General features: G+C 36.0%; 5 protein-coding genes and 1 pseudogene across 12 annotated transcripts in view; 3 read left to right on the forward strand and 3 right to left on the reverse strand.

Annotated features, from left to right (window-relative positions):
• Positions 1 to 1,180: 1,180 nt before the first annotated feature.
• On the reverse strand, positions 1,181 to 11,855 carry LOC115950848 (putative DNA (cytosine-5)-methyltransferase CMT1). 5 transcript variants are annotated; one of them, XM_031068109.1, is made up of 21 exons: positions 11,595 to 11,853; positions 11,453 to 11,493; positions 11,263 to 11,368; positions 7,569 to 7,676; positions 7,342 to 7,461; positions 7,142 to 7,241; positions 6,822 to 7,018; positions 6,667 to 6,732; positions 6,314 to 6,580; positions 5,930 to 5,988; positions 5,763 to 5,829; positions 5,296 to 5,625; positions 5,046 to 5,114; positions 4,885 to 4,971; positions 4,714 to 4,801; positions 3,092 to 3,213; positions 2,889 to 2,993; positions 2,734 to 2,783; positions 2,571 to 2,640; positions 2,367 to 2,470; positions 1,181 to 1,704 (listed from the first exon to the last, which is right to left on the reverse strand). In XM_031068109.1, the coding sequence occupies exons 1-21, from the start codon at positions 11,766 to 11,768 to the stop codon at positions 1,545 to 1,547; spliced, it is 2,490 nt and encodes an 829-aa protein (XP_030923969.1). In that variant the 5' UTR covers positions 11,769 to 11,853; the 3' UTR covers positions 1,181 to 1,544. The 5 variants fall into 5 exon arrangements, 4 of the variants coding, with proteins under 4 accessions (XP_030923969.1, XP_030923968.1, XP_030923970.1 ...); XM_031068108.1 differs by having other exon boundaries at positions 6,822 to 7,027; XM_031068110.1 differs by lacking the exons at positions 1,181 to 1,704; positions 2,367 to 2,470 and having other exon boundaries at positions 2,592 to 2,640; positions 2,900 to 2,993; positions 6,822 to 7,027; positions 11,595 to 11,855.
• Positions 11,856 to 14,266: 2,411 nt separating this feature from the next.
• Positions 14,267 to 17,406, reverse strand: LOC115949656 (pentatricopeptide repeat-containing protein At2g17670). Of its 2 annotated transcripts, none has more exons than XM_031066947.1 (2): positions 15,869 to 17,406; positions 14,267 to 15,058 (listed from the first exon to the last, which is right to left on the reverse strand). In XM_031066947.1, exon 1 carries the CDS (start codon positions 17,282 to 17,284, stop codon positions 15,872 to 15,874), a length of 1,413 nt encoding a protein of 470 aa, XP_030922807.1. In that variant the 5' UTR covers positions 17,285 to 17,406; the 3' UTR covers positions 14,267 to 15,058; positions 15,869 to 15,871. The 2 variants fall into 2 exon arrangements, with proteins under 2 accessions (XP_030922807.1, XP_030922806.1); XM_031066946.1 differs by having other exon boundaries at positions 14,267 to 15,102.
• A 17,384-nt stretch (positions 17,407 to 34,790) lies between these two features.
• LOC115994053 (protein STRICTOSIDINE SYNTHASE-LIKE 7-like) lies at positions 34,791 to 41,588 on the forward strand. The gene is made up of 4 exons (XM_031118065.1): positions 34,791 to 35,308; positions 38,764 to 39,071; positions 39,520 to 39,652; positions 40,943 to 41,588. Exons 1-4 carry the CDS (start codon positions 34,850 to 34,852, stop codon positions 41,219 to 41,221), a joined length of 1,179 nt encoding a protein of 392 aa, XP_030973925.1. The 5' UTR covers positions 34,791 to 34,849; the 3' UTR covers positions 41,222 to 41,588.
• Positions 41,589 to 48,818: 7,230 nt separating this feature from the next.
• LOC115950483 (sufE-like protein 1, chloroplastic/mitochondrial) lies at positions 48,819 to 49,286 on the reverse strand. The gene has a single exon (XM_031067677.1). The coding sequence runs from the start codon at positions 49,284 to 49,286 to the stop codon at positions 48,819 to 48,821; it is 468 nt and encodes a 155-aa protein (XP_030923537.1).
• A 799-nt stretch (positions 49,287 to 50,085) lies between these two features.
• Positions 50,086 to 58,372, forward strand: LOC115994186 (annotated as a pseudogene).
• Positions 58,373 to 64,946: 6,574 nt separating this feature from the next.
• Positions 64,947 to 71,854, forward strand: part of LOC115994631 (protein STRICTOSIDINE SYNTHASE-LIKE 5-like) — a 15,067-nt gene continuing 8,159 nt past the window's right edge. For all 3 annotated transcript variants that reach the window (XM_031118840.1, XM_031118838.1, XM_031118839.1), the window contains exon 1: positions 64,947 to 65,640. In XM_031118840.1, the coding sequence (XP_030974700.1) occupies positions 65,182 to 65,640 (459 nt within the window). In that variant the 5' untranslated portion in view covers positions 64,947 to 65,181. The remainder of the gene's footprint in view (positions 65,641 to 71,854) is intronic.

The raw sequence follows: 71,854 nt of genomic DNA on the forward strand, positions 1-71,854 counted from the left end.
AAGTGGATTATAAATATTTAAGATAGTAATTAATATTTAGAGTGTGGACCGTGGAGTGATTTATCTTTATCTTTTTTGTATGGTACTTTACTTTTAAGAAATCAAGTATAAGGTAAATTATTTTTTTCACTTTTTTTTAATTTTATATTATTAAATGGATTATAAATATTTAAGATAGTAATTAGTATTTAGAGTATGGAGTGTGGAATGATTTATCTTTATCTTTTCTTTTTCTTTTTCTTTTTGTATGGTACTTTACTTTCAAGAAATAAAATACTAAGTAAATTTATGAAATATAATTTTTGTCAATTGAGGTAATCGGTAAAGTAATAGAGTAATAAACTTTACCCACGAGCTATATATGAATAAACTTTTTTTTTCCCGATTTCATTGTGTAGAAGTATTTTGTTTACAAAGTAATTGTTTGAATGTGAGAGTATTGAATGTTTCAATAGTTATAACTATGAATAAAACATGGGCAATGAGGTTAACTATATTTAAGAGTTTTTTCAATGAATATCTTACCTCTTATCTTTATATTTCATTTTAATTTATATTTTAACCGTAAGTCAAGATGTGTTTTTATCCTTTTTTTTTTTTTTTTTTAGAAAGATGTGTTTTTATCCTTAATTTGTGTTTTTGAGATTTTTTTTTTTTTTTTTTTTTTGAATAGATAATTACAACATGTTACTAATCCTACAGCTTAAACTCTTTCCTCCCTAAATCTTCAAACACTCTGTGCATGGGAAGTTGCCAATTTAACTACAAGACCCTTAACTTGAGAAATTAAATTTAAACTAAACATCGAAGGTATTTTTGGAAATAAAGAAAAATGACATCAAAGAGTTGATAATATGTTCTAAATATATGCATCACCAAAACCGAGATCTTAACAATTTTGTTCTTTGTTTTCATAATCGAAAACAAGATCATGAGTCTTCCTAATATTTAATTGTTGTGTAAGGTTGAAAATATGAGCTTAATCAAGCCTCTTTAACAAAGCAAAAATTGCAGAGTTTTTGTTTTATTATGCATGTTAGAATCAGTAGCGCATATTCTTAAAAGGGAGGCTGTTTTGGCACCAGCTTAGTTTCTTCAGTACTGTGCTGGATTTACCAAATTTTCATTTTCTACTTAACAGTTTTCCAGCAATCAGAACAGGAATAAAAACTAGAGTAACTTCTCATCAAATAAAATCACCCAAAATGGGGAAAAAATATAATACATGATGCAAAGAAACCTACTTAAACAAAGGGAAGCAAAAAACTCATGATCGTTATCAAAGTGAAAAAAGAATACTCTATCAAAGTGAAGAAAGAATCCTCTTTTTATTCTTTTTGAAAAAAAAAAAAAAAATCTGTACCCCTATACTCATGCTTATAGCCATATTTCAAGCTAAAATGAAGCAATTCATTCCGTTAATAGGTAGAACCATATGTCAGCTGGGAGAAACCTTGTATTATATGAATGGCAGATAAATATGTTCAAAAAAGGCTGGAGATTAAATCTGCAATCCTTTCAACAACCTTAATTGAGAGATCTCCTTATGTTTGTGCCAAAGATGACCGAGCAAGACAATTGGGGAACTTCAGAGGAACAGTTGTTACCGGCTGGTCATTAGATAATCCTTGGCAAGCCAAACCAAATGTGTATCCTAGTGCAAGAGCAACAGGAAAAGCTACAGCATTCCCAACTTGTATGTACCTGAAAAATGGAAATGGTAAAGAGTAGCAAGAGAATGAACAAAAACATTGTTGGAAAGTATATTTCACTTTCCATGTCAATGAAGACCAGATCCAGGCATTGATTGCTAGAGAAAATTGTGGGATTGAGACAATTAATATGCAATTCAAATTCACATTATTTTTCACTTTTATATCTAATCCCATTATAAATGTGGGGTTCTCTTGTAATGTGTTAACAATCAAGTGAATTCAAAATGTAATCTTTTCCGTTCTTTCTTCCTCATATTTTCTTTATGTTCCATACTATTTCAGCTTTTCACAACACAAACCTTCAGAGTGATGAAGACAATGATAGCAGAGTATAGGAAAAACATTAATGAAACACAAAATATCTTAGAGTAAAACTCTGGCAAAGGCAATAAGAGACCTCAAAAACTTAAAACACTAGAACATCTAATAATCTCAACAAACAAAGATATAATATCTAATTATTCCCAAAGCTTATTCCAAAATAAAACTAAATTAAAAAATGAGAATAAAAACTGCAGCATTTTCCCTTGCTGAATACTGAACCAGAGGCAGATAACCAAGCCCAGCTTAGGAGAGAATAATACTGCACAAGATACCAAAACTTCCCTATCCTTATATACCTGGTAGAAATTTAGAGCATATTAAATATACCTCTCTTTGACAGGCCCAGAAAGTTGATAACAATCAGGGAATCCCTGTAGTCTAGCATTTTCACGTATTGTCAGCACTCGATCTTGCAAAGGGTGAAGAAGAGTCTACCAAAATAATGAGTATGAGCTAAGAGATTTCATAAAAATGGAAACACGCACACACGCTCACCCACAAAAATATGATATATATTAAGAGAAGAAAAACCTTCTTGTGAGGTTCTGCCCTTGTCACAACTGTTGGGACAATTTCATCCCACCATAAACGACCAAATGGCCTGAATTCCAGCTCGTATAAAAGAAATTTATAAATTAATATAAAGAGTGAAATTCAGAATTTATTTAAAACAACCAAAAAAAAATGCATTTACTTTGTTGATATCCCACGCCTTTGGACAAAGCTCATAGCATATTCAGGGACCTGTATATATTAATACAAATTAGAGAAAATTTCAGGTTGGAGGTGAGATTTGAGTGTGGAAAGGGAGGGTAATGTGACAAAGAAGATGACTGAAAAATTTATTACCAGAGGTTTACCAGAAGGAAGCATCACTCTTTCCATTGACGGATCCCATTCTACCTTATTATCTGGACCAACCAACACACCAGGTAGGTCCCTAAAATTTGCACCCTAGGAGAAAATGAGTACAATGATTGAAGGCACTCAAACAATATGCATTGGAAGCATGTTTTTTAATTAAATCAAAAAGTTTTAAGCAATGAATCAACCTTCTTCTTTGGAATAAGGCAAACTCTATCCAAATCATCTTTGCTCAACTTCAAAGGCCGATGATCATACAGCATCGAAGTTTGTGGTACACTTTGAACGTCAGCCATGTAAGTCACCATGTCTTAGATCAGAGAAATTTATAATCAAACCACTTTCATACTCCTAACTATGTAGATAAGAGACAGAGAACAATAAATAAACTAAAAAGCATGCTATTTACTATCCATGAATCTATACTGATAGATAAATGCATGTGAATTAGTTTCACACAGTTTCTGATAATTATGACATTCAAAACATCAATAACCACCATGAGGGAGATACCATCACTGCAATCAACCATAAGGAAAAGGCCATAGCAAAAGGCTGAAACAAAGAAAATCTGAAAATAGGGAAAAAGAATTTGCAACTAACTATTCTTATTTCAAAGGCATGGTATGGTTATCATTTCAGTAGGCAAATAGGGAGTAAAAAAAAAGAGTCTGGAAGAACCAGCCAGAAAAAACTACTCTGCCAAAGAATTTATGCATGAATAGTTTTCACAAATATCTGGACAATAATGCTGGAAATTACAAGGGGGAGAAGGACAAGAGAACGTGCATGGGAGAGAACATAAGTTTTGTCACTGCATCTTTGCATGAACCAAAATAACTACAGAATCAACAAATTTTTGAACCAAAGAGCTGGTTAGTGTTTATTATACAGAAGATCTTTGCTGCATTCCAGCTACTATAATATATTGTAAAGAGCTATGTAGCACTGGACATGGCTAAAATTTCCAAATACCTACCTTTGTGGGTAGCCAGTGCAACTTAGGTGTTTAATTTATTTGAACTCTTGGCTTGTACTTTAGACAACATTTCAGCAGTGCCACTGTACTTCTTTGCTATTTATTATTGCCTTTAAATTAATTTTACATATGTTTTCAAGAATTTTATTGTTGTTACTTAATTTTTAAACCTAAAATAAACATATTACGAGTTCATTTGGATACAACTTATTTTGCTGAAACTGAAAACTGAAAACACTGTAGTAAAATAATTTTTAAATAGGTGAATAGTGCCGTGGGACCCGTGAACAGTGCATGAACAGTGTCTTTTGTCCTCTGCACAGTGCTCACATGTGATGTTACTATTCACGGGCTGAAAAAAAAAAAAAAACGGATGGCAGAATATGCAAACATGGGTTTGGAAACGCAGATCCAAACCCACACTATGTCTAAAAATATTAATTAACTAATTAATCGCTGTACCCTAGACATGTCATTCCTAGTTTTTCCAAAAATGTAGTACTCCCGTAGTCGTAGCAGTATTGTACCCGTACCCGTGTAAATACCGTGCAACTTAGGCAAAGAGAAACCAAAGCAAGATTACGAAGAAAAAAAATCCAAAAAAATTATTTTATTGGTTACATTTAGACAAGTAAATGCAATATAACTAGCTCGAGTAGAATAGAACAAAACATTGAGTTTAAGTCATAAATAATGTTATCGGCCAAAAAGACTATTTTATACACAATCCACTATTGGCCCATGACTGGATAGTAAAGTAACAAGGACAAAGTAAAATATCCATTTAAAATAGGACTTGTCAATGTCAAAGCATAAGAATTTCAAGCTCACCATTTCTTTTCAATCTAATATATCTTTGGAACTCTGTACGAGCTGTTGTACCATACTTCCTTATATCCTCACTTTCATCATTTGTGACCTAGAAAGATGGGAAGAAAAATCAGTATAAAGTACATAAAATAACAACATATATGAATAAATGATTAACAGAATAACACATACAGGTGGCAGATCAGATATTGTGTTCTCAAGACAAAGAGCCTCTTGCAGCATACAATGCTCATCAATAACAGAACCAACATGTATTTCCTGAGGTTATGACAAACTCTGTAATTTTTTACCAAAGCTGAGAATACAAAGGCAAATAGAAAAACAAAACTCACCTCAAATTCATTTGGAATGAATTTTCTCGCATTGACCTTATGAGTTGGCAACGGATATTGAGGCAATTTCTGAACAATGAAAAATGATCATTAAAATCAAATATCTTATGATTTAATGATACACGTCACATCCAGATTAATTTGTTAGGAATCCATAGCCAACCCCAGAATTTGAGACTAAGGCTTTGTTGTTGTTGTTGTTTCTATATCTTACGATTTAATGATATAAAAATATTTATATATTTACTACCTCTGTAGGACAAGCACCCCACAAGAACACCCGCATCCGAAATTGTGGCAAACCATAAGATCCTGCAGCCATCATACCCAACCTTGCTTGATAATTCATGGAAACAAGACGTCCTATGGCATAACGCCCCAAAAAACCACCTGCAAACTTCAATATATCAACAACATTCTCCATCAAAACATATCTTGGCTTCAAGTGCTCAATGATATCCATGAACACCAGCAACTGACGGTTCTTCACATCATCTAAGGGAGCCTCTTGATTTCTAAAGCGGTTAAAACCGCTTACTCCTTGACAAGGAGGGCCCCCACAAATGAAGTCAACATCACCCTGCATAAACAACCAAAAGTTAGTAACCTCATACAGAGAACATAAGTATATGGATAAAAATTATGAAGTTGACTACCACAAAAATGAAAATGCAAGCTAACAAAGATAAATTATAAATGAAGGAGAAAATAACTTACAGGAAGTGGCAATATTTTTGACTTACACCCTTTCATCACAAATTCTTTCAGTTTTTCTTTGCATTGGCTGGTGGAAATATAAGTGAATTTATAAATGACAAAGGTGGAAAAAATAAATTAAGCAAAACGATAATGATAATGATGGTGATGGTAAGCAAATGCACTACCTTAAGCCCTCAATAGGCTCCCAAGTGTCCTCACTAGAACCATAACCCTTCCAACGAACCTGAAGTATTTCATACATAAATGATAATTATTGATATATAAATGAACCCAAATTTTGCCAAACAAAGTTGCCTGTTAACATAAAGAAAGTAAGCAATCCTTGCAGATACGGGGGATTGAGCAGCAAGCCTTACAAGCAAAAGGACTGATTTCTGTGGCAGTTATATGTAATATTTAACCTCCTAACTTATTAGTTACTAAAACATTATGGAGAACAAAGAAAAAAGAAACAGTCATTAAAATTTGTTTAATACAAGATACATAGCCGTGAAACTAATCAAGTATATGTCATGTATGCCTTTCAACAAATTTGAGGTCTACCATACCTTAAAGTATAATCCAGGTTTCTTTATCTTATTGGGATCACCATAGCAGACAGCTAATAAATTTTGCACTTCAAAGTCCACATCTGGAACCATAGAGCCTTCATCACCATCATCATCCTCCTCTTCATCATTATCATTGTCATCAGCCCTTTCTAGATCAAAATTCTGTTCTGGTAACTGATCTGATCCAAACAATGAGAAATCCTCACACAGCTTTGTCCATGCTTTCAATAAAGCTAAAAAGTCTTCCGCTGCTTCATTTCTCACCTGATCAGCAGTTACAAAATATATATTTAAATTCACAAAGAAATAGATAAAAATATAAAGAACAAAGAAAGAATACTAAGTATTACCTCAGTTTTAGCATGATTCAACCTCAAACTTTCACAAGCATGAGGATTTATGTCAACAGCCCACCTCTTTATAGCCAAATACAGACTTATAGTGTTAATGAGCATGAATGAATAAAATAAAATCAAAATAATCCAAATGTTTCTTGAAAACTTACAGGGAGAAGTTTAACGCCTGATATAACTGCACCTATACTAAGACCTGTAGACATGGCACCACAACCAGAGTATAGATCCAATAAAGTCATCTCTGACTTTTTTGACTCTTCAATGGCAACAATAGCATCACCAATTGGGTGGTTTGACTTGGTATCACTCGAAATTGATGATCTACTCCTTTCCGTTTTAGACTGCTCTAAGTTATCTAAGTGAGCAATCTAAATAAGTTAGTAAAAATCAAATTTCATTAAGAATAAAAATTATTGCTCTTTCAACTGATAATAAATAAATAAAATGACCCAAAATAGTAATAAATTACCAATGACAATGTTTGCAAAAGTCAAATATGATAATGAGTATTTCATATCATAATAAAGGTCGCAAGGAGGGATTGTTTTCTCCTTAGTAACCAAGTCAACCTGTACGAAAATTAAATTTGATCATAAAATTTTTAACAAACATGCACAGGTTAACAGCTATTGTAGGAAAACAACTATGGTAGTTAATAAGCACCCTTACATTTGGGGAAACTAGAGCAATTTTCACTTTAGAGACAATGCAATTTAATGGATTTTCATCCTTTATATCGGATAAAAACACTCTTCTTTTGTCAATAAGTTCTGCATGGTCCTTGATAACCTATAAGCATCCAACATTTAAAGATCAATGAACTAGATAAATCCCACCCCTAAAAAGAAAAAAACATAGATATATTATATGAAATAGACAAGTAGAGTTTATCTTACGGTGTCTTCTGCCCTGTAAAACCATTGAGCTGTAAAATATAGTTCTCTGTCAATTCCCTCAAACAACTCTATAATTCTTGCAATATAGTTGGGTTTTCCATCTTCAGCCTAAAAGCAGTAAAACCAACGTATAAGCAAATAAATGATAGAAAGTAGAGACTGATGGGAAATTCAAACAACCGATTTTCAAGTAATCCATAGAATTTAGCATCATCAAAAGTTAACCATTGAGATGCAGTTATATCATCTACATTCCTTTAACCTTTTTTTTTAATAACCTCCATTGATTTCTCTTTATTAATTCTCCGTTTGATTGTTAAGAAATCGCAAAAATAAATACTTAGATCTTAGAATAAAAAGAATCTCATTGATTTCACTTCTGCTATTTTCATCATTAGAACTTAAATGTAGAAAGAAAGAGGAAAGCAAACCTCAACCAATTTTAACCAAGAATTCGTTGTACATGTATTAAGCATTAATGCAGGATCTTCTTTTACAAGGTATTAAGTTAATTGAAACTTTTGTGATTAACTTTAAGTTTTGTGTTCCTGGAATTTCTTTGAAACCAAACAGAGTTTGAACCTTTTGTTTAATTTTTTGATAAGTAATCTACTAATATCAACCCTTCTATTGGGTGGCCCATAAATATCAATTTACAATCAAAGGTATACATGCAATTCAAAAGTCTTGCTAAATCATAAATTAAGTCAAAACATACTGAAATTATGGGACGAAACTCATAATCTCATATAAATCAATTCAATGCAACACCGTATCTCCATATGGTAATTGAAGCCAAACAAGAGCAAACCAAATGCAATTCATTCCTCCATTTGAAAGGAACGGCAGCTCACTCAATCTTATCTCCTTTGTGTGCCAAGCCTACTGTAGTTATACATATTTCTATGAATTCCATCAACATCCATTACCCATCTTCAAAACAATATACACAACCTAGAACCAAATTGCTCATTAAAAATACCATTATCATGCAACAATTTCAACAACAGGATGAAAAAATAAAGTTGGATCCCTCCTAGACCCATATCAAATCATTTCAAACAACCCTAAAATAGGCCATTTAACATCACACCCAAGCTTCCAAGACATAAATCATTGCAATAATTCACCGAAAGTTCAAATAAAGTGAAAAACATTATTTGCAAGCACAAACTTTTGGCTACAGGGTTTCACCACCAAGACCAAGCCTCCCAAGGACATCCAAACCCTAAATTTCAACATCCAATCACCCCTAGATCATCAATACCCATCAACTCCAAGTTACCATTTTTTGCAATGAGTAATTTCATTTATCAAAAGAGAATAGAATATAATTGAACCAACAAACAACAAAAGCAACACAAGTAGCAAAGATTGCTGCAAACTTAACCTACTTTAGCCATTAGCCAAGCAATCTACCACAAAGTAACCTTATTCCTTGCATAATATCGGACCAACTAGTTGGGCTCTTCCTGGAAAAACACAATCTTAAAACTTGCTGTCCAATTCCTTTAGTGAAATGTTAGTTAAAAATAAATTATCTCTACACTCTATCTTTTCTTGGCAAAATACATATATTTAATTTCCATTAGAGTCCCACTTAGCTAGCCTATCTGATTTGGTTAAGCTATACTTAACAGACAGCCTGCTTATAGGTGTCGAGGAATAGCATAAAAAAAAGATCATTCTTCACCATTCAACAAGTATTCGTCGGGTTCAAAACTCATTCCAAGCTAAATTACCAATGAAATATTGGAGAAGAAATCTAATGAACTGTCATTTCCCCCAAAGTTGCTTGATGCTAAGATATGCACCTTGCATAGTGACTAGACTTTTAGTCATCAACACCACAAATCATTAAAGTGCATTTGGAAGAAACTTTTTGCAAAATATTTTATTTGCTTATTTGCTGAAATTTGATTATAGTATAGTTGTACCTATAAAAAGTGAAACTTTAAAAAGTTGTACAAAAGCAAAATAGCTAAAAAAAAACTAATGCCAAACAGACTCTAAATCATTTGCAAAATGTTAGGAATGCTATAAGCATATGGATAATAATTATTGTATTGAGATTTAGTTAGTTACAATTCCAAGCATGTTAATCACATTTAGCACATGCTGGAATTATTAATGCACATGGGAAATAATAGAACCAATAGGATGAGGCCATGTGGGCCAATGAGATTAGAGATAATCTCCTATAAATACATTATTGTAATTCAATATTAGATATCAATTGAAAAATAAACTAATTTCTTAGTGCATTAGTGCATCTCTCTCTCTCTCTTAATCTCTCTCTTTCTCTATGGAAGGTGATTACCTCAAATTAAGTCAATTTCCCTACAATTCCCATCAATCCCCCTATAATTCCTATCCAATCCCATTAAGAACCACTAGGTTCCTAACATTTGGTATCAGAGCCAACCACCACCCCTAGTAATCGGGCATAGCTCATTGAGTGTGGTATCAAATAAGTTGCAGCTTTGTGGTCGGATCCTAAAAGGGACGACCTAGAGGCTAGATTAAAATAACTGATAGGTAAGTAGAGCCGCCAAAAGAGAAAGGGCTACCATTAGGTCAGTGTCGTTAAAGTGAGCTATCGTGGATGTTGGCTACGGAACATGGTGGTATATCATGATCCTAATATCCCACATGGATTAATTGTAAGCTTAACCATGTGTTTATAAGTTTTTAGACACCCTCCTTTTGCAAGCCGGTTTTTAAGAGTGAGTTCTACCCATGGGTTCCTAACACAAAACATATATGAGATAGCTGCACCTTAGTACACTTTGCATGGAATTCAAGCATTTTTTGACCAAACATGAGATATTTCTCATGTGTCAATAGCTGTCAAACAGTTCAGAACATAAACCCAATTCACTATTTCATATGCTCTGCATCAAGTTTACCTTAATGGTGCATTTAGCATGAGGAGAATCTCTATGGAAATTCTTTAGCACTTCTTGTGCAAGCAATAAGTTCTCTCCAAAGTTCAATGTTGTTAAAAGCGCACTTAAAGCTAAAATTTCAAAGCCCCAAAATTTTAGCACTTCACTTGGCCAAAGTAAAATTTAGTCACTTTATTATGAATGGATCCACTTGGCCAAAGCAAAGCTCATCCAATGAATGAGGCACCCTTCTCTAGTGCTTTTTGAAGAAGCACAAAACATGCGTACGAATGCTTTTTTTTTTTTTTTTTTGCTAAGAAAAATATGAATCATAAAAAATTATCTACTCAATCTTGACAAAGATGACATTTACCATTGATTAATTATACAAATATATTCCTAACATACTGTACTAGACAACAATTTTTTTGTTTACATGTCAAAAGACATGAACAGGGTTAATTTACTATTCTTTTGCTTTTTGGTCTTTGCCTTTGGGCACACAAGAATTATAAAAAATGTTATGTTTAAACTCTAAATTAGTGGATTAGTATCATATTGTCTATTGATAATCATTTTCAAATTTACTATAAGAAATTGAACTAGTTTTCGTAATAATTTGCAAGTGATGTTATAGTCATCAAGATCCAATCCTATTCAAGACCTAAGTCTTTCATGTAACTCCAATAAAGTCTTATTGTATCTAATCATACTTGAAGTGCAAGTAAAGTAATCTTAATCTTATTCTTAGTCTTTCATATGACTATGTTTTATCTATTCTAATACAAACAAAATCATCCATATACCTGAACATAAGCATCATCATTAAGATTATAAATAGAGCCATCTATCATTGCTTGAGTATAGTGGCATCTTGCTTGCAAAACCTCCTTCTCTTCACTCTTTGATCCCCTACACCAATGTCACCAACCAAAATGTTTAAACCCATAATAATCCCATCAAATAATTCAAAATCCTCTTAACAAGGAAACTCACTCTTCTTTGCTCCCAGCTACCTCCACTCTCTTCACCTTACTCTAAATCAAAAATAGAAAACAACACATTAAGAAAAAAAATAACAAAAAACAAAGATTTTGAAAGCAATGAGGTAGTAGTGAAAGGGGAATGGGGGGTCCACCTTTGATTGGTAGCGGTGGGGCCATCTGTCGCTGGCTTCGGTGTCGGGAAGGGGTTTTCCGACGAAACAAACGTCGGAATTTGTTGTGTCGCGGTTTACATTTTTTCTCCGCTTAGTCGGTACCAAAGGAGAAATCAATTCATCGTTCTCACTTTCTTTGGATTTCGTCGCCATTTGAGACTTCAGAGAGTTGAGAGAGAGAGTCTAGCTGAGTAGAGAGAGAAGTAGAAAAAACTAAAAACTACAAAAAGAGAAGAGGTGGAAATTGGTATGGGTTTCTTTGAAGTTTAAGCGGGCTTTTCAAATTTTTTATTAGTTTTTTTGACTTTTTGCGGATTGGGCGGGAGCAAAGATTCCGGGAATTCGGGGGTCAGCTATGGTGCACACCCAACCAATTATGTTGTGCCACGCATGTGACTTTCTTTTAAATTCTTTACCTCTACTTTTTCAACATTTTTTTTTAAGACCAAAGTCAATGTAAAACAGTAAAAAGTAAATTGACAAGTAGGCAATTCATTTCATTAGGAATGACAACGGGTCGGGTTCGGGCCGGGTTTTTCTATATCCAGACCCGACCCGCGGGCCAAGACCCATGGCCCGGACCCGACCCGTTAACTAAGCGGGTTTTTTTCTCGGGCCCCGGACCCGCCTCAGCCGGGCCCTGCGGGCCCCACGGGCCCCGTTAAAGGACTGAGCCCAATTCGTGGCCCAACAAAAAAAAAAAAAAAATTTCAGATCCAAACACAAACACAGATCCAAACACAATCACAAACACAAACAAATAAATCACAGACACAAATTTCAGATCTACATTTTCCCTTTCAAAATCACAATCCAAACAAAAATTTCAGATCTATGATTTTCATTTTTCCCTTTCAGAAATCATAAACACAAACACAAATACAAACACAAATTCACATGATTGAGGCGAACTGAACCCAGAAAAAAAAATAGAAAAAAGAAAAAAAATGGAGACACTGCGAGATCGGTGACGGCGAGGACGAAACGGAGTTGAGACTTGAGAGAAACGGAAACGGCGAGGACGAAACAGTCTCCTTCCCTTCTTAAATCTGTCGGAACGGCGAGGATCTTTAGCTCTTCTGGTATCGGTACTTCCATCTGTCATAAACGGGAGTCCTGCTAGCTTTTTTCTGATGAGTTCGTGATGTTCATCACGCTATACATACGGCTTGTGGCTGTGCGTGTGAGATAACTGAGAGATGAAGAGATGAGAGGCAGTGATTGAGAGAGCTGAGGAGATGAGAGGCGTGAGAGGCATGAGAGGCTGAACTGAGGAGAGGAAATGAAAATTTAGGGTTTAACTGTATATATATATATATAGGAGGGTAATTTAGTAATTTTATATATAATATAACCGGGTCTTAACCGGGTCGGGTTTCGGGTTTTTTATAAAACCCAGACCCGACCCGGACCCGCTTCAGGTTTTTTTTTAAAAACTCATACCCGACCCTATTCTTTATCGGACCGGATAAAATCCGGCCCATTAGGGTCGGACCGGGCCGGGTATCCGCGGGTCGGATCTAAATTGCCATCCCTACATTTCATGATTTCATCTGTGGTAAAATACATTTAGAACCTACTTATTTTATTGAAATTGAAATTTTTTACTGAAAATATTATAGATAAAGATAAAAATTAGTTGAAATAGTACAATAAAACTCATGAATAAAATCAAAAAGTGTAATGAAATCCATAAATATTAGTAAAAATAAGCTGAATGGTAAAATAAATTGACAAAAATAATCTTTTCCAAACGGACACGTGTATCCGAAGGAATAAACTGAAAATTTCAGTTTATTTACAATTTTGGTTTATTTTTGCTACTATTCATGGGTCCTATTGCACTTTTGGTACTACTTATAAGTTTCACTGTACTGTTTAGCTAACTTTTACTTTTATCTACAGTATTTTTAGCAAAATGTTTTCAGTTACAAACTAAATAATCTATTCTCAAATGAACAAGCAATATTATCTTTTTTGAAAGTAGTGAGGATAGTTTTGACGCAAAAAAATATATAAGTGAATAATCAAGAAGTCGTTTGGTAACGTTGTTTGTAGACTGAAAATGTTGTTTAAAATACAATACTAAACACCCCCTTAAGTTTCTTAATCCAGATTCATTGTGTAATATTCTATTTAAAATAAATCATTGTTTGAATGTGGAAGCAGTGAATGTTGCAGTAGTCATAAGTTAAAACTATCGATTAAATGTGGGATATGAAACTTTTTTTTTTTTTTTTTTTTTTTTTTGAGAAGTAGGATATGAGTGTCTCATGAACCAAAAAATGTAATAGTTTGACACTTTGACTAGAGACCGTGACACCACTTTCTTATAATAATATTTTTATTTACAAAAAAATTGTTTCAATGTCTATTTTACGTATTTATCTTTTTATTTTCTTCCAATTTATCTTTTAGCCATTAGTCAAAATGTATTTGCCCTCAATTTGTGTTTTTGGGAAAATAAGTTTGAACTAAACATTAAGGTATTGACATCAAATTGTTAATAATATGGTCTAGATACATGCATAACCAAAACAGATATCGACAATATTGTTCCTACTTTTCATGACCAAAAAGGAGATCAAAAGTACATGAATTTTCCTTATATACAAATAGCAAATAAGAGAACAGGTTAAATGAAAAAGTCAGGGTCCAAATGAATAACTAAAATGTCTTATATCTTCCTTCCTCGTAGATCAGGTTTTGGCCAATTTCTATTGCATTTTGAACACTACTTCAGTACTTCCTCTTACATAGCTATAAAGCTCACTAATATCAAACTCACCATTTATGTGAGAAGAGGAAACATTGCTCTTAGAATATTAATTAATTTTAGGAGGGAGAGGGCAAGTTCAAAAAGATTATGATACAGCAGAGCATGATTATTGCAAGCCATACAGAAAACATGTCCATACCAAAAAGCAGTTCCCCCTTTGAATTGAAATGAATACATCATAGCAGATACAAAAAGATGACTATTACATGAGCAGATGATCTTTTACCACAGAAAAATCATGTACCTAGTGATGAGCACAGTATGATCTCAGATTAGCTAATCAACTAATGAGCCGGGAGTATGGTAGACTAATGCCAAAAGATAAAAATACCATTAGAATGTCCGACGAGTGAGGTGGTAGACTAATACCAAAAAATAAAATTATGTGATCTGATAGTACTCCTGGCTCTACCTGCCTGAGGTGGCAATATTTCTCTCTCAATTCATTCATATACTGCCCTCTTAATTCATTCAGCTAAAATGCCACGGGCCTTTTGCCGTGCAGGGATGGTATTATAGATATCCTGGACAACAGCTTCAAGTTTGGGACCTTCCAATCAGGGCTTTATATTACCACCAAGATGATTCTCAAAAGAGGAGTTGGGCTCTGATGCAGAGTGCCTGAAGGAATGCTCTAGTATAATATATGCATGCAATCTTCTCTCTGGACAAGAAGCGTTCATTGTCAACTCAAAACAACAACAGAACCTACATCAGGAAGTCAGGGGATGTCACTTCTGTAAGCACCATCCAGAAAGAGAAACATGCAACTCTTTTTCTTTCTTTTTTTTGATAAGAAGTTTTAGTCCCAAGGGAAAGGGAGATTCTAAAAGCAGGCAACAGCTCTATTTGTATAGCTAGACAAATGATAAAATAGCCATACATCTATAAGTGATGCATAGAAAGACGCATGTCATGTTATTTCCAAAGTTGAACAGAGAAGCATGATCAAACAAAATTTGATAAGAATACAGACAAAATCAGAGCAATGTGTATATTAATTAGAGACGCAATAAGTTCATGTGGACATATGTCAAGCATAATCATGATTCATGAAATCATTTTTATTTTCATAAATGACATGTCATTTTGATTTTGGTTAGGTTGCCAGAAAATGTCATTATGTTTAAGGCTTTTAGGAAAAGGAACATATGCAACAGCTTTATAAACAAACCTAGTCATACATGGATGTACAAATAGCCAAAAACCAGGTAGTTATCATGACTAAAGGTGTGGAAATAGCAACATTTAAGCATCAACATAGATAGGTGTTTCTAGTTAAACTTTAATTCGAAAGGCCACATACTCAGGGAAAAAGAGTGCAAAATCATGTCTAAACATAAAGAGATGGCATTCAAGCTTTTATTCACTCAGAACACCTAGATTTAAAGGAGGTAATATGCACATTGCACACTTCTCTCAAACACCATTCAATCTCTAGATCAACTCATTTGTCTATAATTGAAAAACATACCAGTTAGATAATATTGCCTTGTTCTTTAGCTTTCTTCACCCACTTAAGTGTACTTTCCAACGTTGAGTAAGCGGCAACATCCGTTAAACTCTTACTCTCAACTGCATAATCAAATACTTCATAAGCCTCTGCTATCCTCCCTTCCCTACAAAGTGCCCTCACAAAGGTAGCATAAGCTGCAGTCTCAAGCTTCATATCCCCCGCTTTCATTACCCCATACAGCTCCTTCGCTTTCTCTAACAGTCTTGCCTTACACAATCCATGAAGCAACGTACTATAAGTACACGAATTCGGACTACACCCCCTCACTTCCATCTCCTCCAACAACGCCAACGCACCCAACGCATCCCCTTCTCGACACAACCCATTCATCAACGAAGTGTAAGTAACAGTGTCCGGGAAATGACCCTTTTCCGTCATAACCCTTAAAATCTTCTTAGCTTCTTTAACCCGTCCAGACTTCGATAACCCAAAAATCAAAGTATTGTATGTAACCAAATCAGGTTCCACACCCTCCTCCTTCATTTCATTATAAACCCCAATTGCCTCACTCCCGTTACTCAACATACAATAACCCTTCATAATAGTATTATAAACAAAACAATCAGGCTTAAACCCTTCCTTCTTAAGCACTTTGACCAACCTCGTGGCCTCGCGGAGATTCTTCATATTACACACATTATCAATCAATATTGTATAAGTAACAAGATCAGGCTTCAAATCAAAATTATCTCGCATTTCTTCAATAAAATCGTCAATCAAACTCAAAGACCTAGCCTTGCATAGATGCTTAATAATAAAATTATAAGTATAAGTATCCGGAACAGAGTGTTTTGATGAAAATTCTTTTACCAATTCGACAGCTTGGTCTACGCGACCGGCCGAACAGAGCGAGCGAATGGCAATATCAGCAGTGACCTTATCGGGTGCGAAGCCGTGGTTGAGCATGAGATTGAGGGTTTGGTGGACAGAGGAGAGGGAGGGATCAGGTGCTTTGCAGGATTGGGAGAGTAATATGTGGAAGGTGGATCGGTCGGGAGAGAAAGAAGGGTGTGATTTGATCATGTGGTTGAGGAGAGAGATGGAGTCTTGGACGGTGGAGATTGAAGAGTAGGATTGAAGGAGAGAGTTGTGGAAACGGAGGTCAAGTGGGAATTTGGGGTTGGTGGAAATAATTGAGTTGAAGAGCTTTTTGGCGTCGGAGAGGTTTGGGGATTTGAAAAGGGTTTGGATTTGGGTTTGGGTTTGAGGAGAGTCGTGGGATTTGGTTTTCCTGGTGGTTGGTTTTCTGGGAAAGTGTTGGGGATTGTGAGGTGGGGTTGTGGTTGTGGACTCTTTGGGAATGAGTGAAGAGGATTGCTTTTTCATGAGAGTTGTTGCAATTGCCGAACGGAGTGATGGTGGAACCTTTCCCATTTTCTTCTTTCTTCTTCTTCTGCTTTTCCTTTTCTCTGTTACTGGTGAAGGAGTGCTAGGGTTTTGGCAGGGTTTGAGATTTGGGGTAAAGTTCGAAGATGCCTCACTGCATCCGTTTTCTTTTGGGCTTTGCGCCTAATAGACGGTCTGTCGTTTTACGCCTAGTAAACCAGTTTAGCTACCAACTTGGCTCTCACTAGACTTCAAAAATAAATAAATAAAAAGTTGGCTCTCACTAAAAGAAATTAACATGATTATATATTTTTAAAATATAACTATTGGATTACTCATTATTTTTATATTCTTAATATATATGTCAAATTCTGTACTAATTGGATATTATTTACTATTCGATTCATGAACTTATTTTTTAGGTATAATTCTATACTATAAAAATGTTTGATTGATGACATAGAATTGATCTTACAAAAATTTTGTAATAATGGATGATATTAGAATAAAATCCAATACAAAGGTAGATATGTCAAAATTGACGTTCAATTAAAAAAAAGTATTAAATGAAGTTGTAAGTATTAGTAATTGTGATCATGGTTGTCAAAATTGCGATTTGGATTGTAGGATCACAAGATTTTTCCATCCCACCTCACCAAAACGTTTAGAATCACACTAAGATTGTAAAAATGGTAGTATCATATGGGATCCTACCGATCTTACCAAAACATCAGTTTTTGGCTTTTTTTTTTTTTAGGGATAAATTTTTTATTTTGATGAAGTTTTAAGGGTTTTTATTTTTCTATGTTATGATTGTATGTGTTAGTAACTGTGACTCATAGGTGACATAAATTGGAAATCCAATCAAGGTTACTTTGGTCCTTCACTCAATATTCTCATCAAGCTCATGGTGGTTGAGTCCTTGGTGTTTGCTCCATTCTTTGCATCTCGTGGAGGCTTGATTTTCAAACTCATTTAAAATGGAGGTTCTATGTAGTAGGTTTAATTCTAGTGTATCTTTCCACTCGTGGGGCAGTAAAGTTGATGAATTTCTTAAAGAAATAAAATAAAATAAAATAAACTCCAAACTCTCAAGCTCAGCACTTCCTCAATTTGATCTCTTATTTTTTTTAAATTTGGTCCCCTCCCAAAAGACCAAATGGACTAAAGAGGACATGATTAGACCGAATTAGACTAAAGAGGACTGAACTGGACCAAAGTATACCTAATATGACCAAATTAGACCAAAATAGACCGAATGAGTTCATCTAATAGAAGATAGTAGACCATAACACTACTTTACAAAGCTCTTAACCAATTGACTTCTACTTAACCATATTACACTCATCTATATCTTTATTTATTTTCACTATATTCCTTCAATAAATCTTAAAAATAGTTTAAAATTTGAAACTGTGGTTAAAAGCCTCCATTTTAGTAGCTTCTGGTTTTTATAATAGTTTATTATCCTGGTTTCTATAATAGTTATATTGCTTTCCTTCACATCAAAAAAATATATATACAGTAATAGATAAAAATTATATTTCATTTATTAAAGAAAATAAAAATAAATAAATAAAAGAGTTAAAAAATATATAATAATAATAAAAAATAAAAAAAAATAAAAAAAAACCCAAACTCTCAAACTCAGCACTTCTTCCATTTGAATTTTGATCTCTTATTTTCAAAAACTATAGTCCCCGTCCCAAAAGACTGAATTGGACAAACTAGATCGAATTGGACCGAAAAGGACCGAATTAGACCGAACTGGATCAAAGGGACATAATGAACCGAAGAGAACTAAATGGACCAAAATCGACCTTATTAGACCAAACTGGGATAGAGTAGATTGAACTGGACCAAAATTGGCCTGAGTGGACTGAAGAAGACTGAACTACACTGAAGAGGATCAAACTAGATAAAAGGGACCAAACTGGAATGGACCGAACTACTTCATCTATTAAAATATGGTAGACTGTAAGTCTGTAACACTAAGTTACAAAGCTCTATTTTTCCTCAACAACAAAAAAAAAAGTTACAAAGCTCTTGACCAATTATTGACTTCTAATTAACCATATTCCAATCATATACATTTTAATTTATTTTCAATATATATAATCCTAGAATAAATCTTAAAAACTGAAAACCGTGGTTAAAAACCTCCAATTTTTTATAACATATTCTCAGAGTTGTATTGAAAATTACTTGGAACGTTAGTAATTTCAATTATAGGAGGGGGAGGGAAAGTTTTAAAAGCCTAGGGGCCACAATGCCCCCTAGTGAATGAAATTCCTTAAACATGATTTGAAGAAAAACTTTGTCAATTAATTAAAAGCCAGATATTGTGCATTATGTTTAGGTCACATCACTTAACTAAGAGTTTTGTAACCCAATGGCATTACTTGGTCTTCTTTATAAGGATAACCATTGTTCAAATCCACTCCCCTGCCTATTGTTTTTTTTTTAAGAGATTGTTAGGTATTGAATTATAATAGAAATAAATAAATGCAAGCTACCTATTAGCAGTAGCACATGACATGCTTCCATTATGTGGTTCATTAAGTACATTAAAATCATTAAGATAATCCGCTTTGTTTGTGTGTATAATTTTACTATTGGTCCTTTAGCTCCACCACTGATTTCATTCATTCCATTTTATGGCAGTTCTTAAAAAGCATTAGCATATATGTTAATCACATTACTCATTAGATATGTTAATTGCATAACTCACAGGATTCTTGTTGAGTAGTTGTAAGGACCCGACCTTGATTTCCAAAACTCAGCACATGGACTGAATATGGCCCAAGAAGCCCACAACAATGAATTTGTAGAGGAATGGGTTAAAACATTGGACTTTAGTTAATCAAACAGCATTATAGATAGGCTTGATGACACAAAGGTAGACATGGACTATTATGAAATGCAGAAAGAATGTTCTCGGCGAAGTCCGAGGACAATAGTTCTAATACAATGTTCTTAGAAAGTGTTACAAGTTTGATTGAGGATTGCTACAGTGTTTATTCTCTCCAATTTCCGATCCCCTTTCTTGTTCTTTTCTCTCCCCTTTTATACTCCCTTCTCCCTTTACCTCAACCGTCCACCTGTATGCTAGATGGTTAGGGTTGATACTTGTCCCATCAGTCCTTCTCATCAGTCTTCAAGTAGTAGCTGTAAGGCTGAAATACACTGCTCAAGCATCACTTCTACATTAATGCGGCCAGGGGATTAGCTGCAATGCATTTAATGTGGAGGCAGCAGCTGTCTCCATAGATATTTTGGGGTTCATCCTTATCTCATATCTCTGCATTGCTCGTCCACCTTAAACAAATTTTAGGGATAGCCATTTTTGTTGTAAATCCATTTCTTAGGACCTCCGCCAAGCTTGGCCGAGGAAGTTTTCATCCTCGGCACACTTTCCAGAGCCTTTAAGACTAAAACCCCAATATTTCTTCATCAGTGTAATTTCCTCTGACGAAGACATCTCATCCTCGGGCGGATCTTTGTCCTCGGCTTAGGCCATAGGCCCAACATATGAATAAATAATGCACTTTTAGGCCCAAGGACCCTACAATAGCCCCTCGAGATTCCCCTTTCTGTCTCCTCGGGAAGAAAAGAGGATTTTGATAACTCCAGATTAGCTCCGCGCCCATTTCGTTCCTCTTCTGCTTATGAAGACGCCTTTTTGTTTGCCCAAAACGCGTTCTTGACACTACGGCATTTAAGGCACGTCATTAATAAATTCTGACGGCTCTTTGTCCCCCACGTTCTACGGCATGATGCGAATCGTAAGGCTGAGGGCTTCGTTGGGAATTGAGCAGGAATTTTCCCGCTCTCTGCTCTCATTGGTATAAATACCAATTAAATCAACTTTTTCCCTTACTTTAGCATTCATTTCATTCTAGCACTCATACGTTGAACCTACACACCTTTTCAACCTTCCTAAGCCTTTAAAAATACTAAGGACCCATCCGAGGACACCTTTGCTCTCTTCGTAAGTCTTCTTAAACTTTTGCTCTTTAAGTTTCTACATCCTTCTCTTTTCTTCATGTTCTTTCGTTTTCAATCTCTTTAGTTTTTCCCAGCCTTTCTTGGAAATGGGTAGATTTAAGAATTTAGTAGATTCTAAGGAAGGGATAGAAAGCTTTAGGGCTCGTTATAACATCCTTCCAGGAGTAGGAATTAGATACTGTGATGAGAGTCAATGGCACGAGGATAGGCAGGTCGGGGAGGTAGTGATCCCAATGATAGCATTCATAGAAAGAGGGATGAAAATCCCCATGGGTGGAGTCACTAGAGACTACCTTAGAGCTCATAGGTTAGTCCCCACTCAATGTGCTCCTAATATGTTTAGGATCCTAGGCTCCTTGGATGCCCTCAACGAAAAAATGGGTTTAGGTCTAACCCATCATGATGTAAATTGGGTCTATAACCTTCACCACCTAAAGGGACAGGGATATTACTTGAAATCAAGGTATCCTGAGGTTAGGCTCATTTAGTGCCTCCTCGAATCCAACAAAGGGCTAAATAAAGATTTCCTGATCTTGCCAAGGGAGTGGAGTAATGGTCTCCCTTGCCCGACGAGAGAAGGAGAACCAGGTGGGGTACTTAGACTTGGGTCTTTATGTACAAGTCCTTTCTTTGATTCATGGTATCCTTATTTCTGACAACATTTTGTTTCACTGATGGATTTGCAAACAGACGTGCTGCTAAACCGAACTTCAACCTGGTCAACAAGGATAGCCTAGACAAAATCCTTAAAGCCGAGGTATTTGTAAACTCAGACGGCCAATTATGAGTGGCTCACTTGATCCTTGGATACACGCTGATCTCGTCCAGCTTCCAGGCTCCAAAGTGCGTTATAAGGGCCAAAGATCCCCGCCTACATCAGATAAGTGTAGCTGCTCCTAGTTTCCTTCTTCTTGGTCCAAAAGTAGAAATCAAAGAAGTTACAACCCCCATTCCTGAAGGTATACCTACAATAGGGGGCCTCATCACTACAATAGACAACTAGTGCGGCCACTTCATCTTACCCCCCCAATATAGAAGGAGAGGAAGTGGTAGAGGTAGCTGATTCCGAGGACGAGTTCAAAGTCTTCAATCTAGAATTGTCCCCGGAAGCTTCAAATCCTGATCTTGGCCCTCCGTTCTCACCCTTAATTGACGAGATGTGGATACAACGCAAACCCAAGTCTACCTTGCTTGACTTGATAGAGTCACAGCCTAGGAGGGATGGGCCTGGGAAGGCTGCCCAGGCCAAGCTTCCTACTCCCTCCCAGACTAGGATTCCCACTCATTCACCCGCCCTACCCTCTCAAGTAGCAAAGTTGAAGAGAAAAAGAGATGCAAAGGGAAAGGGGATGATGGGAACTAAACAAACCCTTCCTCCCCTCGAGGACGAAGTTCAAAGGGCCCCCAAACAAGCTAAGGTGGGGCCAAAGGGAGCCAAGAAGAGAAGCGATTCTCAGATGGGGCCCCCAGCCTGGCTCCCTACCCCAATGTTGGATGGGGAACCTCTTCTCGCCGATGCCTCTATCTGCGATTTCCAAGGAGGAAAGAGTGGTTACATTGCAGACACGGTAAAGCAAGCCTTGCTCCTTCTCGGGGACATGGCTGAGCTACGAGGCTTGAGGAGACATAAGGTCTTCCTAAACCTTAAAAGATACCTTGCCCTGGTACATTCTTTTTCTATATCCTTAGTCTATTTTCTTTTAACTTCTTCCATTAATCCTTGTTGATTTCTTTGGCAGGCTGTTCAGGCCTCCTTTTGGGTAGAGGAGATTACCAATTCCTAACATAGGCAAATGATGGAAGAAGAAGGGAGGCGCAACGCTGCGGTGGAAGCTTTTCAAGTTGCTGATAAGAGTATCCAAGAGCTTAAGAGGAAGCTGCAGGAGGAGGAGAAGGAAAGGAAGTACGCGGTGGCATCTTTGGAGAGTGCAGAAAAGTAAGCTAAGAGTCAGAGGTTGTTGATGTGTACCGCCGAGGACAACCTGACCTCTTCCAAAACTCAAATCGCTGCATTAAAAAAGAAATTGGAAGATGTCGAGAAGGCTAGAGCTATTGCCGAGAAAGCCCGAGAGGAGGCAGAGAAAGCCAAAGATGAAGTTGAGCAACATGGCTATGACGTAGGCATGGCTGAGACAGAGGACACCCTTAGGGCCGAGGTCCCAGCCGTTTGTAGAACTTACTACGCCCAGACATGGGAAGAAGCCCTCAACCAGGCTGGGGTTGAAGCCTTTTCTGTGCTCAGGAGGGCAGAAAGTGTCTACTACCCGTCGACCATATGCCCTACGAGCTCTTCGGATTCTAAGGCCGACCCGGCGTCCTCGAAAGCAGCTGAAGCCCAAGGAAGTCCAACCAGAGCCCCTCCTACAGTTAACACTTCTTCTGAGGGTAGGGAGTAAGCCGAGGATACTACAAAAGCTGGAGATGCCAACCAAGGTGCAGTCCAGGGTGCTGGTTTAGCTCCAACTATTCCAGGGGATCTTCCCAAAGAAAAATAAACTTCCCAAAACATGGAGCTGGTACTGGCAACCCTTACTATACCTTCAAAAGCAGATCCTAAGGATAAGGCTCAAGTACCCCCCATAGTAGCAGATACCTAGCCTCCCAAAGATGTTAAAGAAAAACTTGTAATAAAGATGAAAAAATAATTGTATATTTTCTTTGTTAGTTATTTGCCTTCGTTAAGGACTAAACTTTAATGGAAGTTGCAGATTTTCTTTTTATGATTTTGCTTATTTTGATGGAATATAACTTGAATGACCAATTTGTCTAAGTAACAATACATGCCTTACACAAAAATATGATCAATATTAAAACAACCTGAATCTACTAAGTTAAATACCTCGGCCCAGCATAAATTTTTTTTTTTTTTTTTTTTTAAAACTTACTTAAAAATAACCTTAAAGGAATTGAGTAGTAGACCACTTTCATACAAACATGGGTATACCTGCAAATGCTTTAAGTGATGCTCATGGACATCTAATTTATACCATTATAACTGTACCCAGAATATGTCACGCTTAGTCACTTAGGTGATGGTCAAGTTGTGTTTACTTTCTTAAAGCAGAGGTGTAAGTAACCAGACTTAGAGTAATGAACAAAATTATCAATTTTCCCAAGGCATGTGGTCCGAGGATCCAGGCATGGCCAAGGTTCAGTTTGATACTTAAGTAGATGCCAATAAGTATTAATTTTCCCAAAGCAGATGATCTAAGGAACCAGGCATAGCTAAGGTTTTGTTTAACACTTAGAATAATGAACAAAGTTATCAATTTTCCCAAGGTATGTGGTCTAAGGATCCAGGCATGACCAAGGTTCAATTTGATACTTAGGTAGATGCCAACAAGTATTAATTTTCCCAAAATAGATGGTCCGAGGAACCAGACATAGCTAAGGTTCTGTTTAATACTTAGAATAATGAACAAAGTTATCAATTTTCCTAAGGCATGTGGTTCGAGAATCCAGGCATGACCAAGGTTCAGTTTAATACTTAGGTAGATGCCAATAAGTATTAATTTTCCTAAAACAGATGGTCCGAGAAACCAGGCATAGCTAAGGTTCTATTTAATACTTAGAATAATGAACAAAGTTATCAATTTTCTCAAGGCATGTGGTTTTAGGATCCAGGCATGACCAAGGTTCAGTTTGATACTTAGGTAGATGCCAATAAGTATTAATTTTCCCAAAGTAGATGGTCCGAGGAACCAGGCATAGCTAAGGTTTTGTTTAATACTTAGAATAATGAACAAAGTTATCAATTTTCCCAAGGCATGTCGTCCGAGGAGCCGGGCATGGCCGAGGTTCAGTTTGATACTTAGATAAATGTCCAGAACACATGACAAGCAATATAACAAATCCAAAATAAAGCGAAAAGAACCTCCATTAATAATAATATCTTCTTAGGTTATATACATTCCAGGGGCATGGTACAGCCCTTTCTTCTAGATCTTCCAGGTAATAAGCACCAATCCCGGCCACTAATGTAATGCGATAGGGCCTTTCCCAGTTAGGTCCCAACATTCCCCATGTTGGGTTCTTGGCTGTGCCCATAACTTTCCTTAGAACCAAATCTCCAGGTGTCAATGGTCTTAGCTTCACGTTAGCATTGTATCTTTGTTTGAGCTTATGTTGATAATAAGCTGATTGGACTCTCGCATTCTCTCTGCTGTCTGGATCTAAAGAACTTGTTCTGAGTGTGGGGAAACCGGTTTCTAAAGGGATGACCGCTTCGGCACCATAGTCATTGAAAAAGGCGTCTCTCTAGTGGATCTACGAGGTGTAGTCCGGTAGGTCCAAAGGACGTGTGGCAATTTCTCTACCCATTTCCCCTTTGCGTCGTCTAGTGTTTTTTTGAGTCCACTCACTATAACTTTGTTTACAGCCTCAGCCTGCCCATTTCCTTGTGGGTAGGCCGGAGTGGAATACCTATTCTTTATCCCAAGGTCACAGCAATACCTCCCAAAAGCTTTGCTATCAAACTGTAGCCCGTTATCCGAGATGAGAGTGTGAGGAATCCCAAACCGTGTGAAGATATTCTTCCAAACAAAATTTTTGGCATCTACATCCTTGATGTTTGACAGGGGTTCAGCTTCGACCCATTTAGTAAAATAATTTGTGCCGTCTAACAAATATCTCTTATTCCCTGCTGCTTTAGGGAAAGGCCCCACAATATCTAAGCCCTATTGAGCAAAAGGCCAAGGGCTGGTAAGGGGATTAAGAACTCCTCCAGGTTGATGGATGTTTGGTGCAAATCTTTGACATTGGTCACACTTCTTCACATAGTCTTGAGCTTCAATTTGCATGTTCGGCTACCAGTAGCCTTACGTGAGGGCCTTGTGAGACAGGGATCTGCCTCCCATGTGGCTTCCACATATTCCTTCGTGCAATTCTTCTAGGAGCTGTTCCACTGCTTCAAGGTGCACGCACAATAGATACGGGCCAGAAAAAGGATCTTTTATACAGTTTTTGGTCCTCGGACAACCAAAACCGAGGTGCTTTTCTTTGCACCATGTCAGCCTCAGACTTATTTTCGGGCAATACATCTTCTTTAAGGAATAGCGCAATAGGGTCCATCCAGCTAGGTCCCACTCTGACCTGATAAACTTGAATCATATTTCTTACTTCTCCGAAAGGTCTGTGTAAGTCTTCCACAAGGATTACCCGAGGTAAGTCCTGTGTCGAGGATGTTGCTAGTATGGCAAGAGAATCTGCATGTGCATTCTTATTTCTAGGAATTTGTGTTAAAGCAAAAGACTCAAATTCAAATTGCAAGTGTCTAACTTGGCTCAAATACTCCTGCATTCTGCGGTCCCTTGCCTCCAACTACCCTTGGACTTGGCCTACCACCAGTCTTGAATCAGAGAACATCTCCACTGCCTTTCCACCCATCTTTTAAACCATTGTCATCCCTACTAAAAGAGCCTCGTACTCGGTTTCATTATTTGTAGCCAAGAATCCCAATCTCAAGGACTTCTCGATTGTGATCCTTTTTGGGGATACCAGGACTAGCCCCACTCTAGATCCTCTGTAGTTAGCTGCACCATCAACGTAAACTTTCCATGACAAAGATTCTTGCAAGGAGATTACGCCAACCGACTTTTCATCCATGTTTTGCTCTTCTAATTTATCTTCTGATGGGGTCTCGGCAAACTCAGCTACCAAATCAGCGAGGACCTGATCTTTGACCGAAGTACGAGGCATATACTTGATATCAAAAGCCCCTAGGATCGTGCCCCACTTCGCAATTCTCCCTGTGTAATCGGCACTCCGAAGTAGGGATCTAAGTGGGAGTTGAGTCAAAACAACAACAGTGTGTGATTGGAAATAGTGGGGAAGCTTACGTGTGCCATGCACGACCGCCAAAATAGCCTTTTCAAGTGGTAAGTATCGGACTTCATCTTCATGTAATGACTTGCTTATGTAATAGACCGGTTTTTGCACACCACAATTGACACGAATCAAAACTAAACTTACTGCATGAGTGGCCACGGCAAGGTAAGCGAAAAGAACTTCATCCGTCTCAGGCCTTGACATAATTGGTGGCCGAGAAAGGTATTCTTTTAACTACTGGAAAGCCTGGGCACATTCATCGGTCCATTCAAACCCTTTCCACTTATTTAACAATTTAAAGAAAGGTCTACACCTGTCAGTTGACCGAGAGATGAACCGGTTCAGGGCGGCGATCATTCCCGTAAGCTTTTGGACCTCTTTCGCATTTCGAGGTGGTTGCAGATTGTTGATTGCCTTAATCTAGTCGGGATTGACTTCAATTCCGCGGTGCGTGACCATGTATCCTAAAAACTTGCCAGACCCAACACCAAAAGAGCATTTGGAAGCGTTAAGTCGTAGTTTATGCTTCCTTAAGATATCAAAAATATTCCCGAGATCACTAACATGCTCGGACTCTGCCTTGCTTTTTATCACCATATCATCGATATAAATCTCAATAGTTTTTTCCAATTGTGGTTCAAACATCCTGGTCATCATCCTTTGATAAGTAGCCCCTACATTCTTCAAACCAAAAGGCATCACTTTGTAATGATAGTTTCCCACAAGAGTAACAAAAGCCGTCCTCTCTTGGTCGTCCTGAGCTAGAAGTATTTGATGATACCCCTGAAAGGCATCCAAAAAGCTCATTCGAGGATGGTCCACAGTGGCGTCCACTAATTGATCAATCCAAGGCATAGGGAAATGGTCTTTTGGGCAGGCTTTGTTCAAATCTGTAAAATCTACACATACACGCCACTTTTTTGTCTTCTTCTTAACCACTACGGTGTTAGCCAACCATTCAGGGTAAAAAACCTCTTTAATAGCCCCAGCTCGCTTAAGTTTCATCACCTCGTCCTTTACATCATCCGAATGCTCCTTGGATGAACGCCGAGGTGGTTGTTTCCTCGGGATGACTAATGGATTGACGTTTAGATGATGGCAAATGAAGCTCAGATCCATTCCCAGAGCCTCATAAGCATCCTAAGCAAACACATCGATGTTATTCTTAAGAAAAATAACCAACTCTTCTTTCTCTCGAGATGGAAGCTGAGTCCTAACCTTAAAAAACTTGTCCGGATCATCACCAATGGGGAATCTCTCCAAATCTTCACATTTGGCATCCTCGGCAAACCCCCTCATTGGTAATTCTGGAGACATTGATTGCTATAAACCTTCTTTGACTATGGCCGAGGACTCAGCTATTGGCTGATGCTAAGTTGCAGACACGAGGCATTGCCTAGCCATCACTTGGTTCCCTACCAGTTCCTCAACTCGGTCTCCTGACAAATACTTAACCTTTTGATGCAGAGTTGAAAAAATGGCACCCAAGGTGTGAAGCCAGGGTCTGGCAACAATGGCTGTGTAGGGGGAGTATGCATCCACCACTATGAAATCCACTTCTACCACTTCTAAACTGGCTTGCACTGGTAATCTAATTTGACCTTTTGGGGCAACAAGTTTTCCATCAAAACCAGCGGGTGGCGAATCATAAGCGTTCTTCAAGTTTCAAGTTCAATCCTTTGTATAGATCAGGATACATGACTTCTACACAACTGCCTTGATCTACCATTACCCTTTTCATATCATACCCCCTATCCGAAGGTTGACCACTAAAGCTTCACCATGTGGTTGGATGGTCCCGATCTTATCTTCATCCGAGAAACTCAATGAAGGTCGGATCTCTACTTTGGCTCTCTTCGGCTCGGAGTTTATGTCCTCGACTAGCAACCTGGCCACAAACATCACCCTGGCAGGTTGAGAACCAGTCCTTCTAGGTGCAGCAAATATAACGTTGATTGTGCCTAATGGTGGCCTTGAAGAAGCACTCCCCTGGCCCTATGACCTCGCCTGGTCTCCCTGTCCATTGGGTTGGTACAAAAATTGTTGCAGCTTCCCCTCTTTAACCAATTGTTCCGGATGGTTCCACAATGTTCGACAATCTTCAGCGGTATGTCCTCGGTCCTGATGATACTGGCAATGGAGGCTTTGATTATGCCTCGAAGGATCTCCACTCATCTTGTTCGGCCATTTAAAATATGGCTTACTCTTGATCTTCTCCAAAACTTGATGCACCGGTGCTTGAAACACGGTGTTTACTACTTGTGGGGCTGTGGGTCTAGACTGTATGACAAAATCTCGACGAGGTTTGTTATTGTTATAACTTCCGACCTGAAATCCTTTCTCTCCTGAGGGATTACCTTGCCCTTTCCTTTATCTTGCAGCTGGTTTTCCTCAATCCTCTTATACTTGTCAATCTGATCCATTAATTGACGAATACTGGGGACAAGTTTCCCCGTCAGAGATTTCCTTAAACCGTGTCCTGCAAGCAAGTCGAGCTTGAAAGTACTGATAGCCACGTCCTTAAAATCGCCCTCTATCTCATTGAACATCTCCCAATATCAGTCCGAGTATGTTTTCAGAGTTTCGCCCTCTCTCATGGATAGAGATAGCAAAGAAGCCAAAGGACGAGGCGCCCTACTGCACGTAATAAAACGGGACCCAAATGTCTGGGTGAGTTCCTTAAACGAATTGATGGATCATGCCCTCAAACCATCAAACCACCTCATCGCCACAGGCCCCAAACTGGACGGAAAAACCTTGCACATTAGAGCTTTGCTCTTAGAGTGTACCGTCATCTTTTGATTGAAATGGCTGACGTGTTCAACAGGGTCCGTTTTGCCATCATACAAGGTGAAAGTGGGTTGAGTGAACCATCGAGGAAATCTTCCTTCCTCAATCCAGCGGGTGAAGGGTGATTTAGAAACTTGATTGAGTGCTTTATTCATAGCATCATTCACCAGGCCTCTCGAAGACGAATTGTTGTTTCTACGGCTACGGCAGTAATCTTCGTCATACAAGAAATATTCATTGGGGGGAGTTATTGACCTTTGCCTATAATCTTGATCTTCTGCATCGTCGGAAGAATAGTTAGAGTTGGAGGGAGCTCACCTTCTGCGCTCATGGTGTAAGCTTCTCTTTCGGTGATCAATCTCCTTCTGCATGTTTCTGGCATTTTCCTCCTGAGAGATATGGTTTTTGCCTCGAGACCGACTCTTGTTGGTGTGCATAGTGTACACACTTCCCTCCCGATCTCTCTTTTGCTCAAGTTCACGAAAATGATTTTGATGCTGAGAGCCCATAGATTTTGCTGGATTTGGACCTAATCCTACCATCCTTGAGCGTCTAACTCACTATTGCACTAGTGATCCCCACAAACGGCGCCAATTGTAAGGACCCGACCTTGGTTTCCAAAACTCAGCACGTGGACTGAATATGGCCTAAGAAGCCCACAACAATGAATTTGTAGAGTAATGAGTTAAAACACTGGGCTTTAGTCAATCAAACAACATTATAGATAGGCTTGATGACACAAAGGTAAACATGGACTATTATGAAATGAAGAAAGAACGTCATCGACGAAGTCTGAGGACAATAGTTCTAATACAATGTTCTTAGAAAGTGTTACAAGTTTGATTGAGGATTGCTATAGTGTTTATTCTCTCCAATTTTCAATCCCCTTTCTTGTTCTTTTCTCTCTCCTTTTATACTCCCTTCTCCTTTTACCTCAACCGTCCACCTGTATGTTAGATGGTTAGGGTTGATACTTGTCCCATCAATCCTTCTCATCGGTCTTCAAGTAGTAGCTGTAAGGCTAAAATACACCGTTCAGGCATCACTTCTACATTAATGCGGCCAGGGGATTTGTTGCAGTGCATTTCAGGGATAGCCATTTTTGCTGTAAATCCATTTCTCATGACCTCCGCCAAGCTCGGCTGAGGAAGTTTTCGTCCTCGGCACACTTTCCAGAGCCTTTAGGACTAAAACCCCAATATTTCTTCATCAGTGTAATTTCCTCTGACGAAGGCATCCCATCCTCGGGCGGATCTTTGTCCTCGGCTTGGGCCATAGGCCCAACATATGAATAAATAATGCACTTTTGGGCCCAAGTACCCTACAGTACTAGTAGTGAGTGTTTGGATAGAGCTGAAACACGGCTAACCTGTGTTTGTGTTTTACACAAAGTGGGTCCCGTGCATTATTCACGGGATCTGCAAGTACTTTTTTCAGCAAAAACAACTTTAAAACTGGGTCTCATGGTACTATTCACACATTTAAAAATTATTTTGCTACAATATTTTCAGTTTCCAGTTTTCAGCAATAAGTGGTATCTAAACAGACCATTTGTATCTATTATAATATCTTCTGTATCTAATTCGACCCCACCTTTTGCTCCCCGTTATTTACCTATATTAAAAAAAAAAAAAAATTTGCTTATCTGATTTAATTATTTAAACAACTCACCTTCACGTATTTATTATAAAGGTTTTATAATTAATAGTACACTTTTTTCAAATGTTTTTCAAAAAAAAATTAGTAGTACACTTTTTTTTTTTTTAATAAAGAAATTAATAGTACACTTGGTTGCTTGCTTGTATTGTAGTGTAATGGGATTTTATTAGAGAAACTTCTGAGTCTTTTGGCCGAATATTACTAAATCCGGAGTTTATTTGCGGTATAAGTACTATTCCAAGTTATTTAGGGAATTGAGGAAAGAGAGTGAATTTCGGCAACGGTGTTGTCGAAATTCAACAAAAGTATGAGAGAGAAAGAGAAAAAGCGGGAGAGAGAAAATTTTGAATTTCGGTAATCACATTACCGAAATTCCTGTTGCTCAAATCTGTTGACCGAAAACCAATTGTGGCAATGCCATTGCCGAAATAGGGGAAAAAAAATTTTGTGGCAATGTGATTGCCGAAAATGGGAGGAAAAAATAAATAAATAATGGTTACCGAAATCTGGGGAGGATTTAAAAAAAAAAATGCTATGTCCACAATATTTTTACAACATTTTTCACAACAAATCATAGGTGATTAGTTATTATTAGTTCAAATTTGAATTTAACACTATGATTACTTTTTTAATCCAACAATAATAACCTGTCACTTAAATTTTTTTGTAAAAATATTGTAAAAATTGTGTGCACATATCATTTCTTTAAAAAAAAAGAAAGTGGAATGGATTTGTGGAGATGGCATTGCCGAAATAGGAGAGAAAAAAAAAATACCCTCCTATTTCTGCAATGCCATTGCTACAAATCCACTCCACTTTTTTTTTTTTTTGGAAATGATATGTGCACACCATTTTTACAATATTTTTACAACAAATTTTAAGTGACAGGTTGTTATTATTGGATTAAAAAAGTAATCTCAATGTTAAATTCAAATTTGAAGTAATAATAACTAATTATCTATGATTTGTTGTGAAAATGTTATAAAAATATTGTGGACATAGCATTTTTTTTTTAATTCCTCCCTCGATTTCGGCAACCATTATTTTTTCTTCCTCCCATTTTCGGCAATGGCATTGCCACAATTTTTTTTCCCCTATTTCGACAATGGCATTGCCTCAATTGGTTTTTGGTCAGCAGGTTTGGACAACAGGAATTTCGGTAATGTGATTACCAAAATTCAAAATTTTATCTCTCCCACTTTTTCTCTTTCTCTCTCATACTTTTGTTGAATTTTGGCAACACCGTTGCCAAAATTCACTCTCTTCCTCAATTCCCTAAATAATTTGGAATAGTACCTATAACACAAATAAACTCTGGATTTAACAATATTCGGCCAAAAGACTCGAAGCTTCTATTCGAAATTGAGATGAAAATTCTGATGACATGATATAATGATATGACATGAATCATATGATACATATATAAAGCTTTTTAACCTTTCAAAATTATTATCCTTTATCATTAAGTGAAGATAATATCTAGTTTATGGTATAAGAATGTTTGAATTACAAATATCTTGTGTGATAACAAAAGATTTTATCAACTTTAATATATACCTTTTGATATAACTTTTGGCTGGACCGCTCATATTCTGCCGACAAAACAAATATCATCAATATTTAAACATAGGCATTAAAAAGAAATGAATACAAGTTGTAATTATAGTCAATTCATAGGGTGGAGCCCTAGAGGTACTCGAAAGGATGCCAATAGTAACTGATTTGACGTTGTTTTCATTTTTTATTTTAATCTTTCAAAATTATTATTTTTTATTAACCTAATATCTAATTTATGGTATAAGTGGGTTTGGATTACAAATATATTATCCCATAAAATTTTATAAATTTAACTATTTTATAAACAAATGAAAAGGTAAGAGCACTCTCATCAGGTCTCTCAAATGTGCCAAATGTCAAATATTTGACATATTTGACATACCAAACACAAAAACAGACCCTCATCAGGTATGTTAAATGTACTAAAATTATAGAACATGCTACAGTATGCTCTCATTTTTGAGAGCGTACGGATGAAAATGTCATTTTTGTTTATTGTTTTTTTTATTCATGTTTCTCTCTCCTCTCTCATCACTTTGCATTTTTCTCTTCTCTCTCCATCACTCTCTATCTCTTCCCTCTCAGTCCTCCCTGCTCAAGATCTCTCTCATTTTTGCTCAAGATCTCTCGCCGCCTCACCTCGCCGTCAACCTCCACAGCCCTCATCGCCAACCTCCACAGCCCTTGTTGCCGACCTTTAGATCTCTTAATCGGGTCGTGGGTGTGATATTTGGGATGGGTTTCGATGTGTGGGTTTTGGGTCATTGATTGATTTGTTGGGTTGGGATTTTGGGCCGGCGTTGTTTGTGGCTGTAGTGGGCAGTTGTGTTTGTGGCTGTAGTGGGTTTCGATGTGTGGGTTTTGGATCATTGATTGATCGGTTGGGTTGGGATTTTGGGCTGGCGGTGTTTGTGGCTATAGTGGGCAGCGGTGTTTATGGTTGTAGTGGGTTTCGATGTGTGGGTTTTGGGTCATTGATTGATCGGTTGGGTTGGGATTTTGGGCTGGTGGTGGTGTCGTGGTTGTGGCGGTGGTTGGTTGAGTTTTGGGCCGATGATGTTTGTGGCTGTAGTGGGCGGCGATGTTTGTGGTTGTAGTGGTCCGGCAGTGTTTATTGAAGATTTTGAGTTTCTTTTTCTTTTTCTTTTCTTTTTTGTTGAGGTTTTTTGATTTGGAATTTGTTGGAGATCCAGTGATTGTGATTTGGGCTGGAATTTGTTATAGTTTGTGGAGGTTGATTTGTCGTTGGTGTTGATTTGCCGTTGCCGTTGGTGGTTTGTGGAGGTTGATTGTGATTGTAGTTTAATGTGTTGGAATTTGTTTAGTATTATTTAATGTGTTGGATATATTATTTTAATATATAAAATTGAAAAATAGAAGATGTGATAAATGATGAATTGTAAAATGATATACTAAAATGATAAAGTAAATTTTTGGTGTGTCAAAATGACATTTTTTTATAAGAGAACTGATGAGAATGCTCTAATTATTTGATCAGTTGACAATTTCTTCAATTCCTCGTAAAAAAAAATTCAAAGTGAGTGGTTAAACTATTTTGACCCATTTGGAAGAAGTGTTTGAGAAATATTATTTATAATTTTTCAAAATATATATATAAAAAAAATATATAAAAAATATAATATTATTTAAAAACTAAAAATATATTTTTAAAATGCACGACCATCCTGTCTATCGCATTATAAGGTTCAGACTTCAGACTTCCCAGAATCAGTTGCTCTCCTCGAAAAACTCTCACTGTACAAACTTCAAACTATGGACGAGTCAAAAACTCCCGACTCAGCTTCCGTACCCAGACCCTCTAAACCCACTATTTCCAAACAAAAAAGCTCATGGCCCTTCACTTTCTTAGTCATAGTATTGGTCCCCGTTGTGGCGGCGACTTTGCTCTACCAACTCGACTCGTTCGACCCGGCTTCTCTGCCACCCGACGTGTTGACTCGGCACGTCATAACCGTGCCAGCACGTAACGACCACATGCTCCGAGTGTCTGAGTTTGTGGGTGTTGGGAACTTGAAAGCTCCAGAAGATGTAGCTTATGATGCCAAGTCAGGAGTCATCTACACGGGCTGTGCTGACGGGTGGATCAGCCGAGTCACTGTAAACGACTCGGTGGCTGACTCGGTTGTGGAGAAATGGGTCAACACCGGTGGGAGACCTTCGGGAATCGCTTTTGGTCACAACAATGAACTTATCGTTGCTGATACGGAAAAGGTCAGTGATCATTCATTCTTAGACTAAATTATATTTTTCGACTAAGTATATGTTTTATTTAAAATTTAAAATTTGAATGATTAATATTTCTTTTTTAAAAAATTGAATAATAAATCTACCATAACCATAGATATGAGATACTTGTGTTAATTTTTCTCTCAGGATCAAAGTATGTGGTTAGTTTTATTTTATAGATTACAATTTAGAATTTTTTTTTTTCAAAAGGAAGCGAATAAATTATTGTATTTGATGTTGTTTTATTTTAGAAAATATATATTCAACTACCAAGATATGCTGAAAAAATTAAGATTCAGTTTATGCATGATTACTAACATTGTGTATTATTATTATCTTTTTAACGAGGAATTCTATGTAGACAAGATTTTTCAGTTAAGTTTACTAGTTTTAGCCGCCTCTCATACTGGCATTATTTATTATTATTTAATACTAATAATTTGTTATATCTAACGAGTTTAAACTTTTTGTCAAATTTGTTGTGATGGTAGACTTTCTTATTTTTTATTTTTTTTTATAAAAAAATCTGTCAAAACATAATTTCTTTATCCTTTTATGTGTGTTTTTGTTTAGTGACCAATAAAAAGCATGGATCTCACAATTAAAAAAAAAAAAAATTTGACTAGAGGTTATTCAGTAAACCCACCTCAATACACATTTTCAATTTTTAAATAATATTACATATATTTTTATATATATTTTCACTCACATATATTTTTACATATATTATTAAACAATAAAATACATGTTTTCCAACATATATATCGCGTGTAATTGATGGGCAGTAATGTCTTTTTACTTTTTGAGATTTTTGTTTTTTTGAGACAAAGGTAAGAAGAAAGACCCAACCCAAAAAAAAAAAAAAACAAAACAAACACAAGATCATGGCAAATCCGAGTGGAACGCATCTTCGGTAAAGATTCTACCGTACATCAGTGTCGGTAAATAAAATTGTCTTTTTTTGCTATACAATGAGCTAACTTATTCTCCTCCTATCGAACATGCTGGAATAAACAGCTCCTCAACTTCCCTTCTTTTTTGAGAACCTACCAGACACATCTCTCTTTTTTTGTTTTTTTGATAAGAGCACCTGACCAAATTTTTCTATCTATTTTATATTAATCACTTGCTTTTTTTTATTTTATAATTTTTATATTTAAATAATAATATTTTTTAATTTTTAATTATTATTTCTCTTTTATACTTATCCCTTTTTCTAAAGTACCTACTTTTTCTTTTGTACTTTTTCATTTTTCATTTTTCATTTTTCTTTGTTCTTATCTCATTTCTCACTCATACCAATCTTTGTCCTTCTGGTTTCTTCTACTTCTTTCCTCTCACGGTCAAATCACTTCCCTCCACAAGAATCTTCTTCTTCCTTTTCCTCTCATGTTCAAATAATTTATCCACCACAAGAACCACAAGAATAAAAACCCACCAGCACCACAAGAATCAAAACCCACAAGCACGGACTCCGTCGACCCACAAGCACCGATCTCCGCTGCCAGAACTGATCTGCCTCTCTGTTGGTTTGTCTGCGTGGGTGTGTTTGTTTATATCTGTGTTGATTTGTCCGTGTGTTTGTGTTTGTGTGTATCTGAGGAAAAAGACCATGAGGAGAGAAGTCAGTTTGTTTTGCACAAAGAAGGGAGAGAAAAAAAAAAAAAAAAAGAAGAAGAAGCGCAAAACGTGAAATTAATAAAATAATGGAATACACAAGCTACATAACCGTGCATGCAAATGTGTAAATATTCACAGTTTTAAAAGGATTGATATGGAAGATTTTTGGGTAAAATGAATAAAATTTGTAAATGTTTACATCCACTTGTGGACGCTCTAAGAACATTCATCTCTCTTTCATTTGGTACGTGAGCTTGTATTTTCTAAGTGCTTTACTACTATTTAAAGAAACTAATAAAACTTTGGAGAATGATAAACAATAAGGTTATGTTTGGCGAAAGTTTTTTATTTCTATTTTCAAAAACTTATTTTTGAAAATATAAAGAAAAAATAATTTTATTGTATTTTTGAAATAAAAAACATGGTTGATTAGGTGAAATAAAATAAAAAAATTGAAGAAAAAATTAAAAAATACTAAAATATGTTATTAGGATTTGAACTTTAATACTAACCAAACTCATATTAAATGAGATATATATTAAATGAGGTAAATTTATTAAATTAAATATGTATGTTTATTTACTTTTCAAAATTAGAAATTGAAAATAGTTTTTTTAGCATGTTTTCATAAATTGAGTTATGAGAATAATTTTTGCTTTATGTCCATTTTGGATTACCAAATAAATTTTTTAGTTTCAAAAATAAAAAATTATTTTTTAAGATAGAAAATAATGAGAAAAAATAGTTATCAAATAGTTATTTATATTTTTTTTGAATATTTTATTAACAATTACCCGGGCATTTGTTAACATAACCCATTAAATTGTAAAAGGATCATATGTGTGACTATAGAAGAACTCCATAAAATTGTAAAAGGATCATATGTGTGACTATAGAAGATCGAGTTCACATCACATGCTATTTATTTTCTCCGAGTAATGACAATGCTTATTGTACCGGGAGACAATTGGTGTCCATATGTGCTATTTTATTTTATTTTTTTGAGAAAGGTATGTGCTATATTCTAATACTCAATATAACATGTGTAAGTACAACAACAAAATATATATATATATATATACACACACACACATAAAGGAATATGATAAAATACAAAGGTCACTTGACACCTTTTGAAAATTCCCTTACTCCTCATGCTTCTTTATCCATTTCTAGTTATTATTTATTTATCATTGGTTACCCAAACACTCCATTGCCTATAATTTCCGTGAGGTATGTGCAATTAATACAAGTCTTGGCACTAGCTTATTTTAATCAAAATCTCATCACATGATGGTTTTTATATTTTATCCAAATCCCAAAATATTATGAAATATATCATAGTATTTTTTTTTTTTGAAGGATAAAATAAAATAAGGCATCACCTTTCTCAAATTGTTTAATGTTCCTATAGAAATTAAATTTTTTTGTTAAAATATAAATTCTTTAGGTCCATATAACTTATAAGGACAAAGTTAGAGGGCTGATTACTGCCACAGTACTCCAAAAAAGCCAAGCCCAATAACAACTCAATAAGTTGTGATTAAGAGTCTAGTAGTTCAGTGGCATCGCCTAATTTTATTTATGAGAAGAAATTGGGTTTAAATCCTCCCTCCCTCAGTTGTTATAATAATTGATTATAAAAAATAAAAAAAAAGGTTCTATCTATAACATTACTTAACAAATTAATGTAATTAATCTCTGTTTAGTAATTTTAGCACAAGTTACAGAAAAACTTCCACGCTTGTTAAGTGCTCCTTAGTCCTCAAAAACCAATGGTTGTTAGGTGTTTTATATTAATGAAATGTGATGTATAACAGGGCCTCCTAAATGTGACAGCAGACGGTGTGGTGGAGCTGTTGACAGATGAGGCTGAGGGACAAAAATTCAAAACGACAGACGCTGTGGATGTAGCACACAATGGTATAATTTATTTTTCAGATGCCTCACATAAATATAGTGAAAGCAAGGCCAATTGGGACATTTTGGAAGGTAAACCCAATGGTAGACTTTTGAGTTATGATCCAGCAACTAAAACCACCAAGGTACTGGTCCACAACCTCTACTTTGCCAATGGTGTAGTAGTCTCACCTGATCAGAATTATGTGATATTTTGCGAAACCCCAATGTATGTTTGCTGATTCTCAGTCTTGAAGAAATTGTTTTATTAGACCCCATATGTTTGCTTCTGAAAAATTACCACCACTACTAAAATGATATGGCTGTTAGATAAGTTGGAGACAGCGTTTGAACTCAATATACCATGATAAGTTACCACCACAACCGTTGTTGAAGCCTTTCTTCTTCATGATCTACATAATGTTGCAGCTGGTTTCAACATACATGTGGTGCTAGACTCCCTAGATTAGTGAGACCTAACACAGAGAAGCTTAGATTACTTGTTCTGATACTATGATAAATCATTATCAGTCCCAAAATCTTAAAGCTGTTAGAAAACAATGAATTTAATTGTTATTCTAACAACTTCTATTGTTCAAAGACTAAAATTAATGACAGTTGAATTTTTGTTTCGCACAGTGGGAGTTTTGATTATTCCAAATGGGTTGCTAATGCAGGAGAAGGTGTGGAAAATATCACATACAAGGCAAGGAAAGAGGAAAAGTAGACAAATTTATTGATTATCTGCCAGGCATGCCAGATAACATTCGATATGATGGAGAAGGTCAATATTGGATTGCATTGAATAGGGTAAATCGATTCTTACTTCATACTTTCCGTGGAAAAAAACTGGCTATATTTTTTAACTAGTACTAAGCTTGTGCAAAGCTTAATTTACTTAAGATTCATATGTAAACTAAAGAACAAACTTCACTAATATCAATGAAAATAAACAATAAGATAGATAATGAAAAAAACAAAAAAAAAAAAAATACCTTCAAGTTATTTGAGAGTAGCAAATTGTATAAGACTGAAATTTTATCGAAGCCAAAAATTATGATAGATAATTAAAATAACTTAAAATAAAATAAGGAAACTTTTGGTAATAGAATTCTAATCAAAGCAGTGTTTTAAACATTTGTAATTTGCTAAATAGAATTTTATTTCAATTAAATTATCTTAATCATTTTAATGTATTTATTATAGTAACCCACATGGGTAAATATAGTGTGTAAGACTCAGTTTTTAATTAATTTCTTGTGTTAATAATGCATAAGATACAAAACTGAATTAGGATCCTTGCTTAATTTAGATTAATTATGCCAAGAGGATGAAAAGGGATATTTTGGTGTTATAATTACTAGTGTTCAAAGAAATAATACAATAGAGATATGAAATGTTTGCGGTTGATTGTAGGAATGTTGGTTCAAAGGAATTCTATAAGCATGACTAATTATTAATCTAGGCACCTATCAGTTGGGCATGCCAAGACCAATAGGAGCAGCACCCTAATTCACAAGGCTTGGGAGTAACACTTGAAGAGTTAATCCACAGATGATGTAACATTCAAGTGGTGTGATGCTTAGACATAACTCCATGAATGGCCATCAATGGGGATTTGACTATGTATATATAGCCCCCATCGAGAGCAATTGCATGAGAGGAAAAAAAAGGAAAAAACAATTACCTTGAAAAGAAGTATCACTCTCTCTCTCTCTCTCTCTCTCTCTCTCTCTTAGTGTGTTCCTCACTTCCTTGAGTGTGTGAGGTTCTTAGACTGTTGAAATCAACCGAGACAAAGTTGGAGTCCCATTGTTTTTTGGAATATTGAAGTGGGTGGAGAATCACCCTAGACAACGTAAAACAACCATGGTTTTGCGATATTTTGGAACAGGAGAGCTGTGCATATATGATATAACTCCTAATCCGAACACTAATAATAATGCAAAGGTTTTATTTTTTTTATTTAAATGTTTGATGAGCTTTATTCATTATTGTTTTCCGAATTGAGTAATTCAAATATTAATTTTTTTTTTTTTATAGATGAATTTAAGTACTCCTAACATCTAGTGAGTACCTTTTTGTGTGCAATATTGGCAGGGACATACACTTGAATTCGATATAGCATTCAGATACCCTTTCATCAGGAAGATTCTAATAATCGTGGAGAAATACATAGGACGACCACATATAGAGAAGAATGGTGGGGTTCTGGCCATTGATTTGGCAGGAAATCCCATTGCCCATTACTATGATCCTGGATTGGCAATGGTTTCAAGTGGGATCAAGATAGGAAATCATTTGTACTGTGGTTCAGTTGTCTTTCCCTACATTATTCGCCTCGACCTGAAACAATATCCTGCCCAGGCCACCACATGAGAATTTGGTGAACAAGACCAAGTACTTGTTGCTGCAGCACCCTTGATGGTACCTTAAAATAATTGGGATATGCTACCATAGATAAACTAAAACTCTATATGGTTTTTACTCTTGTTATCGAGTAAGTATCTCATGAAACCGTCTTATGGAGGAACAACCCTCTCTCATCTGGTGGATGAAACTCGAGAGGTTGGAGGCTATGTATATTTGGCTTAATTGTCATTATTGTAAGAAGTAGAGATTACGTGTATCTGTTTAATATTATGCGTACCTGCAGTAGGAGATAGAGTTTTAACTGTAAAAGCTTTTGTAACATAAAAGTTTTAACTGAAAAACCCTATGACAATTTGAGTGTTTTACAAATTAATAGTGAACAGTGTTTTAAAGTTTTGAATTTACAAATGATAAACAGTAAATTGTAGAGATTTTTTTTTTCTTCTAAATGTCACAAATTTTAGTTTTAAGTTTTAACCTTAAGACTGTTTTCAACTTTAGGGACCCCTTTAAAGCTCTTTAGTGACTAAATAGAATTTTTTAGCATTTATTATAGAACAAATAATGAAAATTTACATTTCATGGAGATTAACATGCTACCCCACTTGCTATATAATTTTTTTTCCCAAGAAAGGCAGCCCATACCCATTTCTTTCTCTCTCAAATTAAACTTTTGTATCTTTCCTGCTGCTTGTCGCAAATCCTCAAAATGACAATCCGAGCCATATAATGTGGTAAATGATTTTGACAAAATTTGATTATTTGTTGAGGATCAACATCATCATATCCCTCTTATAACTTCACAAATGCTCAAGGCGTTTAGCCCCATGAATTGCAAGATGACTAAACTAAATTGTTTCTACCTCAACTGTGTTTATGTATTCCCCACTAGAAATTATTACATCATTCAACCGGTCGTTTACTTCAATATAATTATCATCATATTTCACCGCTAAATGCCCACTTCGAAACCATTCGCCATTGAATGCTTCTTTATGTTGTTTTCAAATCCTTTGAGTATCCACTTGTCATTGTGTTTCCTTTAATCTAAAAAGCACATATACTCCATTTTTATTTTGAATACCTGTATTCAATACATGTCCGTACTAGATACTTTAGATACTTTTGCTGTTTTGCATGCATGTCCTAGCATTTAAAAAAAAAGAAAAAGAAAAGAAAAGAAAAGAAGTGACAATGCACCTAGCACCCATGATACAACTTTGATATGGTTGTAACCCAAACCCCATATATAGTAAGAGTTAGCCAAAACTTGGAAGGGTTTTAATTTATATTTTTCATATATTAGCTTCAATGTTGAACATTTATCTAGTTATCTTTTATTTAGTCTTTTAAATCTTGCCTTGTATTATAAACATCAATTTATGGCCATGAATTCACTCTATTATTCATTATTAGTTGATATGTACTTAACAATATATGAAAAATAAATGCTTAGAAATATATAAAAATATAAACTTAGTTTTTAGGTATAATTCTATACTATAAAAATGTTTGATTAATGACATAGAATTGATCTTACGAAAATTTTGTAATAATGGATGATATAAGAATAAAATACAATACAAAGGTAGATTTGTCAAAATCGGCGTTCAATTAAAAAAAAAAAAAAAAAAGTACTAAATGAAGTTGTAAGTATTAGTAACTATGACTCATAGGTGACATAAATTGGAAATCCAATCAAGGATACTTTGGTCCTTCACTCAATATTCTCATCAAGCTCATGGCGGTCGAGTCCTTGGTGTTTGCTCCATTCTTTGCATCTCGTGGAGGCTTGATTTTCAAACTCATTTAAAATGGAGGTTCTATGTAGTAGGTTTAATTCTAGTGTATCTTTCCACTCGTGGAGCAGTAAAGTTGATGAAGTTCTTAAAGAAATAAAGAAATAAAATAAAAAACTCCAAACTCTCAAGCTCAGCACTTCCTCAATTTGGTCTCTTATTTTTTAAAAATTTGGTCCCCTCCCAAAAGACCAAATGGACTAAAGAGACATGATTGGACCAAACTAGACTAAAGAGAACTGAACTGGACCAAAGTATACCGAATATGACCAAATTAGACCAAAATAGACCGAACGAGTTCATCTAATAGAAGATAGTAGACCATAACACTACTTTACAAAGCTCTTAACCAATTGACTTCTACTTAACCATATTACACTCATCTATATCTTTATTTATTTTCACTATATTCCTTCAATAAATCTTAAAAATAGTTTAAAATTTGAAACTGTGGTTAAAAGCCTCCATTTTAGTAGCTTTCGGTTTTTATAATAGTTTTGGTTTCTATAATAGTTATATTGCTTTCTTTCACATAAAAAAAAAAAAAATACAGTAATAGATAAAAATTATATTTCATTTATTAAAGAAAATAAAAATAAATAAATAAAAGAGTTAAAAAAAAAAAAAAAAAAAAAAAAAAAAAACCCAAACTCTCAAACTCAGCACTTCTTCCATTTGAATTTTGATCTCTTATTTTCAAAAACTATGGTCCCCGTCCCAAAAGACCGAATTGGACAAACTAGATCAAACTAGACCGAAAAGGACTGAATTAGACCGAACTGGATCAAAGGGACATAATGAACCGAAGAGAACTAAATGGACCAAAATCGACCTTATTGGACCAAACTGGGATAGAGTAGATCAAACTGGACCAAAATTGGCCTGAGTGGACTGAAGAAGACCGAACTAGACTGAAGAGGATCAAACTAGATAAAAGGGACCAAACTGGACCGAAAGGACCTGAAATGGACCAAACTACTACATCTATTAAAATATAGTAGATTGTAAGTCTGTAATACTAATGCTCCGTTTGTTTTGAAGTAAAATATTTTCAGGAAAATATTTTACATATTTTCCCATGCTTGTTTTGTTGTAAAATTTGGTTAATTGTAAAATATTTTTCGGTCAAACTGTAAAATTAAGGCAAAACGAAGTAAAATATTTTACACTTGAAATTTTATTAAAACATTTTACATTTTACAATCTCTCACACGTAGAGATCATATTGACAGACCAATCACTCCTAACTCTCTCCCAAGCCTAACAGGGAGAGCACCTACCAGCAACACAATCTTCAACGCCAGAGATGGCATCTCTCCACCGCAAGTCAAGCACCAAAATTGCAATTTGTGTTTGTTGATCTGGTTTTTTTTTTTCCTAAGCCTTGTAGATCTGGGTATGTTTTGTACAAATCGCTATCGCTAGGCCCTGTCATACAAAAATTTTGTAGATCTCCATTTGTGTCATGCAAATTTGGGTTTTTTTTTTTTTTTGGGGTTACAAATCTGTATATATATATATATATATATATTTTTTTTTTTTTTTATAGCTAATATGAGTTTGGGTGGTTTGATTCATGGCTGTTCTAGGGGCGGACTTTGGTTCTTAGGTCCAAAAGATGAATGGATTAAGGCCCAAAGAGCCCAACACAATAAATTTGTAGAGAGTAGGCTAAAAAGCTAGGCTTCAATGAAGTGGACAACGCCCTCAATGGGCTAAAGATGGTAAGAGAGTAAGGAAAAACAATGAATAGACAAATGTGGTGCAGAGAAATTCTTCCTCGGCAATGTCCGAGGAGAGTAGTTCTTGAATATATTTATCTTAGATTTGATTATAGTTGCTGTTCTTAATGCTACATTTTTTTCTTTACAGATTTTCTGCCCCCCTCTTCTTGGAGGGTCTTTCACATTATATAGCTTCCTTCAAGCGACCTTGGCCCTCCATTTGTTGATCATCCAGTCCACCACTTGAGTGCTTGTCCCATTAGACACCTTCCCAAACCCCTTGTGAGTTGCAGCGACCAAAGCAGCATTGTTTAGGAGTCTTATCCACATAAATGCAGCCAGGAGGTTTAGTAGGATGCATTAAATGTGGGAGCAGCCACCATCCCTTCAGTCATGCCAGGGCTAACCCCCTCTCTGAAACTTTTTCTTAACAGTAGGATCTCCTCTGGTAATGTGCCACTGATGTGGCCTTACTGTCCTAATGTGTAGCCTTCTCGGCATGATAATAGACTCCTCGACTATGGATACGACACGTGGCACAGGTACCTTATTTAAATTCTTGTGCCCCACAACTGTGTTTCTTATTAAAATTTGATAATTTCAACTTAGGATGATGAGAGTTTTGAGTTTGGTTGTTTCTAATTGAAGTGTTTTTTATTTTTATTTTTTTATTTTTTTCATTTTACACTTGCAAATGAATTTTCAAATACAAACCCAAACACTGTAAAAGGAAAATACTTTCTACAAAATATTTTCAGTGTAAAATATTTTATATTTTAAAATATTTTACATCAAAACAAACGGAGCATAAGTTACAAAGCTCTATTTTCCTCAACCAAAAAAAAAAAAAAAAGTTACAAAGCTCTTGACCAATTATTGACTTCTAATTAACCATATTCCAATCATATACATTTTTATTTATTTTCATTATATATATAATCCTTGAATAAATCTTAAAAACTGAAAACCGTGTTAAAAACCTCCAATTTTTTTATAACATAGTCTCAGAATTGTATTGAAAATTACTTGGAACGTTGGTAATTTCAATTATAAGGGGGGGGGGGGGGGGGGGGAGGGAAAGTTTTAAAAACCTAGGGGCCCCCTAGTGAATGAAGATTCCTTAAACATGATTTGAAGAAAAACTTTGTCAATTAATTACAAGCTAGATATTGTGCATTATGTTTAGGTCACATCACTTAACTAAGAGTTTTGTAACCCAATGGCATTACTTGGTCTTCTTTATAAGGATAACCATTGTTCAAATCCACTCCCCTGCCTATTGTTTTTTTTTAAGAGATTGTTAGGTATTGAATTATAATAGAAATAAATAAATGCAAGCTACCTATTAGCAGTAGCACATGACATGCTTCCATTATGTGGTTCATTAAGTACATTAAAATCATTAAGATAATCCGCTTTGTTTGTGTGTATAATTTTACTATTGGTCCTTTAGCTCCACCACTGATTTCATTCATTCCATTTTATGGCAGTTCTTAAAAAGCATTAGCATATATGTTAATCACATTACTCATTAGATATGTTAATTGCATAACTCACAGGATTCTTGTTAAGTAGTATTAGTGAGTGTTTGGATAGAGCTGAAACACGGCTAACATGCGTTTGCGTTTTACACAGAGTAGGTCCTGTGCACTGTTCACGGGACTCACAAGTACTTTTTTTTAGCAAAAACAACTTTAAAACTGGGTCTCACGATACTATTCACACATTTAAAAATTATTTTGCTGTAGTATTTTCAATTTTTAGTAATAAGCGGTATTCAAAAGGACCCTTAGTATCCATTATGATATCTTCTATATGTAATTCAACCCCACCATTTGCTCCCCATTATTTACCTATATTTAAAAAAAAAAAAAAAAAATTGCTTATCTTATTAAATTATTTAAACAACTCACCTTCACGTATTTATTATAAAGGTTTTATAATTAATAGTACACTTTCTTCAAATGTTTTTCAAAAAAATTTAATAGTACACTTTTTTTTTTAATAAGAAAATTAATAATACGCTTGGTTGCTTGCTTGTATTGTAGCGTAATGGATTTTATTAGAGAAACTTCTATTCGAAATTGAGATGAAAATTCTGATGACATGAATCATATGATACATATATATAAAGCTTTTTAACCTTTCAAAATTATTATTCTTTATCGTTAAGTTAAGATAATATCTAGTTTATGATATAAGAATGTTTGAATTACAAATATCTTATTTGATAACAAAAGATTTTATCAACTTTAATATATATATATATATATATATATATATATATGCACATACCCAAAGTAGGGCTAACGGGCTTTACCTATAATTGGGCTCATAATTTATTTGTATTGTGGACTTTGGGTTTCCTACTATGGGTGGTCCTTCGCCTGGAAACCCCATTACTCTTATTTTTGCAGCTCTCTCTCTCTCTCTCTCTCTCTCTCTCTCTCTCTCTCTCTCTCACAAAGCCACTCCCCCTTCTTTTGAATAGTCCTTCTCTCTGTGTGTTCTACCCAGAATTGCCAACCCCCTTCTTCTCAATCCATTCTCCTATATACAGCTTGAGGTGAGTGGAGGTGTCATGATTACTCCCTCACTTGTGCAAATGGGGGTCCAATTCCATCATTCCTAAGTGGGCGCTCCGTCGGAAAGGTGGTAATGGCATTGAAATTGATTCCCACCTCCAAAGGCCTACTCGGCAGTGATATTCTCAAAGGCACTACCGAGTACAGGGTATCTCTGAGCAATGATCCCCCTGACCAGGTTGAAGGCAACCAGAAAGGGCTTGCTGTGGGTGTTCAAGACAATACAGTCTCATCTCAGTTCTTAGGCCCAAATTAGTTCATGAGGTGCTCGGATCAAGGCTATAGGCCCGAAATGGGGATGGGGAGATGGGCTAGCTCGCCAAGCCCAATGGGCCTCGGCCCTGATGCCTATACAATATATGCTTTTTAATATACCTTTTGGCTGGAACCAGGGGCGGAGCTACATGTGCCCCCCAAAATTTTTGATTTTTTTTTTTACTATATAGAAATATTTAATATTTTAATAATTAGCCCTAAAAAATGGGACTTGGCCCCCCCAACTATTTGAGTTGGTCCAATAATGTTCTTAAAAAAAATTGTTCAATTTGTCTAGTAGTTATAGAGAACGTATTGTTTCTCAAATTCATTTTTTATGGTAAAATGTGTTCTCGTATTTTTTAAAATTTTGGATCATTTATGTCTTTGAACACTTCATTAATTTAATTGAAATTTTTTTACTCACAACGGTAGACAATTTGATAACTTATATTGAAAATGAAAATTGTAAGGATTTTATTATGGAAGATAGTGAACAATTAATTTAATTCTATGAAACATTTAATTTTAAAGATTCATTATGAAAGATACTAATTTTGTGTGTGTGTATAGATACATGTGTTTGTGTATGTGTATAAAAATTTAGGGATGATTACACTTTACCCACCTGTGGTTTGCCTCTAATTTGATGTGCCTACCCGTGGATTAAATTTTGACACTTTACCCACCTGTGATTCCCACCGTTACTGTGCCGTAACCCACCTTTCCCTCCTCCGTTACTCTAACACAGAATATGCAAAAAACAAAAGCTTTTTCAGATCAAAACACAGTAACGGTTGCTCCGATTTGATCTGTTAATTTTTTTAGTCTCAGATTTGATTTGTTAAAAATGGTTGTAAAGTTTAAATTATAGATCTACTTTATAGGTTTCTACATGGGTCTCGTTTGGATGATGAGAAAAGGTAGGAAATGGAAAGGATTTGAATGTCAAAGTTTCCATTTTTATCGATGGGATTAATGAATTTCCATTTTTGGGATCTGGGAAAATGGATAGCTTATCTCAACCGAGCTGGGTTTTAGGATTTGGCTCAGTTTGATTTGTGAGATCTTCATTTCTTGTGGATATGGATGGAGCTGAAGGAAAAAGATACATTTTTCGATATATTTTTTTTCCTTCATTTTCTCAGTAGCCAAACAGGGGCTTGATCTATCTTTTGATGGGGAGATCCAGTTGATGCTTTCCATTTTTTGTATTTAGCTTATAAGTCATCAACACATTTCAACTTCCATTAACTTCAGAAGGTGTCTTTGCCACAATGGACAATGCGTGTAGTCCACTCTGTAACTCATCTTGCAACAAACCATAAACAAGCCTGTGCCTCTTAACCAAACTTTTCCCTTCAAACTCCTTAGACACAACTTTTACATTAAAATGTGTCTCCCCATCACTTCCTCTAACACCAGCAAGCCTGGCATGCTGATAAGAGATATCTTCCACTTCTATGGCCACCGGACTAAGCTCCCTCTCCAGTTTCTCCTTTATTCTCATCCCTCTACTCCCCAAACCACTTGAATTCGAACTCTGAACCGGGTTTCTTTCTCCACCCACCTCAGAATCCAATTCAACATTCACATTTCCATCTCTGCTATCTACTTTCAACCCCGAATTCGATACCCCAATCGGAGTTTCTTCAACACCCAGATCAGAATTCGATCCAAAGTTCACATTTTCAACACTGCCATCCATTTTCGACCCCTAATTCTCGCCCTTTTCGGCTTCCACTACCAACTGAAGTGCCTTCTTCTGCATCAACCTCAACATATTTTATATTTGCCTGATGAATTAAAGACGAGATGGGAGTGAGTGAGTTTTGGGAGTGAATGTGTTTTGATCTGAAAATGCTTTTATTTTTTGCATATTCTGTGTTAGAGTAACGAAGAAGGGAGAGGTGGGTTACGGTACAATAACGGTGGGAATCACAAGTGGGTAAAGTATCAAAATTTAAATCACAGGTAGGCACATCAAATTAAAGACAAACCACAAATGAATAAAATGTAATTACTCCAAAAATTTATATAAACTAATAAATTAGCAACATAAAATCGCCCAAACAAAAATTTTTAACTTCGCCTCTGGCTGGAACGGTCATATTCTACCGACAAAACAAATATCATCAATATTTAAACATAGGCAGTAAAGAAGAAATGAATACAAGTTGTAATTGTAGTCAATTCATAGGGTGGAGACCTAGAGGTACTCGAAAGGATGCCAATAGTAACTGATTTGACGTTGTTTTCCATTTTTTATTTTAATCTTTCAAAATTATTATTTTTTATTAATCTAATATCTAATTTATGGTACAAGTGGGTTTGAATTCGGATAGAATTTTATAAAATTTTATAAACTTAACTATTTTATAAAAAAAATGAAAAGGTAACTATTTGATGAGTTGACAATTTCTTCAATTCCTCGTAAAAAAAATTTCAAAATGGGTGGTTACGTTACGTAAGATTCCTATCTATCGCATTATAAGGTTCAGACTTCAGACTTCCAATAATCAGTTGCTCTCCTCGAAAAACTCTCACCGTACAAACTTCAAACTATGGACGAGTCAAAAACCCCGGACTCAGCTTCCCTACCCCGACCCTCTAAACCCACTATTTCCAAACAAAAAAGCTCATGGCCCTTCACTTTCTTAGTCACAGTATTGGTCCCCGTTGTGGCGGCGACGTTGCTCTACAACTCGACTCGTTCGACCCGGCTCCTCTCCCACCTGACGTTTTGACTCGGCACGTCATAACCGTGCCAGCACGTAACGACCACATGCTCCGAGAGTCTGAGTTGGTGGGTGTTGGGAATTGGAAAGCTCCAGAAGATGTAGCTTATGATGCCAAGTCCGGAGTCATCTACACGGGCTGTGCTGACGGGTGGATCAGCCGAGTCACTGTAAACGACTCGGCGGCTGACTCGGTTGTGGAGAAATGGGTCAACACCGGTGGGAGACCCTTGGGAATTGCTTTTGGTCAAAACAATGAACTTATCGTTGCTGATCCTCAAAAGGTCAGTGATCATTCATTCTTAGACTAAATTATATTTTTCGACTAAGTATATGTTTTATTTAAAATTTGAATGATGTTTCAAAAAAAAAAAAAAAAAAATTTGAATGATTAATATTTCTTTTTAAAAGTTTCTCAAAAAAAAATATTACTTTTTTAAAAAATTGAACAATAAATCTACCATAACCATAGATATAAGATGCGTGTGTTAATTTTTCTCTAAAGATCAAAGTATGTGGTTAATTTTATTTTATAGATTACAATTTAGAATAATTTTTTTCAAAAAGAAGTGAATAAATTATTGTATTTGATGTTGTTCTATTTTAGAAAATATATATTCAATTAATTTTTTTTTGACATCACAATTTAAAAATTTTAATCAACAAAGAAATGAAAATATATATTCAACTACCAAGATATGCTGAAAAAATTAAGATTCAGTTTATGCATACAATGAATGATTATTATTTGTTTTAACTTTTAACGAGGAATTCTATGTAGACAAGATTTTTCAGTTGAGTTAACAAGTTTTAGCCGCCTCTCAGAATTCAACATTATTTTTTTTATTTAATACTAATAACTGGTCACATCTAACAAGTATACATTTTTCTGTCAAATTTGTTGTGAATGTAGACTTTGTTTAAATTTTTTGTCAAATTTGTCGTGAATGTAGACTTTTTTTTTTTTAATTTTAATTTTTATATAAAAAATATGTCTTTGTGTCAAAACATAATTTCTTTATCTGTGTTTTTGTTTCTTAAAAAAAAATTAAATTATTCTTAAGAGAGTATTGTGTGAGTATAATTTAATCCACCTAAACCTAATAGACGCAGCCATTTTAAAACTCAATCTCATAATTTATTAAATTGTGCAATTGTGAGTGACCGGCCTCACAATAAAAAAAAAAAAAAAAAATGTTTGACTACAAATTTTAGCGTGTAATTGATTGTCAGGCACGTCTCTTTTCTTTTTTGAGAACCTACCAGACACGTCTCTCTTTCTTTGTTTTCTTGATAAGACCATTCACGTCTCTTTGCTTTTGTACATGAGGTTGTCCAGGTTGCTAGAAAATTAGAAATAAGAAAGAATAAACAGTCTTTGTTTTTTCTAGCTATAACGTTATTATAGTACTATTGATTAAGCGTGGTAGAAATATATATGAGTAAAAAAGTGTTGTAAAAATACGTGTTATATCGTTTAAATAACAAAAATTATTGTTTAAGCAACACAATCAAACATACTCTTACTACTGTTTAAAAAAACTAATAAAACTATGGAGAATGATAAAACAGTAATGTTATGTTTAGTGACATTTTTTGTTTTTTATTTTCAAAAACTTGCTTTTGGAAATATAAAGAAAAAACAATTTTCTTGTATTTTTAAAATCAAAAACATGTTTGGTTAGTTAAAATAAAAAAAAAGTTTTTTGAAGAAAAAAAAGAAAATACTTTATATGTTATTACTAGGATTTGAACTCTAATTCTAATTCATTAAATGAAACAGATTCATTAAATTAAATGCGTGTTTTTATTGATTTTTGAAAATTAGAAACCAAAAACAACCTTTTGCATTTTTAGTCTAAAAAATAGAAAATTATTCTTAAAAATAAAAAATAATGGGGAAAAACAATGTACGGCACGAGACCCCAGACCCATTTAGGCCTTGGGCCTTGAACTCCAACTTCGCATTACGGCCCACGGGCCCAATCCACTTGCCCAAAATTAGACCTTAGGCCTGCCAAGGCCATGGGCCCGAGCCTTATGACATTACACCCAGCCCAAAACCTATTGAGTGAACCGGTATAATACATGTTCATAGTAGTCCGTAACCTAGGATATGCCTGGCAAGGTACACCTCGGACCAGAGCATGATTGATCAGGGACACTATACCTCGGTTACACCGGTATTGCCCTAGGAAAAACCTCTGCCGAACATCCCTTCTGAAGTGGGGAACTAGTTCCAATGCCACTCTTACCACACCCCATTCCCAACTAAACATCCACTTAGTGATGATGACATTGGACCTCCCCTACCACTAACTGCAAGAGTAATCATGACTCCCCACTAATCATTGGGCTATAAATATGAGAAGATAGGGGAGAATAGGGGGTTGCTGAAAGGTTTGAGAGAAAATTGAGGATAGAAGCAAGAGAGCGACAGGAGAACAACAGTAGTGGGAGTAGGGGAACTCCTCAGGAGCAGTTGCTACGTTGGGTCTTTGTGTTGGGAACTACCCAAGTTAGGAAATCCAAAACTCACATAAAAAATAGATTGTGAGCCTAAGTGAGGCCCAGCCCATCAGCCTCATTTTTGGCGCGCATAAACGGTTACCAAACATTTTTTTTTTTCATGAAAATGGTGTCAAAACTTTCCTATTATAGTTTATTAATAATTATTGTAGGGGTATTGGGCCCAGGAACTCATTATCTATGTATATAATGGGTCTAGGGCCCAAGCTGAGGACTAGAGGTCGTCCGAGGAGGGTAGACATTGTCAAGATTAGGGGTGTCCAACTCAACCGGTGGCCCGACCCACCCGGTAAATCTGACTGGACCCAGGCCGACCCAACTACTCCGGTGGTCGGCGACGGGTTTTCTTCTCTAGAATCCGATCTGGGCAGTTTGGTCTTGGATCTTCTCCCCAAAACCCGAAGAAACCCGAACCGACTGAGCTATATAGCATTTTCCAGCGAGATTTTTTAGATTCGGCGAGATTTCAGCTAGATCCATGAAATCTCCACCGAATTTGGCGAGATCTCATCATTTACGCTCAAATCCAGCTACAGTCTAATGGGTTTTGCTCAAATAAGGCTTAAATTCGTTGAAAATATGATGCGTTTTGCTCAAATCTGGCGAAACTCCAATGGTTTTTACTTAAATTCGGCGAAACTCCGATGGTATTTGCTCAAATTCGGCGACGATTTGATGTATTTTTTCTCAGATCTCGTGAGTTTTAAAAAAATCAGGTCATGATTTGATTTTTTTTTGCTTAGATCTAATGATTTTTGCACAAATCTGACGAAGATCCGGTGAAAATATAGATCGCCGTCAAAATGGAATCTCCGGCAGCATCATCGTCGGCTTCAACTGATCTGACCTCTAATCAAACAACTCCGATCCGACTTGACCCATTGGTTTTTACGGTTGGTGACGAGTTTACTCGTCGGAAACTCGATGTCATCAGGTTGGTTTCGGGTTGGGCACAAACCCAACCCGGACCGACCCATGGACGCCCCTAGTGGAGAGAGTCTATGTTAGTAAATGAAGAGGTTAGTTTTGATCATAACTGTCCAGGAGATTGGGTCGAGGACTATGCTTCCTCGGCTAACCAAGGCCGAGGTCCGTAGAGATGGTCTGCCATCCGGGGGAACGACCTAGGAACATTTTGTTGATACGGATAAGCACTATGAGAACACAGGACAGGGAGGAGTTTGCCCAAGATATTGGGTCGAGGACTATGCCTCCTCGGCTAACCAAGGCCGAGGTCCATAGAGATGGTCTGCCATCCGGAGGAACGACCTAGAAACATTCTGTTGATACGGATAAGCACTATGGGAATACAGGACAAGGAGGAGTCCTAAAATATCTAAGAAGAAAGCTGCTACCACTGCATTGAATGCTCTGTAGCTAACTTTCTGGTTGCATTAAAGTGGAGAAAACTCCTGAACAGTATTGCATTGGCTACCCCAACGCACAGAGGGACTGAGAGGGTGTCCGATGGGACAAGCACTCAAGTGGTGGCTTGGGTGATCAACAAGTGAAGGGCCAAGATTGTCTAAGGATAACTATATAATAAAAGAGACCCTTCATGGAGAAGGGATTGAGAAATCAAGAGAGAAACACTGTAGTAATCAGGAATCAACTTTGTAATCAAACTTGTAAGAAATACATAAGAACTGACTTCCTCGGACCGTGCCGATGACGATTTTCTTTAGATTAATTCAATCTACTTTCCTGTTCTTGTCAATTGAGTTCACTTTATTTGTTGTCCAACTCATTTTAACCCAGTTTTCCAACTCACTCTCTATAAATTCATTGTTTTAGACTTTTTGGGCCTAGGTCCGTCTATCGTCTGGGCTAAGGACTCAGATCTGGTCCTTACAATTACCTTGAGATATCTGTTAACATAACCCATAAAACTATAAAAGGATCATATGTGTGACTATAGAAGATTGAGTACACATCACATGCTATATATTTTCTCTGAGTAATGACAATGCTTATTGTACAGGGTGACCAAAAAAAAAAAAAAAAAAACTTATTGTACCGGGTGACAATTGGAGTCCATATGTGCTATTTTCTAATACTCAATATCACATGTGTAAGTACAACAATATATAAATATATATATATATATATATATATATATAAAAGGAATATGATAAAAGACAAAGTTCACTTGACACCGTTTGAAAATTCCCCTACTCATGCTTCTTTATCCATTTCTAGTTACTATTTATCTATCATTGGTTACCCAAACACTCCATTGCCTATAATTTCCATGAGGCATGTGCAATTAATACAAGTCTTGGCACTACCTTATTTTAATCAAAATCTCATCTCATAGATGGTTTTTATATTTTACCCAAATCCCAAAATATTGTGAAGTATATCATAGTATTTTTTTTTTTTTAAGAATAAAATAAAATAAGGCATCGCCTATCTCAAATTGTTTAATGTTTCTATAGAAATTAAATTTTTTTGTTAAATATAAATTCTTTAGGTCCATATAACTCATAAGGACGAAGTTAGAGGGTTTATTAATGCCACAATACTCCAAAAAAGCCAAGCCCAAAAACAACTCAATAAGTTGTGATTAAGAGCCTAGTAGTTAAGTGGCATTGCCTAATTTTTTTTTTTTTATGAGAAGAATCCGGATTTAAATCCTTCCTCCCTCAGTTGTTATAATAATTGATTATAAAAAAAAATGGTTCTATCTATAACATTACTTAACAAATTAATGTAATTAATCTCTGTTTAGTAATTTTAGCACAAGTTACAGAAAAATTTCCACGCTTGTTAAGTGCTCCTTAGTCCTCCGAAACCAATGGTTGTTAGGTGTTTTATATTAATGAAATGTGATGTATAACAGGGCCTTCTAAATGTGACAGCAGACGGTGTGGTGGAGCTGTTGACAGATGAGGCTGAGGGACAAAAATTCAAAACGACAAACGCTGTAGATGTGGCACATAATGGCATAATTTATTTCACAGATGCATCATATAAATATAGTGTAAGTAAGGCCAATTGGGACCTTTTGGAAGGTAAACCCAATGGTAGACTTTTGAGTTATGATCCAGCAACTAAAACCACCAAGGTACTGGTCCACAACCTCTACTTTGCCAATGGTGTAGTAGTCTCACCTGATCAGAATTATGTGATCTTTTGCGAAACCCCAATGTATGTTTGCTGATTCTCAGTCTTGAAGAAATTGTTTTATTAGACCCCTTATGTTTGCTTCTGATATATTCCCACCACTACTAAAAAGTTATGGTTGTCGGATAAGACAGAGTTTGAACTCAATATACTATGATAAGTTACCACCACAACCGTTGTTAAAGCCTTTCTTCTACATGATCTGCATAATGTTGCAGACTGTTGCAGCTGGTTTCAACATAAATGTGGTGCTAGACTCCCTAGATTAGTGAGACCTAACACATAGAAGCTTAGATTACTTGTTCTGATACTATGATAAAGCTTAAAGCCGTTAGAAAACAATGAATTTAATTGTTATTCTAACAACTTTGTTGTTCAAAGACTAAAATTAATGACAGTTGAATTTTTGTTTCGCACGGTGGGAGTTTTGATTATTCCAAATGGGTTGCTAATGCTGGAGAAGGTGTGGAAAATATCACATACAAGGCAAGGAGAAAGGAAAAGTAGACAAATTTATTGATTATCTGCCAGGCTTGCCAGATAACATTCGATATGATGGAGGAGGTCAATATTGGATTGCATTGTATAGGGTAAATCGATTCTTACTTCATACTTTCCGTGGAAAAAAACTGCCTATATTTTTAAACTAGTACTAAGCTTGTGCAAAGCTTAATTTACTTAAGATTCATATGTAAATTAAATAAAAAACTTCACTAATATCAATGAAAATAAACAATAAGATCGATAATGAAAAAAAAAAAACCTTCAAGTTATTTGACAGTAGCAAATTGTATAGGACTGAAATTTTATCAAAGCCAAAAATTATGATAGATAATTAAAATAACTTAGAATTTCATTTCAATTAAATTATCTTAATCATTTTAATGTATTTATTATAGTAACCCACATGGGTAAACATAGTGTGTAAGACTCAGTTTTTAATTAATTCCTTGTGTTAATAATGCATAAGATACAAAACTGAATTAGGATCCTTGCTTAATTTAGATTGATTATGCCAAGGGGATGAAAAGGGATATTTTGGTGTTATAATTACTAGTATTCAAAGAAATAATACAATAGAGATATGAAATGTTCGCGGTTGATTGTAGGAATGTTGGTTCAAAGGAATTCTATAAGCATGACTAATGATTAGTCTAGGCACCTATCAGTTGGGCATGCCAAGATCCATAGGAGCAGCACCCTAATTCACAAGGCTTGGGAATAACACTTGAAGAGTTACTCCATAGACGATGTAACATTCAAGGGGTGTGATGCTTAGACACAACTCCTTGAATGGCCATCAATCGGGATTTGCCTATCTATAGCCCCCCACCGAGAGCAATTGCATAAGAGGAAAAAAAAAAAAAGTTAAGCACAATTACCTCTAAAAGAAGTATCCTTCTCTCTCTCGAGTATGTGAGGTTCTTAGACTGTTGAAATCAACAGAGACAAAGTTGGAGTCCCATGGTTCTTTGGATTATTGAAGTGAGTGAAGAATCATCCTAGACAACATAAACAACCATAGTTTAGTGATATTTAGGAATAGGAGAGCTGTGCATATATGATATAACTCCTAATTCGAACACTAATAATAATGCAAATGTCTTTTTTATTTTTTTATTTTTAATGTCTGATGAACTTTATTCATTATTGTTTTCCGAATTGAGTAATGCAAATATTAATTTTTTTTATAGTCTCTCTTTTTTTTTTTTTTTATAGATGAATTTAAGTGCTCCTAACATCTAGTGAGTAACTTTTTGTGTGCAATACTGGCAGGGACATACACTTGAATTTGATATAGCATTCAGATACCCTTTCATCAGGAAGATTCTAATAATCGTGGAGAAGTACATAGGAAGACCACGTATAGAGAAGAATGGTGGGGTTTTGGCCATTGATTTGGTAGGAAATCCCATTGCCCATTACTATGATCCTGGATTGGCAATGGTTTCAAGTGGGATCAAGATAGGAAATCATTTGTACTGTGGCTCAGTTGCCCTTCCCTACATTATTCGCCTCAACCTAAAACAAGATCCTGGCCAGGCCGCCACATGAGAATTTGGTGAATAAGACCAAGTACTTGTTGCTGCTGCACCCTTGATGGTACCTTAAAATAATTGGGATATGCTGCCATAGATAAACTAAAACTCTATATGGTTTTTACTCTTGATATTGAGTAAGTATCTCATGAAACTGTCTAATGGAACAACTCTCTCTCATCTGGTGGATGAAACTCGAGAGGTTGGAGGCTATGTATGTATGTTTGGCTTAATTGTCATTATTGTAAGAAGTAGAGATTACGTGTACTTGTTTGATATTATGCGTACCTGCGGTAGGAGATAGAGTTTTAACTGTAAAAGCTTTTGTAACATAAAGTTTTAATTGAAAAACCCTGTAACAATTTGAGTGTTTTACGAATTAATAGTGAATGGTGTTTTAAAGTCTTGAATTTATAAATGATAAACAGTAAATTGTAGAGATTTTTTTTTTTTTTTCCTAAAAGTGACAAATTTTAGTTTTAAGTTTTAACCTTAAGATTGTTTTCAACTTTAGGGGCCCCTTTAAAGCTCTTTAGTGACTAAATAGAATTTTTTAGCATTTATTATAGAACAAATAATGAAAATTTACATTTCTTGGAGATTAACATGCTACACCACTTGCTATATAAATTTTTTTTTTCCCAAGAAAGGCAGCCCATAGCCATTTCTTTTTCTCTAAAAATAAACTTTTGTATATTTCCTGCTGCTTTTCGCAAATCCTCAAAATGACAATCCTAGGAGCCATATAATGTGGTAAATGATCTTGACAAAACTTGATTATTTCTTGAGGATCAACATCATCATATCCCTCTTATAACTTCACAAATGCTCAAGGCGTTTAGCCCTATGAATTGCAGGATGACTAAACTAAATTGTTTCTACCTCAACTGTGTTTATGTATTCCCCCACTAGAAATTATTACATCATTCAACCGGTCGTTTACTTCAATATAATTATCATCATATTTCACCGCTAAATGCCCACTTCGAAACCATTCGCCATTGAATGCTTCTTTATGTTGTTTTCAAATCCTTTGAGTATCCACTTGTCATTGTGTTTCCTTTCTACTAACTATATAAAAAGTGCCTATGCCATCTATAGTGTTTTCTACCATGATTTTGGTTTCGTGAGTCCTCTTATTTTGTCCGTTTGTAGTGTCCGTTTGTAGTGGCCGTTTGTAGAGTGCTCAACGGTGCGTTTCTCTCTTTTCTCTCTAGATGAACTCTCTGTATCTCTTCTCTATCTTTTCTCTCTATCATTTCAGGATGAGAGGACTAGATCGGCTTAGGAATTTCTAGTTTCATCAATCACTGCCCAAAATCAAACACAACATAGTTAACAACTCAAACCCCATCATAATTATTCAAAAAGCCAAATATACCATAAAAAGAAAAAAGAAACAAAAGAAAACGCACAAACACAAACAAATTCACAATCTTTCTCTCAAAAATATTTTATTTCAAATCACCAAAAACCCATTTAAAAAAAAAAAAAAAAAAACTAAACTGAATCCATATCTATTAACTAAAAAAAAATCTGGTTTCGTCAATCACTGCCCAAAATCAAACACAATGTAGTTAACAACTCAAACCCCATCATAATTATTGAAAAAACTAAATTGAATCCACAAAAAACCCATTTAAAAAAAAAACAAAAAACAAAAAACTAAACTGAATCCATATCTATTAACTATATAAAAATTTGGTTTCGTCAATCACTACCCAAAATCAAACACAATGTAGTTAACAATTCAAACCCCATCATAATCATTCAAAAAGCCAAATATACCATAAAAAGAAAAAAAAAGAAACAAAAGAAAACGCACAAACACAAACAAATTCACAATCTTTCTCTCAAAAATACCTTATTTCAAATCACAAGAAACCCATTTATAATCTAAAAAGCACATATGCTCCATTTTTACTTTGAATACCTGTATTCAATACAAGTCCATACTAGATACTTTTGCCGTTTTGCATGCATGTCCTAGCATTTAAAAAAAAGAAAGAAGAAGAAGTGTCAATGCACCTAGCACCCATGATACAACTTTGATATGGTTGTAACCCAAACCCCATATATAGTAAGAGTTAGCCAAAACTTGGAAAGGTCTTAATTTATATTTTTCATATATTAGTTTCAATGTTGAACACTTATCTAGTTATTTTTTTATTTAGTCTCTTGAATCTTGCCTTGTATTATAAACATTAATTAATGGCCATGGATTCACTCTATTCTTCACTATTACTTTTAAGTTGATATATACTTAACAATATATGAAAAATAAATACTTAGAATTATATAAAAATATATAAATAAAAATATATTTTATAATTAATTAATATATGTATTCCATCAATATTGTATCCTAGTTTTTCAGAAGTTTTCATATTGCGGATCGCCATAAGTACCATACCGTACCTGTGCTTCTATTTCCCCTATAGTTTTACCATCAGCTATTGTAACCAGATCTTTTACATAACCATATCCAATTCAAGGTATTGCACTCCTTGTTGAGATTTTAGTTGATATCTTTTAACAAGGGGTAGAGAATCACTGAATCACATTCAGATATCGATGTGCAAGAAGTTCCAGAACCATATGTTTCTGTTAGGCCATACAAGCGACTAAGTGAGACACACCAAAAACCACTGCCATCATCGGATCTGTCACCTCTGACCCCCGATTAGGACATAAGATATATCACCGTGTAGATTTTCAATCGCTACACATAGCCGCCGGAAAAATCCACCTCTGACCATTAATGCGCCGGTCAAAGTTTTGGCAAATTATTCCACGCACTTCATGCGCCACCAGGGTAGCTCTGATTCATGCGCCACCAGGATAGATTTCATTTTTGCAGTCCATTTTTGCATATTTTGCTTCTAAATGAAGAATAAGGACATGTCTTCTTGTTGTTGCAATAATCATTGCCGACAATCCAGCAAACATTTTTGTAATTTTTGCAAACGTTTTGGCCACAATATTGAGACTTGCTATTATCGCAACAAATCAGCTGTTTCAATTTCTGCTGTTACTGTTGCTAACACTATGAGTGTCCAACCAATGGCTCCTGTCTCTGCACAGTCTAAGTCTTTAGAACGCACTTTCACCATGTCCACAGATGACCTTAAAAACATCATCACCAATGTCATTCGTATGGTTGGTAATGCATCTTATTCCTCTTCTCTCTCAGCTTATCTGGTATGTCTTCTTCCTTTTGGCTTATGGATTCTGCTTGTTGCAATCACATGACACCTCACTCGTCCTTATTTTCTGAACTCAAACCTGCACCACACCCTCTTAATATTCGCACAGCAAATGGTTCCACAATGTCTGGTCATAATATAGGTTCTGTTTCGACCTCCAACCTTTCGGTTCCTGGGGTCTTTAATGTTCCTGACATTTCTTACAATTTATTTTTTGTGGGACAATTAGTTGAGTTGGGTTATTGCATTATATTTGATTATTCTGGGTGTATTGTGCAGGATCCGAGGACTAGACAGGAGCTTGGGACCGGTCCTAGAGTTGGGCGTATGTTTCCCGTGGACAACCTTCGTCTTTCACTTATTGCTCCTGTTTCTGTTGCTGCAGCTGCTACAGTTTCTTCAATTCCTTCCCTTGCACTTTGGCATGCTTGCCTTGGTTATGCATCTTCCTCTCGGGTACAACAATTGGCTTCTAGAGGTTTGTTAGGTTCAGTGTCTACAGAAAATTTTGATTGTGTTTCGTGCCAGTTAGGAAAACAACCAGCTTTGCCTTTCAATACTAGTCAATCAATATCCACTGATATCTTTGACCTTATTCATTCTGATGTTTGGGGGCCTTCCTCTGTCTCTACTATTGGTGGGTCTCGATATTTTGTTGTCTTTGTTGATGATTACTCTTGCTATAGCTGGATTTTTAATATGAAACATCGTTCTGAATTATTGCAAGTATATTCTAATTTTGCAAAAATGGTTGAAAATTAGTTTTCCAAACGCATCAAAATTTTTCGATCTGATAATGCTTTTGAATATACTCAATATGCTTTCCAAGCTATTTTGCATTTCTATGACACTGTTCATCAACTAACTTGTCCAGGTACCTCTCAGCAAAATGGTAGAGCTAAACGGAAACTTCGTCATATTCTTGACACTATTCGTGCTCTCCTTCTCTCTGCCAAAGTTCCTGCTCCTTTTTGGGGCGAAACTGCTTTTCATGCTGTTCATGCTATTAATCGCATTTCGAGTCCTGTTATCTAAAATCAAACTCCATATGAGCGCCTTTTTGGGTCACCTCCAGACTATCACCACCTTCGCTCCTTTGGTTTTTCTTGTTTCGTTCTTCTTCAGACACATGAGCATAACAAACTTGAGCCTAGGTTAAGGTTTTGTTGTTTTCTTGGCTATGGCGAAACTCAAAAGGGGTATCAGTGTTATGATCCTGTCTCTCATCGTCTTCATATTTCCCGCAATGTTGTCTTTTGGGAACATCGCCTCTTTGTCGAGCTCTCTTTCTTCCGTGCCTCCTTATCTTCCTCCTCTGTTTTAGATCTTTTTCCAGATGAGGCACTAGATATCACTGATCCATTTCCTAGTTCACCCTTTAATGAACATGTGGAAGATGAATAGGTTGAAGACGAGCTACCCAACCCCAACCCTGAGCTTGGGTCCCTTGCTCCTGCTCCGCCTGAAGATCTTGCACAAGACATTCCACCTTGTCACTCAACTCGGGTAAGATCTATTCCTACACATTTACTTGACTATCATTGTTACACTACCCTTGCTACACTACATGAGCCTCACACCTATCGTGAGGTTTCCACTGACCCTTTATGGCAGATTGCAATGAAAGAGGAATTTTGAAATAGATAGTCAGCCGTTGACTTTCAAGGAAATAACACTAAAAGGAAGAAAAGAATGAGGAATAGGGAAAACTGAATCTCCTGGGCGATGGGCACAAAATAGGCTCTGGTACCCAGGGAGCAAAATAGGGGAATTAATAGTTCCCCAGGACTCCAGAATAACACTATAAAAGGGGGTGAAAGATTGCGAAGAAGAGATAGAGAGAAATTACAACAAAATCATTGAGAAAGTTCTATCGAGAAGAAAACTCAGAGAAATTAGTAAATTATCTCCCGGTATCCTAGAAACAGCCACTATAGCACATACTCGGATTAAAAAAGAATCAAACTTTGAAAGTCTTAGAGGCTTGAATAGCCATCTAAGATTGTAATTTTTGAGCTTACTTGAACCTTATATCACGTCTTAGTGAGCACACTGTAATCATAATAAATAAAATTCAATGAAGTATTTCTTATTGATTTGAGGATCCCTAACCATTACTTTGTATATTTACTGTTTGTTTTGCATTACTTTTGCTGTTTTGATTGTTGTTTAATACAAATATCCTCGTTTTCTAGTTTATGTGTATTGTAGGAAGTATGCTATGTGCACTACTTGATTCTTAAACAGCCCTTTAGCTGCGGTGAATCAAAACCTAGTCCACCAAATTACAATTATTTGGTCCAGGATCCTTGGGCCTGTGTGCTAAAGAAAAAAGCACTCTCACAATGAGTTTATAGATCGAATGGTAAATCACATCCGATTAACATGAAAATTAGCATGTATGTTAAGAACATATAGAACATGTAATTCGACGGTTGAATTTTCAAAATATGAATTTAATAAAATTATTAAGTGGTGTAACATTACTTAAAGTTATATAAGATGTAACTTGAACCCAACTATATATATATATATATATATATATAAAAGTCTTTATTAATAGTACACTTTTTTCAAATGTTTGTCAACAAAAATAATTAGTACACTTTTTTTTTAATGAAGAAATTAATAGCACAATTGGTTTCTCGCTTGTATCGTTGTGTAATGGATTTAATTAGAGAAACTTCTATTCAAAATTAAGATGAAAATTCTGATGATATGACATGAATCATATGATAAATATAAAGCTTTTTTTTTGGAGAAGAATATAAAGCTTTTTTATGTACCTTTTAGCGTGAACGGATATATATATGGAGAAGAATATAAAGCTTTTTTATGTACCTTTTAGCGTGAACGGATATATATATATATATATATATATATATGTATATAGAATTTTATTAATGTGTGTCATTTCTATTTTTAGAAAAAAATTTCTGGAGAATTGAAAAAATAATGACAATTTTTTCAATTCTCAAGAAAATATTTTTAAAAATAAAAAACTTAATGTGTATTCTAAGAGCATACATTAATCAGACCCATATATATATATATATATATATATTTAAACATAAGTAGGAAAAAAAAAATGAATGCACTCTTCAAAAAAAGAAAAAAGAAAAAAAGAATGCAAGTTGATATTGACATATTGTAGTCAATTCATAGGGTGGAGCCCTAGATGTACTCGAAAGGTCGCCAATAAATGTTACTTTAGATGAAGCCAACCGGCAAGTCGGCAACCATGAAAAAATAAAAAAAAAGTCGGCAACCATGTTAAAACAAAGCCAAGTTTATGATTTTTAAATGGGGTTGAGGACTGACAGCTAAGCCAAATATGCTAGCACGAAGCCGAGTTTATAATTTGATATTGTTTTCTTTATTAGTTGATTTGATACGGATAGGTTCCAAAGGGTTCCACCTATAATTATTGTTAGTAACTAATTTGACGTTGTGGTTATCAACAACAACAACAAAAAAAACAAAACAAACAACAAACAAAGAAAACTAATTTGACGTTGTTTTCCATGTTTTTATTTTAAGTTTTTAACCTTCCAAAATGATTATAATTAGGTTAAGATAGTGATTCTCAAAAAAAGAAAAAAATAAAAAAGGTTAAGATAATAAATGAGTTTAAATTATAAATATTTTATTCAATAACAAGAAATTTACCAATTTTTTTATAAAACTTTTTAGACATGAAAGTGTTACAAACATATGATGCCAATGATTACTTGTTCAAGCACAATAAACCTTACCATTTTTTTTTTTTTTGAGAGAAACATAAACCTTACCATTTGAAGTAATATTTTCAAAAATTTTACCGATTAAACTGAGTGATATTCGGTATTACAAGGTTTAGATCTCTAAGGTCAGTGGCTCTCCTCGAAAAGCTCTCTCACACTAATGAAAGGTACTACTACTATCTTCTGAAACAGAACAAAGTCAATCACCGAGTTCCACAAACTATGGACGAGTCAAAAACTCCCGACTCAGCTTCCCTACCCAGACCCTCTAAAGCCACTTTTACCAAACAGAAAAGCTCATGGCCCTTCACTTTCTTAGTCACAGTATTGGTCCCCGTTGTGGCGGCGACATTGCTCTACCAACTCGACTCGTTCGACCCGGCTCCTCTGCCACCTGACGAGTTGACTGGGCACGTCATAACCGTGCCAGCATGTAACGACCACATGCTCAGAGTGTCTGAGTTTGTGGGTGTTGGGAATTTGATAGCTCCAGAAGATGTAGCTTATGATGCCAAGTCAGGAGTCATCTACACCGGCTGTGCTGACGGGTGGATCAGCCGAGTCACTGTAAACGACTCGGCGGCTGACTCGGTTGTGGAGAAATGGATCAACACCGGTGGGAGACCCTTGGGAATCGCTTTTGGTCACAACAATGAACTTATCGTCGCTGATACTGAAAAGGTGAGTGGTCATTTATTCTTAGATTAAGTATATAATGTTTTATTTTAAATCTTAAATTTGAATGATTAATATTTCTTTAGAAAAAAAAAATTGAACAATAAATCTACCATAACCATAGATATAAGATACGTGTGTTAATTTTTCTCTCAGGATCAAAGTATGTTGTTAATTTTATTTTATAGATTACAATTTAGATTTTTTTTTTCTCAAAAGGAAGTGAATAGATTATTGTATTTGATGCTGTTTTATTTTAGAAAATATATATTCAATTTAAAAATTTTAATCAACAAAGAAATGAAAATTTATATTCAACTACCAAGAAATGCTGAAAAAAATTAAGATTCAGTTTATGCATACAATGAACGATTACTAGCAATGTGTATTTTTTTTTAACAAGGAATGCTACGTAGACAAGATTTTTCACACTAGTTGAGTTAATAAGTTTAGATGGATTATTAAGAAATTTAAATTAAGTAAAATTTAATAAAAATACCTTGAATATATTAAATCATAAAAAAAATACAAATATATAAAATTTTACCACTTCTAAAAGTTTTTATGCCGTTGACATTATTTTTATAAAAATATTTTAAATTAAAATAACAAAATGTAACCCACTGATACTATATATTCAAGTATGGTACCTGATCTCAATCTGTCCACTCTCTCTTCTTCTTCTTCTTTTTTTTTTTTTTTTTTTTGATAAAGACCATTTGACGTCTCTCTTGTCGGTGATGAGGTTGTTCACGTTGCTAGAAACTATTAACAGTACTCTTTGTTTCTCCGAGTACTGTACTATTCAAAGAACAAACGGTCTTTGTTTTTTCTAAGAGTACTGTACTATTACTATTTAACGGGACTACCGAATTGGCAGTCTTTTGAGAATGAGAAAAACTGTGGTTCAGTTATTGAATTTATACCAACGGACCCTCTTTGATTGGTCTTGGTGTTGGGGTTTCTCATATTGTTCTACCCTTATGGATTTTATTCTGTCTATGAGAATAGCTTAGTGGCTGTTTGTGTCTATTTGTTTTCCATAGTGTTTTTGTTCACTATCGTGAACTCTTTGTATTTTTCTTGCTTTTCCTTGATTAATCATATTTTCTTCTTACTTATCAACACACACATATATATATATATATATATATAAAATAAGAGATTTAGGATTCAATTCATGTTTATATTAAAAATCGATTGGTGTTTTGGTCTGATAATAAAGAGCTATCATAAAAAATGGAAACCATAAGTTGAAACTCTCTCTAAAAAAAAAACAATATCACATGTAAGTAAAATATATATATATATATATATATATATAAAAGGAATATGATAAAATACAAAACTACAGTAAGGTTTGGATTAATTTAATGCCAGGTATTACATATTTTTATAATATTTTTTTTTTCATAAGCATAAACATCACTTAACACCATTTGAAAATTCCCTTGTTCCTCATACTTTTTTGTCCATCTCTACTCTCTAGTTACTATTTATCTCTATCATTGATTACCCAAACACTCCATTGTGCATAATTTCCATGAGGCAGTCATTATGAGGTGGTGCAATTAATACAAGGTGTTAGAAGGGAATAACAGACTTGTAGGATATTAAGTATTTTACCCTCTATATTTTAAGGGTGTTTGGATTTTAATCTCTAAAATTTGGGGTTATTTGGATTTTACATCCTAAAGTTTTAGAATTTGGGAGTGTAAAATTGAAACACCCCCAAACTTTAGGGGGGTAAAATCCAAGTTCTGAAATGTCAAGGTGTAAAATCCAAACCCCCCCAAACTTAAAGGGGTAAAATCCAAATTCTGAAACTTTAGGGTGTAAAATTCAAACTCCCCCAAACAGTGGCGACTCCAGGAATTTTTCTCAGGGTGTTTCTTAAGAAGTATTGTAGGGTCTGACTTTTTTGATCTAGCCCAATATGTGTGGGACTTTAGACCAGCGAGCTTGATACAATGAATTTGAAGAGAGTGGGCCAAAGAACTAGGCTTTGGTATATGTACAACAGTTATCATGGTGTTTTACTCGATAGGATGAGATGGACTGAGTTCATCTGGGAGAATTGATCCTCAGTATAGTTCTGAGAGCCCTTTTTGGTCCCTCCTGTGTGTTGGGGGGTCTTCCCCTCCCGCACCCCCCTTTTATAGTAGTTTTCTTCTTCCTGAATGGGGTCTCTAGGGTAGGTATTTGTCCCATCAGTCCCTTCCTCCAATTGTTGGGAGTGGTTGTAAGGACAAAGAAGTATGGCCGTGTCGGGCACAAGGTACTGAATGCAATAATGGCAGCCTTTGGTTTAAACATTTTCGTTGTCCTTTTCTGCTTTAGTACTTTTTCCGCTCCATGGGATGATAGGGAGTGTCACTACCGGTGGCAGGTTGCCTCCTCCATCCTCGGCTTCACTGTGTCGAGGAGGGCTCTCCTCGTGGCCGAGGAAGGGCTTTTCCTCCCCGCCACCGAAGATAGATTTTTCCCTTGAGCTGGACCTTTGGCCCAATATAGACATCGACATGGGCCTACTGGTCTTTTACCCCCCACAATAACCCCTCAAAATCCTGCTGTTCGGCTCCTCGGGCGGAGATGAGGGTTTTGGTGACATTGGGCCTCCGTCTCGGCTTGCCACGTTAGGCCCTCCACTAAAGGCCAGAGTCTCTTTGTTTGCCTAAGGCACGTTTTCGACTGTGAGACATTCTGTTCTGATCTATCCAGGCCGCGTCCCTGTCGCTTCAGTATTTGCGGCATGCTTTAATGAAGGTCCCTTCACGAGGTGACATAAATTCAACGGTTGAAGATCACTTTGGAAATTGAGCGAGATTTATTTCGCCCGTAATTCCTTTTTGGAGATTTGGGTGAATTGATTGTCACCAGGTTTGCCTCCTATATAAGAAGCACGGTGGGAGGTCATTCCCTTTATCTGCAAACCCTTTGAGCTTTACAGATTCCTAACTCTCCAATTGTTCCCAAAGTCCCCATTACCAATGTGACTGAGCTTTAGGAGGTGGAATGGTCAAGGCTAGGGTGAGGGTGAAGGAATCACACCCTCTTCAGGAGCCTTGGGTATCTTCGAGGTTCAGAATGGCCCGGTCAGGGCAAGGAAGACAAAGGCTCAAGACATTTCTTCCCCTCAATAAGGCAAGAGAGGAGCCTCTTCTTCCTTTAGCCAAAATCCGAAGCAGGTGGAGATCGCATCAGATTTTTGGTGCGATAACACTGGGACTTCCATCCGGTGCTGTGTGTAGGCTTGGACTTCCCATCGCCGGTACCATTCGTGCTTACTCGATTGCTGCTAGAACAATACTTGCTTGATTGCTGCTAGAGCAGGTATGGGGATTTGGCATCCCTGCTTCTTCCTCTTTTCCATCACTGGTGCCACCCAGGCTTGCTTAGTCGCTGCTAGAGCAAAATTGCAGGATCTATCGTTCCCGTGTATTCCCCTATTTTTTTTTATTTTTTTATAGTTAACTTATGACATAGGCTTGTCTAAGCCCTTTTGTGTATATTGTACTATCTCTTTATCTAATAAAAGATGATTTTATCGTATTTTATGTATCCTTTCTTTTTTGCAATAATTACTTTGTGAATGAATGTGCTGGTGTCTTTTCTTTCGAATCGTACTTAGAACTGATGCTCTTGTCGGTAAAGAATTATTACTTTGAGTTTATCGAAACCCACGGGCACAACAATGCCGACTTTAAATAGGTTAACTACATAGGACTAACCGGGATAACAGTCGCACGTTCTGTATTGCGAACGGGGTGACTGCCTGAGGATGTGTAATCTAAAATAGGCTGTCCGAGGGGGCCGCTGGGTACTAGAGTCCTTTTCCGCGTTTTTGATGATATTCGTAGTTTTAACTTGTTTTAGGTGTCTGGTCCGAGGACCAAGGCATGACTATACCTGGTCTAAACACTCAGAAAGACACCATTATGTGTTAGTTCCCATAAGGCCGGGGAACTGAGGACCATACGAGACCTCCATTCCGCCTAGGGCTTAGGTCTTTCTTGAAGTTGCTAGTTTCCCATAGGTTTGAGTCCGAGGACCATGCAAGACCTTGGTTTCGTCTAACACTTGGGCTTTTGGAGTGTCTAGTTTCCCTATAAGTTTGAGTTCGAGGACCATGCAAAACCTTGGTTCTGTCTAGCACTTGGCCATTGAAGTGTCTAGTTTCCCCATAGGTTTGAGTCTGAGGACCATGCAAGACCTTGGTTCTGTCTAGCACTTGGGCTTTTAGAGTGTCTAGTTTCCCCATAGGTTTGAGTCCTAGGATTATACAAGACCTTGGTTCTGTCTAGCACTTGGCCGCTGGAGTGTCTAGTTTCCCCATAGGTTTGAGTCCGAGAACTATGCAAGATCTTGATTCTGTCTAGCACTTGGGCTCTTGGAGTGTCTAGTTTCCCCATAGGTTTGAGTCCGAGGACCATGCAATACCTAGATTCTGTCTAGCACTTAGGCTCTTGGAGTGTCTAGTTTCCCTATAGGTTTGAGTCCAAGGACCATGCAAGACCTTGGTTCTGTCTAGCACTTGGCCGTTGGAGTGTCTAGTTTCCCCATAGGTTTGAGTCTGAAGACCATGCAAGACCTTAGTTCTATTTAGCACTTGGCCGTTGGAGTGTCTAGTTTCCCTATAGGTTTGGGTCCGAGGACCATGCAAGACCTTGGTTCTGTCTAGCACTTTAAAAGGTTCCGATTTAGCTCTTGGCTTTTTTGTTGTAGGGAATTCAGTGAACCGGAATATTAGGGGTCTCAAGAGTTAGCCCCTTGACAAGTGCATGGGGATGCATATCTGACGTTCGAAGCCCTTTGAATCGCGCTGTATAGCGGTTCTCCCCTTGTAGTGAACACTTCGAAGCGTGACCCAAAACAGAGGCTGAGCCATGATAATGGCAGTGTGTTCCTGGGAATGATGGGGGGCTTTCGTGCAGCTCGCACCACTGCCAAAATGATCCTCTCGAGGGATTCTTATTGATAGGAGCTTGACCGTGACTAACCGTCATATTCGCCAACGCACAAGCTCTTCCCACAGATAGCGCCAATTGTAGGGCTCAACTTTTCTGATCTAGCCCAATATGTGTGGGACTTTAGACCAGCGAGCCTGATACAATAAATTTGTAGAGAGTGGACCAAAGAGCTAGGCTTTGGTATATGTACAACAATTATCATGGTGTTTTACTCGATAGGATGAGATGGACTGAGTTTATTTGGGAGAATTGATCCTCAGTATAGTTTCGGGAGCTCTTTCTGGTCCTTCCTGTGTGTTGGGGGGTCTTCCCCTCCCTCACCCCCCTTTTATAGTAGTTTTCTTCCTCCTGAACGGGGTCTCTAGAGTAGGTACTTGTCCCATCAGTCCCTCCCTCCAGTTGTTGGGAGTGGTTGTAAGGACAGAGAAATATGGTCGTGTCAGGCACAAGGCACTGAATGCAATAATGGTAGCCTTTCCTTTAAACACTTTCGTTATCCTTTTTTGCTTTAGTACTTTTCCCGCTCCATGGGATGATAGGGAGTGTCACTACCGGTGGCAGATTGCTTCCTCCATCCTCGGCTTCACTGTGCCGAGGAGGGCTCTCCCCGTGGCCGAGGAAGGGCTTTTCCTCCCCGCAACCGAGAAGGGATTTTTCCCTTGGACTGGGCCTTTGACCCAATATAGACATCGACATGGGCCTACTGGTCTTTTACCCCCCACAAGTATAAATTACACAATCTATAAAATTATTGGGTATGTGGTTTTCTTATCAAATATTTGTCCATAATTCTAGTAAAAGAATATACATTAAATTATAAGTTTATTTGAAATATTAATAAAATTATTAATTATTGTTTTTTAGTTGTTTCATTAATTTGTTTGTCTTTTATAAACTATAATTTGTTCATTTGTTGTATTATTGTTTCATTAATTATAAAATTATTAATTATTGTTTAGCCTACCATAATTTAATTTGTTTGTCTTTTATAATGTATTGGTTAATTAAATTATTAATTATTGTTATTTAGTTGCTTCATTATTTTTCTTTACACCAGTAGCACACACCTCACCGTGCAGTAACATACACCCCATGTGCGGCTCAACCTGCTGCCTAGTGGGTAACATAATTTAATTTTGTCTGTATTTGGTCAGTTAGACTAACTCCCTAGTGGGTACCAAGAGTCATTACAAGAGCCAATTAGATAAATTTACAAATCATAATTCACTAAAAGACAAACTCACCAACAG

The sequence above is a fragment of the Quercus lobata genome, chromosome 6 (genome assembly GCF_001633185.2).
Source record: "Quercus lobata isolate SW786 chromosome 6, ValleyOak3.0 Primary Assembly, whole genome shotgun sequence".
In the NCBI taxonomy this organism is placed as follows: Eukaryota; Viridiplantae; Streptophyta; class Magnoliopsida; order Fagales; family Fagaceae; genus Quercus; species Quercus lobata.

What these genes read in the sequence shown, in the direction of transcription:
- LOC115950848 (XM_031068108.1), bottom strand. Translation starts at nt 11,768, where the DNA reads ATGGCGACGAAATCCAAAGAAAGTGAGAACGATGAATTGATTTCTCCT. An exon ending in TTTACAGGGCAGAAGACACC is followed by an intron (nt 7,462 to 7,568) that starts GTAAGATAAACT and finishes GGATGCTTATAG; the next exon opens with GTTATCAAGGACCATGCAGA. An exon ending in TCTGGGCCTGTCAAAGAGAG is followed by an intron (nt 1,705 to 2,366) that starts GTATATTTAATA and finishes TCCATTTTTCAG; the next exon opens with GTACATACAAGTTGGGAATG.
- LOC115949656 (XM_031066947.1), bottom strand. Translation starts at nt 17,284, where the DNA reads ATGGGAAAGGTTCCACCATCACTCCGTTCGGCAATTGCAACAACTCTC.
- LOC115994053 (XM_031118065.1), top strand. Translation starts at nt 34,850, where the DNA reads ATGGACGAGTCAAAAACTCCCGACTCAGCTTCCGTACCCAGACCCTCT. An exon ending in ATATTTTGCGAAACCCCAAT is followed by an intron (nt 39,072 to 39,519) that starts GTATGTTTGCTG and finishes TTGCTAATGCAG; the next exon opens with GAGAAGGTGTGGAAAATATC. An exon ending in ATTGGATTGCATTGAATAGG is followed by an intron (nt 39,653 to 40,942) that starts GTAAATCGATTC and finishes CAATATTGGCAG; the next exon opens with GGACATACACTTGAATTCGA.
- LOC115950483 (XM_031067677.1), bottom strand. Translation starts at nt 49,286, where the DNA reads ATGGATGGCAGTGTTGAAAATGTGAACTTTGGATCGAATTCTGATCTG.